This window comes from Pinus tabuliformis, chromosome X (assembly GCF_031772625.1).
Source record: "Pinus tabuliformis cultivar Carrire ecotype Pingquan chromosome X, CPIR1, whole genome shotgun sequence".
Taxonomy (NCBI): Eukaryota; Viridiplantae; Streptophyta; class Pinopsida; order Pinales; family Pinaceae; genus Pinus; species Pinus tabuliformis.
In genome coordinates, this window is record NC_142308.1 from 5,044 (window position 1) to 77,132 (window position 72,089).

A 72,089-nucleotide genomic window follows, 5' to 3' on the forward strand; every position below is an offset into this window, starting at 1 on the left:
ATGGCTACAACCATCTAAACAAATGTCCCTCAAGCAAAGCTACGAAGGATAACAAATTGTCACCAAAGTATTATGGTTCGTACAAGGTGTTGCAAAAGATTGGTAGTATGGCATACAAATTGGAGCTTCCTGCAGCTTCTCGAGTGCACCCAGTTTTCCATGTTTCATATTTAAAGAAGGTTATAGGCGACAAGCTCCCAGTTCAAACAATATTTCCAGAACTTGATGAGGAAGGAAAAATTATATTGGAACTGGAAGCAGTCATAGAAACAAGAACTCGACAACTACGAAATCGATCCATTTCAGAGTATCTCATCAAGTGGAAGAACTTATCCACTGAAGATTCCACATGGGAGGATGAGAATTTTATACAGAAGCATCCAGAACTACTCAAGCGTTGAGGACAACACTTTTTTGAAGGAGAGGGGCATGTTAGGTCCCTATAATACTAGTGATGCCCCCATTAATATTGTAGTTGTATCCCTTATTAATATTGTTGTGCCCCTATTGTCCCCATATTGTTATTACTGTGCCCCATAGAATCCCTCTATTGTTATTTTTGTGCCTTTATATTATTATTGTTAGGTCGGATTGGTTATATTGTGACCCCTTAGACTCTTATATATAGAAAGGAGGTTTTTTCATTTGAATCATCCAAGAATTGTTCATTTGTGTAATGTAAAGGAGGTTGCCCCCTTGAAGAGGCTGAATTCTAAGGTAAATCAAATTCAATATCCTCTATAGTTACAAAACTTTCAAGGAGAGAATTAAGTCTAGGCAGTGGATTATTACTTGCTTAGCTCTCAGTAAAATTCTACTTTCTGACAAGTTTTTTAGGATTATCTACAATTTCTGGTGGTTTAGGATTTGGATTAGCTCTAGTGTATATCTTTCTACGAGCCATATCTACAATAAATTATTTGCAGATAGAAATATATACAAAATATCGCTGGAAAACACCCTTAATAACATCTATTTCATAACCACACAGTTGAAATAACCTTTAAGCTTTGAAATGATTTTTTACCAGGGAAAAATTCAACTTTATATCAGATTTGTTTGAAGTCCCTAGTATGGTCGCCAGAATGTTATCACTTTATAATTTCCCAAGGGTGTGAGAGAAACCCAGAGGTAACCACAAAACCACTTTGGAAGCTGGGATCTAGCCCTTCCAGCTTCAGAGAGGGATCTCTCTATATGATTTAGATTTGTTGATTTAAGATATTAGGCTAGTTATTGAGTTATGAGTTTGGTTTTTTAAAGATTTGGTTGAAACTGCAAGGACAATCCATTGGGCATGGAGTCAATGAGTCTTAGGGTGATTAAATACAAGAATGACAGAATAGATGTAACAGGGCAAGGTAGGCAAGATTTTGGATCTTTAGAGCATTTATGGAATGAATGGGATGAAAAGATTTAGATTCAATTAAACATAGAGCATACTAGGATGAATTCTATATTTAATATCAGAGTGAAAACATGAATATTGTTTATAAGCCAGAGCAGAGTGTATTTAAACAAATTCAACCCTTAATCTTCTTTAAACAATAGAGACAGAAAGAACATATGGAAAACTAGAAAATAACAATTTTACAAGAGAGGAAACTTCACCAATTTCCTGACACATGAATCCTAGAACAAACTTTCTGTATTAATGGAAATGATCACTTCATTACATGCACAACTTTACATCAAAGATCTTCTTTCTTCACACGAGTTCCAACCCTTTGTACTTCGAAATATGAAGTATTTATACAAATTTATCAAAATATCTTGATTTAAAATATCAATATTTTTCTACAAAATATCCTAAAAATTGTTTACAAAAATAGTACAGGAATATAGGAAAAATAAAAATGCTAAAGCTCTCTGGCACTGACATCGAGGATTCTAGTGATGACTTGGTTTGAAAAAATTATTGCTTTGTTGTTGAAGATGAATACCTATTTATTCAAGAGATTGACATAATTTATCCCATCTCTCTTCATCGGGGGTGGAGAATTTGATTAACTTTCTATAGGTTTCATCCACCTCAATATATTTCTAGAAAGCAGGCTTAATTACAAATAGATGTTTTATTTCATGTTTGATAAGTAAATCAAACTTCAAACCTTCCATGAATGCTTTCCCTGTAATGGTTCCCTTTATGGTGGAAAATTTTGATTTATCTCTTGCTATGGAATATAACTTTTGCTGATAATCCTCTAGCTGAACTAATTTATCTCCTATTCCCTTTAAACCTGAAAGTCCCTTTTGGTGTAGTATGTTGAACGCCTTGTGGAATTTCTAAATGCTAGACTCCAAGTTGTGACATTTATTCTCTAATTGTAGCATTAAATTCCTTTCTATAAGAATTATTCTTACCTCAATAATTGTCTCAGTTATGTCTGTAATCTCATAATTTTCAAGTTCTTCTTTTGTCTTTGAGTTCAGAATTCTTATTAAGGCAGTAGCTTCACCTGGTTTTTGACCCAAACTTTTTTGATGTCTTCTATGACTTCTTTTGATCTCTGAACCAATTCCTCGTGCTCTAAAATAATTTCAATGGAAGGCCAAATTTCAGCCATAGCTTCATTAATCTCTATCCAAATGTTCTTCTTTCCCGTGTAATTGTCTGTTCCATGGAAGATTCATTTTCTAAAAGTTCAATTCTATTCGTTAATCCTTGAGTCTTTTGAAGCTCTCACACATACACATTATCAATTTTAATTGATGCTCTTGGAGGCTTTTAAGTTAAGATTTCATCTTTTCAATCTCTTGGCCTCTGATAGACAAGTCTTCCATAGCTTTGATTAATTATCTTGATGTATATGTAAATTGTATCTATGTTGTAGTAGTTGCTGAAGTAGAAGCTCCTGCTGTTGATGTACCTGCAACTAGAATTGTTGTGAGAGGAATGAATGCTAAGTTAGTTGATTGTTCTTTCTCTTTTAGCAGCTTCTCAATTTCAGTCTCCATTTGTTTAATCTGTCCATTCTGTTCAATGATAATTTTAAACATATCTTCTTTCTCCTTCTCTAGTAGACCAACTTCCTTCGTTTGTGGATCTTTAGTAGATGGAAGTTTGAGCTGCTTTGGGCTGCAATTTCAAATTTTTTTATTTTAATGATCTCCTCATTAGGTTTTACATTACTGGGATCATATCCCAGTTTAATCACTAAATCCTCTAAATACTTTATCTTAGTTTCTTTAGCTAAATAAGATATTTTCTCTAATTTCAATTGAGACTGAATATTGTTGATTGATCCCTGAAGTCTAGATGTTGCCATTGCTGATATTTCTACTCTATAATACAACATTTCACCTGTTTGCTTGTGCAAATCCATCTGATCAATAGGATGGATTTGAATAATGTTAAAAGAAAATATAGACTTATTGTATTCATCTGCACTTTTAGGAAAAATAACTTGATATTCCAGGAAAGCTATATGCATTTTCCCTTCCTCAGTGTCAAAAGCAGAGAGAAGTATGTGCTGTGATGAGGCTATTTGTTTCCAAAAATGAGAATAGGTTGTTGCTTTGAAGAGTTCATTTTTCTTTTTTATTTCCTTATACCTAGAAAATATACTTGTTCAGTTTGATCACGGACCAATTCTCATAATTGAGATGTTTCCAGTGGTTCTGGAAAAGTTGAAGATGATGTTGATCCTATGAAAATGTCTTCAACTCAAGGGAAATTAGAAGTATAAGGACCTGTCAAAACTATTGTATACTGAACATTTTCTTCCTATGAAAAATCTTCTATTGGATTGTTTTTCTACCTCTTTTTATATATTTGAAATTATTTCCCCTGAATTTCTGTGACTAAAAAGGAAACATCCTCCCTTGGTCTTTTATCTTGATTTTCCTATGGCACTGGTGTTTGTGATGTCATAGTAGAAAGTACATGTTCTTCTGCCTCTTGCAATGTGTTTTCTTGCCATTGATCTTGATTCCTATATTGCTCAATTTCAGGTCTGGGAGTATGAGTGTAAGGAGTAGTTTCCTTCTCTACTCTCGACTTTGATATTATTCCTAAAGGATCATATGATCAAGTGAAACTCAAGTTTAAATTTCATCTGTTTGAACAGAAGATTTGTGTTCTTTGTTGCTGTCCTGGTATTACAAATGAAAGGCCCAACCTATGCCTTGATTTTGAACTAAGATTTTCTTTTAGCTATCGCAAAGTCTAGATCATCCATATTTATCATTTGCCTAATGTAATCTAATGAAAAAAATCTTATAGGAACAAATTTAGGCAATTTATATGGAGGCAATTTGCATCCATACACCCTAATCTCAGTGTAATTTTGATACAGGTACTAGTCACATGTCTTTGTTTGCTCACTGAGATGTAGAATTCTCTTAATCTCAGGTCCAATTCTTTGTTTGCTCACTGAATGTGAATTCATTGGTGTGCTTCCTTACCAAGGAAGTCAAATGGATCACGGACTGTGCATTTCCTTGTTCATCCAGTTTTTGTAGTGGAAATTGAAATTTGTCTGCTTGATGGAATAAGAACAAGTAAACTAAAACTGAAGCATGTTTGAAGACTCCTTCTGTAGAAAACTTAAGGAATTGTTCATGAATGACCTCTGCTAAGAATTCATTGTAATGAAAAATGATTGAAGGCTTTTATTCTGTTGAAAACACTGATAGAAAACCTATGATGGCTTCATCAACCCATTGATCGGTTTGATAGCCTAGTAAACAAGAAACTAAAGAGATATTTTGTTTTGTCATTTCAGGGAACATGGAGGATGGATATGGAGGGTTTGTCTTTGACAATTGCACATTCTCAGTTAAAAATGTCTTGAAAATTTTGGCTCTGTGAGGAAAAGTCAGGTTTTTGTAGAGTTTCATGAGGGAATCTACTGAAAAGGGTTTCAAAGAGGCTGAATTTTGGATTTGAAGCATTTGGCATATGGAGTCAGGGGTAATTGTGAAAATGATATCATTGTTCTAGGCCACAATTTCCCTTTGACTAGGTATGTACCTAAAATGGAACCATGAAACAAATTCTGAAAAATGATGGGTTTGGGGAAAAAACAAATTGAGGCAGGAAGGAGTCCCACAAAATAAATTTGTCACTGAGATTGAGGAATTGTTGTTTAACCAGTTGTAGAGGTCGAACTCAAAATTGGTTTTAGATATTTTATAATGTTTTTCTACTAATGGTTGATGATCTAAGTCAATTACAGGGGGAAGCATAGGGTTTTCCCCTGTGGCTTTTGATTTACCTTTAGAAGACATTTTTAAGGAAATGAGATGGGAAAAATAGTAATTACACAGGAATGGTTGGAGGAACAATATTCAGCTTGATGAGGTTGCAGTAACAGTAGCAGACATTCACTGTCGCGAGACTGTAGAGGAAACTCCAACTAAACGGGGTTCAGGGTTATTTTATTGGCAAGATCACTATACCGTTGAGATTTATCTGTTTGACGGAACAGATTGATTAATATGGAATTATCATATGTTGAAATAGATATTAATGGTCACATGATGAGTAAAGGAATGTGACAAGAGTGGGAAGTGGACATGCCACTTGGCGAGATCCAATTGGATGGCATGTAACATGTGGCGAGAGCGGATTTGAGCGAAGGTAGTGGGGTTAACGGTTAATATTAGGCGGGAAGAGGGGAAATGAATATTTCAAGGGGGGTGGCGGGGGTGGTTAGTGGTAAGCAGTTTAGTTGGAAGGGGGGTCCGAAATCAATGAGGGTATGACACGTTGCAAAGGCGGGATTAGGAGAATCCACTTTTTGGACCCCCCCCCCCCCGTTGATTAAATGTCGGAGGGGCAAGGGGCTCCGAAGTGATCGTCTGTCGTTGATCTGGGTGAGTTAGATCGCGACCATTGATTTCAGCTCATTTTTTATTACAAATGAAAAAAAGCATCGTCTCAAAATAACTTTATTAAGACGAAGCATAATCACGATTAAACTATGTGATTAACTAATTAAACTCAATTACTTAACAAGTAATGCAACATTTAAGCTGCAGCACATAATTTTAATTTTCTAAGGGGTTTTTCATCATATTTTTTTATTTTTAAATTTATATCTATTTTTTTCATACATATATCATTTTTTTTTATATCCCCTTTTCATTTTATTTTTTCTTTTCTTTTCTTTTTCTTTTTTTCTATTTATTCTTTGGAATAATTTGCAGAAGGAAATATTATTTACAACATCTCATGACATCAAAATCAATAGATAATCATCAATTGATCCTATAGATTATAGGACCCTAACACCTCACATCCTCTCAGAGAGATTCAGACATATCGGGACTAGTGATTGGGCATTACTTTCAGCAATCTATGACCCTCACATTCCAGGGGAGAAAGAAGCTTTCCTTTAGAATATAAGAAAGCTTAGGAATATGTGTAATGAAAGACTTTGGCTCATTTGGGGAGATTTAAATCTGATAACTTCACTGGAGGAGAAAAAGGGAGGGATTAGAAGCCATGAGTTAGAAATGGAGCTCTTCCAGGACATGATAATAGATCTGAAACTCATGGATATTCCCACTATCAATGGGCTATTTACGTGGAATAATCATAGGGGTGGCCCGCACCAAGTTTCCTCCTAGTTAGATAGATTCACGGTATTAAAATATCTTATTAGTAAAAATATTTTCTTTGAAGCCTCTCTTATGCCTTACCTTGGGTCGGACCATTGGCCGATCCAGTTAGATATGGATTTGAAAATGGGCCACTGAAATAGAGCTTTCAGATTCAAATCCTTTTGGCTGCGTGAACCTTCCTTTCTTGATAGAGTAGTGGATTGGTGGGAATCTAGTTCAGTGCAGGGCAGGAGTTGCATGCATACCTTTCAATTTTGTTTGAAAGAGCTTAAGCAATAGATAAAAAGGTGGAATAAATTAGAAATCAGCGATATCCTGAAAGATCAAGAACACCTTCAGGCTCGTATGAAAAGGGTTCAACAATAGATGATTATTGAAGGTCGCTCTAGGCCCTTGGAAATTGAAGAAGGAAAGCTTCTAACTCAGATTGAACAACGAAGAAAGCAGGAGGAAATCCTCTAGAAACATAAATCCAAGGTTCAATGGCTCCGAGAAGGTGAGAAAAACACCCATTTCTTTCATATAGCAATGATACAACATAGGCAGCATAATAGAATATTTTCATTGACTAACTCATCGAGGAATCGATTGGTTAGACATGAAGAAATAGAAACACTCATGGTGGATCACTTTAATAATCTCCTGTTAGAACCGTGTCCAAAATATCGAAAGTGATTGGGTGGATCACAAGACATATTGCCTAGTTGGTTAGCAGGGACCAAAATATGGCACTAATGAGGGCCATCACTCTGGAGGAAGTTGAGGAGGTAGTAAAAGTAATTTCTAATAAAAAAACACCAAGGCCGGACAAAATCACTGCAGAATTATTTCAAGCTGCCTGGCCTATCTTAGAAAAGGACATCCTAGAGGTGGTGGAGGAATCGCGTAGATCAAAAAAGGTACATCCCACTCTTAATTCCACTTTTATTGCTTTAATACCAAAAATGGCCCATTCAGAAGAATCTCAAGGTTTTAGACCTATAGCCCTCTGCAATATTATCTAAAAAATCATCTCAACCATCACGGTCAACTATCTTAAGCCTCTTCTACCTTCTTTGATTTCTCCTAAGAAATCTTGATTTGTCCAAGGCTGTCAAATCCTAGATGGAATCATTACTTCCCAGGAGGCCATCCATTCCCTCAAATGCCTCAAATCCAAAGGTATTCTTATAAAATTGGATCTCTCAAAAGCTTTTGATTGTCTTAGCTGGCCCTTCTTACTGAATGTTCTAAAAGACTTTGGTTTTGACCCTCGATGGATTAACTAGATCTACTCTCTTATATCCACTCGAGTGTTTTCGATTCTCATTAATGGCTCCCCTTCATGGACCTTTAACTCGATCAGAGGCCTTAGAGAAGGAGATCATATCTCTCCCTTCCTCATTATTTTGGCTATAGAAGGATTGGGTCCATATATAAAATCAGTAGTCCAATTGGGTCTTCTCAAAGGAATTCGCCTATGGGGTAATGATCTTCCTTTATCTCACCAACAATTTGTTGATGACATTATGTTATTCTGCCAAGTCTCCCTCAGGGAAGTGCGACATCTCAAAGCTATCCTCCAAGACTTCATGCTAGCTTCTAGCACCCAGATCAATAATGATAAATCAAATATCTTCTTTTTCAACACCCCAGTTCCTTCCCAATCCTTCCTGGCTCGAATTCTGGGCTTTCGCATTGGATCTCTTTCATCCAAATACTTGGGAATTCCCCTCGTGATAAATTCTCTAAGAAAATCATGTTGGAAAGCCCTTCTCGAGCGTATTCAATCTCGCCTTCAAATCTGATCTTTTTTATCTCTGAATATAGTTGGTTGAGTGGTTATGTTTAATTTTGTTCTCCAATCAATGTAAATTTACAAGCTATCGGGCCTAGCTACTCCTAAAACTGTACGCTCTGACATGACAGGCATTTTCAAAAAATTCTTATGGCAAGGAGCCCAAGAGGCCAAAAAATGGGCTCTCCTATCATGGAATCACCTCATCAAGCATAAAATGGCAGGGGGTCTTGGCCTCCGAGACCCCTTCACCCTCAATCAAGTTATGGGCGTGAAACTATGGTGGCATTGGATTCAGGGAGGATCTGATCTATGGAAGACTATTTGGAGCCGAAAATATAATATGCCTTCCTCAATGGAAGAAAGAATGAGGGTGCAAGAAACCCCAAGAGGCTCCTCGATATGGAACTTAGCCTCTGCTAATAGAGATCTCATACATAATCACACCTTCTAGGAAATAAGGGATGGGAATAGCGCTCTCTTCTGGAAAGAATCTTGGAAACAACGGGAAAAAAATTTCAGCCACCAGGACCTTGCTAATATATTCCTTTTTTCCAACAAAATCAACAACTTGTCAGTTAATAATTTCTGGAGTCCACTCTCTCAGGAAAATTGGAGGCAATGGAAAAAGAAACAATACTGGAATAACCCTCCTGACTCAAATCAGTGGGAATTTTTTTACAAAGACCTCCAATCTAGAAAGATAGCTATTTCAGAAAGACCTAATATCCTTCAATGGGGCTATAAAACCAAGGGTGTGTTTACCACAAATGAAGCTTCTCAAATTGCAACAGAGGAACCTCAAGATCATTATAACCCCCTCTGGAGGAATATATGGACACGACATTTTTTGCCAAAGGTAACATACTTCCTGTGGTTAGTGTGTAGTGGCTGCATCCTAACCTGTGATAATATTCAAAAAAGAGGAATTCATGGCCCATCCTTTTGTAGGTTGTGTGTTGCACAAAGTGAAACTATAGAACACCTTCTGAACTTATGCTCCTTTGTGGTTCAGCTATGGCACAACATCGATTATCTTTCTGGACACCTAGATAGAGATATCAATATAATTCGGTTCACTATTTAGACCTGGAGGCAAGGAATCTTCTCAAGTCCTATCTTGAATAGGGCATGGCATATTTCCCTTAGCTTCCTCCTTTGGGTAGTGTGGAAAAAAGGGATAAGGAGGATTTTTAAGGATCAAAAGCTCTCTTATTCGAAGGTATGGGTTGGGGTTCTACATAACATCAGAGAAACTATCTTACCAGAGAAATGGCATCCTGATGATTGGAAGGTCGCCCCTCAGGAAGCGAGGGTCCTTTCATCCCTGAACCTATCCCCGCAAATGCTTGCCCCCTCCTCCTCGAAGTTAAGGGTTCCCCCTAGACCTTCTCCTTCCAGATTCCATGGTCCTCCTGACAGTTTCCTCAAGTTAAACTTTGATGGGGCCTCTAAAGGCAACCCATGAGATGCAGCCTTTAGAGGGATATTTAGAGACCCCTAGTGTCGAGTTGTTCAAGTATATGCTTCGGACTATGGCAAGGCCAACAATAATGAAGCCAAGTTCAGTGCAGTCAAACATGTCTTACTCATAGCAAGACGTGAAGGGTTCAGAAGCATTGCAGTTGAAGGTAACTCCACTCTTGTCATTGACACAATTAAAAAACTCAATGAAGGTACCCAATGGGAAAATATTAGCAAAATATGGAGGACAACGCATCTGATCTAGGAAATTAGTGAAATTATTCGTGGCTTCAAATACATCATTCCCTTGCATATCCGATGCACTTGAAACAAAGTTGCAGACTTCTTAGTGAATTGTGATTGCCTCGATCTACGTAAGAACATCGATTACCCATGGGAAAGTGGGTCTATGGAAGAGGGGTTGGAACAGTTAACTCTGATTTTGGACCAAGACTCAACTCCTAATCAGAAACCCCGATTGGGTTGTGAACCAACTAAGGATCTGTCTAGGGATTGTTGACATGTTTAATCACATTTATGAAGGGGCTAGTGGGTGGCCTCACCCATGCCCTCGCATGATTTGTCACCTTAAGGGAAGGGACGACCACAACCTTTAGCAAAATTACGAAGTGAGGTCTGGTAGAGATTTAACAATCCAGGTGGTGGGAGTTGGGGTATTCACGAAACCATCTGTCCAGTATTTAGTCTGGCTTCAAAGTGGTCTCAGTGGTATTTAGTGGTCTGGTATTTAGTGGTCTCAGATAATTGTGCTCTGGTTCGAGGAGTCTGGAGTGTGGGGAGGAACCTCGGTTGCGGCTGGTCTCTGCAAGTGGATGGCAAACTCGGCCTGGTATGTCCTTATCCTTATCCTTTTCCTTGGGTTGGGGACCACCATTTTCTATGTGCCTTGCGTAAGGAGGGGAAAAGGCTTACTAGTGGATTGGAAAGTTTCTGTGACTGTCTATAATGGCACTCTCATTCACATTACGCTGATTTCAGTTTTTTACGACACTCTATTATCTCGTATGGGAATGTTTCACATGTTCTGGGTTTTATGTAATATGAATACTGCATGCGGGTTATATGTTTTTGGGGGTAAGCTAGCATGGCCAACCCTGCGAAAGGGAAGGGCAAGGGCAGCTTTGCCAAGCTATGTCTATGGATTCTGTGATACCATCCGAGTGAATGAGAGTAGGGGGTCGTTAATTCTTTGTGGAGGTCTTTCACTCTTGGAAGTTTCATGTTTTCCTCTATATATTGGTACGAGCTATCGTTTCTTAGAGTGGTGCAGCACAGGAAGGTGTCGCTCATGTTTTTCAATCCTCTTCTTAGGCTTAAGCTTAATGCCAATTTCTTGTTGCTTTCATGTCATGTTTTTGCACCAGGTCTGCATAAACAATTTCTCTCTCTGTCCTCTATGATGATGGTTCAGTCATGGGCAAGGGCAGGCTCGAGGAATTTGATGAAGGGCGGTCTATTTTCTTTCACTATGGTCAAGTCTTCTCCGGGTGTTGGTGCCTCTAGGCATGGAGGTCGTGGTCATAATTCTCAGGTTGGTAAAGGAAATAGTAGGGGCTCGACTTCAAGCAAGCCTCCAAGACAGCGAAGCAGAAGATCTGATGCCCAGATCTTGCAGGAAATAATACATGCTTATAACAATGGGACTCACACATAGGTGAAGCAATTGAGTTCGTCTTGGGAGACATAATTGAACCAGAAGGTGGAAATTGAGGTCCCGATGGAGGATTGGAGTGGGTTGATTCCAGACCCTATTCATACCCGCAACTGCCATACTCTTTATAAGCAATCCGTTCATCTCTTCTGGATGATGAAGCGCATCATAGCCAAAGCCATTATGTCCTCTCCAACTATTTCTGCAAATCTCGACCCTGATCTTCAGGAGATTCAGAAGGAACTTCAGCTGATTCAACTTCAAATCCAACAGCAAAATGCTCGCCTTGGTCGAATTGAGCACCACATTCCTTGTCTGCCTCAATCTGAAGTGCCAGGCTCAAGCACAAAAGACCCTGCTCTGGTGGAGTCATCTAATGAATAGATGGTTGAAAGATAATGTCTGATATCATTTTTTATTTTGTTTTCTGATGTATATGTCGATTCAAATTTTTGTTTATAGTTATATGGTATGTAGATGGTTTCCATACTTTAAGTCCTATAAGGCTATGATAGATAGACTCAAATTGTTTAAGTTTTTGGATGTCATATAATGCAGTTTAGTGGCCAACAGACTTGGTTTCTCGCCAAGCAGGTTGAGGCCACATAATACTTTTTTATGGTTGTAACCTGCTTGATGATTTGAAATGAATGAATGAAAAGGTACTGCCAAGCTTACAAAAAAATATGTATTTAAAAAAAATTATTCCAATGTTTTATTTTAAGCCTTTTAAATGCTTTTATTATTATTATTATTTTTAATTTAAATTATCTAATATCTTTTTTTTTAATATTTGTTTTTGGGTTAAATATTTTTTCTTTCTTAAATTATGTTTTTTTTTAATATTTTCTTGTATTTTAAGTTAATTTTTATTTATTTTTTTTATATTTTTTGTTTTTTTAATATATATTTTTTAATTTTTATCATTTATAAATTAATTTTATTTTTTTTGGTTTACATTTCTATGTTTTATTTTTTCTTTTTTTATATATTATTTTATATTTGTCTTTTTGCCATGCTTTTTAATTTTGTTATGTTTTAGTATATATTTTTATTTACTTATTATTATTATTATTATTTACTTTTTATTTTTTTTTTCAATGTTTTAATGCTTTTAATATTTTTGTCCGAGAATTAGACAACTTGAAAGTGGTTAAATAATCAACATTTAAAAAAATTTGTGCATACTTAAGACATAAGAAAATTTAAAATGTAAAAAATATGCCTTAAAAAAAGATTGATATTTTTCAAAATCCACATTAAAATTACCAAAATTTAAAAAAAAATATCCATACTTAATACATTAAAAAATTTGAAGTATCAAAAATAAACCCTCTAAAAAAAAGGGTTGATGTCTCATCAACACTTTTCAAAATCAGCAAGAAAATCATTAACATTTAAACAAATGTTCATACTTGATACATAAGAAAATTTAAAGTGTCAAAAATATGCTCCAAAAAAATGGTGTATTTTGAATCAACACTTTCAAAATCGGATGATTTTTTGCTACCTAAAAAAAATGGGTACTCGGTACAGTTCTTGTTTGATAGTTTACATTGTTAACACCATTTCAACCAAAAATGCAAACATACAATCATTTATTTTCCTTGTGCATAACAACACCATTTCAACCAGAAATGAAACATACATACATTATCATGTAAAGGATACATAAGAGTACTTATCTTGTGTGCTTTCAGGGAAACTAAGTTAGGGACTATGACTCTCCACCCAACCATAGATAGTTGCAGCCAGTCCTCACTTGCAGCTATCACCCCTAAGCCAGATTCCAGAGACTGAGATAGATTGCTCAAGGGATTGTGTACCAATTCTTGGTTGAAACAGGGACAATGGAGGCCCTCCTGCCTGCACACGCCAACCCAATAGCAGTTTATAATTTCACAGGGAATCTAACGACCTACTTCCTCTACCCTTTAGTTGTTCCACAACTAGAAAACTCTAAGGAATCTAGAGGCTTCACCCCACTCTCCAAGGAATCCAGAGGCTTCTCCTCTACTCTCCAAGGAATCCAGAGGCTTCACCTCCACCCTTTAGGGAATCCATAGGCTTCTCCTCCACCCTCTAGGGAATCAAGAGGCTTCCCCTCCACCCTTCAGGGAATCCAAAGGCTTCACCTCAACCCTACATGGAATCCAAAGGCTTCTCCTCCACCCTCCATGGTATCCAAAGGCTTCTCCTCCACCCTCCATGGAATCCAAAAGCTTCTCCTCCACCCTCCATGGAATATAGAGGTTTCACCTCCACCCTGAAACACAGTGGTTCCACTCACTAAGGGAATACAAAATCCACTATCAACCAGTCAAATAAGAAAAGGAGACTTAATAACTTCATGTCAGGAATCCAAGAGCTAAACCTCTACCTAAGTTGTCAATGGATTCCAAAGAAAACCCATCTCCACCATCCATCCCTCTGGGTGTCCTGAGGTTTACCCTCACCTGGAGAAGTTCCTCTAATCCCCTATTGCTCAACTAGAAAATAATATAGCTCCTTTGGGAACCTTGGAACAACCAGAAATTCCTCCCCTGTTTGCGCTCCTCCACAGTGAACTTCTTTGTGCATTCTCATCTGAGGTGGTTCTCTCTATTCTCTTTCGTTCCATGTCGATCTCTCCTCCCCTATTATTTGTTTTGTTCTCTCCATGTTCTATCTTCTCATGTCGTCTTGTCCTCGATGGTTGTTTTCTATGATTTATTTTCCCAATCAGCGATTCCATAACCTCTAACAGATGACACTGCCAACAGATCTTTCCAACCAATGACAAGTGAGCCACGTACTCCTTTTCCTCAATTGGTTAATGTGGTTCAACTGCTCCCATTAACTTCCTCCTTTCGCCAATGCCCTGTGTTGTATGGATTCTCATTAATGTTGTCCCTTTGCTTCCATGTTCCTTGCCCCAAGAAACATGGGATATGCGCTATTTATTTTGCAAGCCATTACATTAGAGCACTAATGGCATTAATAAGAATGGTAACCAACCTTCAATGGTTATCTCCAAACAATCCAATTTCTCTTGCAACAAGTAAACTGAACATCTCAAACAAGAAACTACCCAATCTCTGGAATCTATGTCCCTTACTCAGCCCATAATTCTTTTGTGAAAAATATTTACATTGCAAAAATGCAATTAAGCAATTGGGGTTGTCACAACCTAGGGGAAATATGTGTCAACTTCTTTAGTTGCTATGGTTCTTGGAATATTATCAATCTATTGAGAAGGAAGGAGCACAAAGTCTACAAGAACTTATATATATATATATATATATATATATCTATATATATATATAATATATATATATATATATATATATATATATATCTATATATATGAATTGTTTTTAATAGAAATGAGTTCCAGATTTCATTAAATTTGTGCCTGGTCACAACAAATACCCGGGAGAATTACATGATCAACTTATTTAAAGACAACTAGAATGTCAAAATGCTACTAATTTCCCTTACCCAAATCACTACAAGAAAGGTTGATCCTAACTGTACTCTTATTTGCCTAGTAGAGTATATTTGACAAAAATGATACAATATTCATATACATTTGAAACCAAACATGTCAGAAGTGATTAATCTTTAGGATCTGGAGGCCTGTTGAGATATATATCACTGGGTGGATCTAAAGAAGTGTTGGCGAGATGAACCACCTGTAACTGAAGCCCAATGAGTATGCTTCTAAGAGCGTCAATCTCATCTTCCAAATGAGAAAGATTTTGCTGCTAAGCCAGAATTATGTCAAACAAGTTGCATTCTGAGGTATGTTTCTGGTACAACCTTACATTCAAATCATAAATTTATGAATTAATAGCTTCATGCTCCTTCTTACAGTGTTCACATACTGTGCAGACCATAGATTGAGTTTTCGATGAGTTTGAATCCATGGTAGGGCCAAGAGTATAAAGGTATCAGGCAAGAGAAGCTACAACGTGCAAAGAGATAGATGCCAAGGATTATAGAAGGAAAGCGCTCTGCTAGAAGAGTTCCCACGCAAAACACACAAACACTACTGATAGAAGGAGTGTAGTTTACAAATTCAGAACACAAGAAGATGTGGTGAGCCACGACCAAAATCACAACCAAGATGAAGACTGAGATATAACCAAAGGCCAAGAACTTTCTTTCACTGGAAATTAGGCTTAGGGAACTGTTACTTGTGAGGCTTACATTCAACCCTAAGAGGCCAAAATGCCACAACACCCAGCTACAATGGTGTTGCACCCCCACCAAATTGTCTCGATATAGAAAATTCCTCAACCAAGCCTGAAGCTCATCGCGGAGTTTTCGATAGTGCCAACAACTAGACACCACTCTGAAGATGGGGGAGACCCACTCCAAAATATGTCGAGAGGTTTGAGTTCTAAATCAACATCATTTAGAGAACTCAATTAAACCAATGATCCTACCACAATATTTATTCTTCTTGCTCCCTTGAAGTTGCAGCCAAGCCATCTGCTCAAAATAATTGTTTCTTGTACACCTGAGCATAGAAGTCATTATGAGACAATTCAAAAAGATGTTGCCATAACTATTTTCAAGATCAGAACTGCCTGATAGTCTATTCCACACAGGTGAATTTAAGGTTAACACGCTTGCATAGAGGAAGTGACCAACTTCAACCACGCATAACTTACAGGGAACCGTCATGACAAAGACATAGGAGAGAACCAAGATCAATGTATTTGTACATTCAAGGCAAGAGGGAAGGGAGGGGTAAGGGAGAGGGAACAGGAGAACCAAGGGGAGGAGCATAGGAAACGTAGAATTGAGGGATTATTCATAAATACCATTAGAGGATTAAAGCATACCTAGTTGCACCATTTATCTCAGTTTTCCTTCGATCAGAAAACAAGCTCTGTTGGCTTGAACATCATCTTCAGAGTTAAGGATTCTAAGGACGTGGAAAAAGGAAGTGTTGGAAAATGAGAAGAATTATTTTTATTCAGATAAATAAAAGAATTAAGGTGTTATCTTTGGGGAGTGAGTCAGTTCTCAAGTATCGAATAGTTATGAAAGAATCGCCCAAAATAATAATGTCTTTGATGCCTCGTTCTTGAGAAAGAGATACTCCTAGGTGGAACCCATACATTTCATGTTGATTATTAGACTTTTGCCCAAGTCCCTATGAGAAATTGTCCACAATATTTCCTTCGAGATTTATTAATATTCCTCCCCCTCCTGCCACCCATATATATATATATATATATATATATATATATATATATATATATATATATATATATATATATATATGGTGGGAATAAATATTGGTTAAAAAATTATGATTCAAGGGCATCTAAATTATCAAAATCACTCAAAGATCACATATAGTTTAAGCCATACCAATATTTAATATGGTTATGTCCACGGGGTCTTGGATAAACGATGATCAAGTGTTATGTTAAGGCACTCCTTGAAGTGGAGTCACCAGTTCAATTCCCTGCCCCGATCGGGGTGATAATGGAAATGTTGAAGATGTAGTCCTGACAAGCTTACCAAAAAATATATATATTTAATATGATTATATTTTTTTGTACTTATGGAATTTCAAATTGCCAACCTTCACACAATGACTGCTTTAACAAAACACCCTATCACCAAATGTTTTACATCTCATGGGTACTAATAATTTATTAATTTGATTTAATAAAAATACACATATATGCTTATTAGAATTAGCCCAGGTGATTGGGACTTGGAACAAATAACAATAATGAAATTCACCTCCATTTGAATAATGACTAATGTTATTCAGTGCGGTTTAAGGAATATCATATTGGTAGTAAGTATCGCTAAGAGAGTTGATAATAATTGTGATTACATATTCTAATCACAAATTTCTCTTTAAAATAAAAATAATATATGATTTTAAATATTTTTATTGAAGATATTTAATTTATTTAATGATTGTAGTTATTTTTTAAGTAATGAGATAATCCCTTTTTGCTTGTGAAAATGGTTAACAATTTGAAGTTTTGTTATTAATTTTTCTTTTTGCAATTTATTTAATATAGGTTTGTTAAAAATATTAATGATATGTTTTTTTAAAGGGTTTTTATTGGAATAATAGTTATGTTTTTTTGGTTGGTTGGTTGTTTTTTTTCTTTTTTTCTTTCTTTCGTCTTCTTCTTCTTCTTTTTTTTTAGAGGAATCAACAATTGGGTTGGACGTGTACTCACATGACATGGGGTTGATTCCAATTTCTACCACTAAACCTCCTAATGAACTCAAATTCCAACTACTACCACTAAACCTTCAAGTAAACCCATGCATGTTCCCTTGCATTGTCTACAAAATTAATCAGAGAGATTTGAACTTCTAACTACATACTTCACAAAGACTTCATATCACAGCCATTACCAATAAATCTACCCCTATAAACCAATTTCATATATAAAGTTTTTATTTATTATTAATTGAATTTGTTTTTATTAAAATAAAATATTTAGAAAAATAATTATAATGAGTATTTTTTTTATAATAAATAGATTAATTTCCAAATTATTAAAAAATATTAATAATATATTCTATTTCTTTTTCTTATTTTTTTAATGAACTTTTTATTTTAAGAAATAAACCTTCAAGATATCATATTTTTAGTTATAATTAATTTATACAAATATCTTTTCAAAATTAATTATGGATAAATTTCTCATTTTTAAATATATATCTTCATCTATTTGTTTATTAAGTATCAAACATCTCTACTTATCATAAAATATTTCTAATATTAATTAAAATTTAGTTTAATATAAAACAAAACAAAAAAATTGCACATGGCGCTTTTTTAATCCATGTATTAGCTAGAATTGAACTTACTTGAAAGACTTAGAGAATAAAATTTTCATATTAACTCTTTTTTGGAATCTTGTAAACACTTGAGAATAAAATTTCCATATTAAGTCTCTTCTGGAATCTTGTAAACACTTGAGAATATTCTTATGAATACTTCATATTTTGCTCTTTCCAAAACTTGCTTCCCTAGGTTTATGGGATACTTATCACTATTTTATTTTGAAATTATAAAAAAATTTAGCTGCATTGAAAGATTTTGTTAATATGCTTTATTTAAATATTTTACTTTATAAGCATTATAACAAATATCTACAAACAAAAACTTCATCTAAATTTGAATTTTTTAAAAATTTGTTGTTCGTTTGGGGTACTTTAATTGACAATGGTCATGAAAATGAAGTCTCACCAAATCAAAAGTCTTAGGTTCAAATCTTGTGCTATCTCTCAATTAAAATGAAAAATTAGACAAAATAAAAATACAATCCTACTAAAATTACAAAAAAAATTGTTAAATTATTTTATAATAAAAAAATAATTCTTAAAAGAAAAACATCAAAAGTAAATAATTCAAATACTCATCTTTTAATAACATTATACCTATTCTCTTTTATTATATTGTAGTTATGAGAAAATAATAAAAATGTTAAAATAAATCTTTCAACATTTTTCCATTCACAATTTACAAATCAAAATTTTATTTCCCAGTGAACCATAAAACTGAAATCTACATAAAATAACAAAAGCTTGATATGTTGCACGTGAGTGTATGTTGTAACAGTCGGGGTAGTTTGTTTGCACACCCCCTGCCGCGTTCGAATCCGCGGAGCTGCGCGTGTTGCAGCGTATTCAGATCCAGATCCAGATCCATGGATTATCCTCTGGTAATGGCGATTAATTCACGATGTGACGGTTGTCAGCCTAGTTCGACACATATATATGTAATATATGTAAAAAAAAAAGACCCATAATGCTTCTCTAAGAATCTAGCCCCTCCCATTTAAAAAAAACAAAAACTTGATATAAGACATTAAAAACCAAACAATAAAACATATTCAATTATTATCGCTAATATGACAAAGCAATATTATATATAATCAATAATTAGAAACTAGAAAACAAAAATTCTGTCCTTACCCATCACTATAATTATAAAAATTTCCAAAACCAATAAGACCTATCTTGCTTTTAAGATAAACAAAATGATCCATTCATAAATGATCCCCACTCCTAAGAAGAGACCACAAAAGCAAAGTGAGAGAGTGGTTGAGACGTCCATTCATAAATGATCTCCATACACAGTATTGGGATCTCCATAGAATGTAGAATCCGGTACTATGAGATACACTTGCGCTCGTGACAGGGATTAGAGTTAAATTGGGCCCAGTTTGATGGTCACTTATTTCCACTTTTTAAGTGACAGTTTTTTTGTTTTTGGAATGTTATGTTTTTTATGAAAAATTTAATTAAAATGTTTATGGATTACACGGTATGAAATAAAATTAAAATAATATTAAAATAATTTTATTTTATTTTTATAAAAGATTTTTCGGGGAAAATCACATTAAACATTATTTATCAATCTATTTAAAAAAAATAAATTTAATTTAATTAAAATTTTGAAAATAATTTTACTTCATTCAAATTTTATATATAATTTTTTTCCAAATTTAACCTCTTCCGCATTGACTCAAACAAAAACCATCATCAAAATCTGACAAGGGGAAACCTACAGTAATGTTTACCAAAACTCAGTGACCACCCATTAAATAATATTTATATCTTGAAAACTCATGAACTTGATTGTTACGTATACCGTGATCCATAAACATTATAATGGGAAAGTGAAATAAGAGACATAAAATTCCAAACAAATGACAGGGAAAATCTCAGTGTCACTTAAAAAGCGGAAATAGGTGACCATCAAAGTGGGCCCAATTGTATCTCATATTTGTTCTGGAGCATGGGATTTTATTCTATGGAGATCCCAATACTCTGTGTTTGTCTCTTCTTAGTAGTAGAGATCATTTGTGAATGGATGTATGAACCACCCTCTTATTGACTTTTTTTTTAATGGTCAGTGAGCATTGATTATATGTTTTATTGCTTTGTCATATTGTTTGGCAATCATTGAATATATGCTTTATTGCCTTGTTATGGTTAGGTAGTGGTATTTTTTAATGTTTGATTGTTAGGGATTTTTAGAGTTATTTTTAGTGTGATTTTTTGAAAAAAATTTGGTAGGTTTTTCTGGTCTAATTTCTCTAAAATTTGGCACGAATTTATTGAAATCACGAGTTTGATGGGTAACCCCTACACAATTGAAGTGCCATAAGTTTTTTAAGGTGTTGAATCCATATATATAGTCAAAAAACCAATTTAAATAACACAAATCAAGATTTCACTTCAAATTTTTCTCTCAGATTCCAGAAAAGCCAAAAAGTCACACTAAAGACAACTCCTTATTTTTATAGTCAATAGAGTTGTGATACATTAATGAAAAATAAAATTTTGATTTTAAATAAAGAATATATAAATTAAGTTTTTGGCCAGTTTAATTGATATCAGTTCCGAAAATGAAATGTTATGTATTAAAAAGTTTAAGGTTTAAATCTTCCTCATTTACTTATGTTTGCGGAAAAAGTATACAAACACCTATAAATTATAGTAGTAGTGATCAAAATGACGAGTATAAAACTGGTTGATTATCCATTAAAAAATAATAATAATAATAATAAATTAAATCTTTTGAAATTTTATTTAGCAACTTTTATTATGAGGTTATTATTTCTCCAATTTGTATAATGCTATGAAAATTTGGAGGTTATTATTTCTCCAATTTGTATAATGCTATGAAAATTTGGACTATTTACGGTTTAAATTTTCTTTTATTTAACTATTATTATGTGATGAATGCAAGAGCATCCTTTTAACTTAAAATAATTTTACAAATTTTTAAACAGAGGGTAATTTCAAATTAAAATTAGGTTTAGGTTCTTGTTTGTTAATATTTTTATTAATATTAATTTAAAATAATTTTACAAGTTTTTAAACAGAGGGTAATTTCAAATTAAAATTAGGTTTAGGTTTTTGTTTGTTAATATCTTTATTAATATTAACTTAAAATGATTTTACAAGTTTTTAAACAGAGGGTAATTTCAAATTAAAATTAGGTTTAGGTTTTTGTTTGTTAATATTTTTATTAGTATTCATAACATATGTAGATAGAACATATGAGCAAGATCTTTTAAAGTGAAACCAATTAAAATATATCAACAAGATATTTTAAAGTGAAACCAATTAAAACATATCAACAAGATCTAAAGTGTCTCCCATTTTCTTTTGCAAATCGAAGAAAGGATAGTGATGAGTCTTGCATAAATTTACAAATGCAAAATTTGGGAAAAGAAAAATCTCTAGTGTTTAAAAATAATTAAAAAAAATAGTTAATATGGAAATTTTGTTGTTTAAATCTTTCAAGTAAGTTTAATCCTAACGAATATATACAGATAAATGGTTGTCCAAAATTTTTGTATATTAAATTAAATTTTAATTAAATAATAAAAATAGTTTATAATAAATAGGAACGGTTTGATACTCAATAAATAGATGGATAAAGATATCTTTAAAATATAAGAAAATTTACCAAAACTTTACTAATAATTTTATAAAAGTAATGATTCTAAAAAAATTATTTTTATTTATAATTAAAAACAAAATTTTTAATACTTTAAATTTTTAATTATAAAAATTATTAATCATTTTTTAAAAATCATTAATAATTTTTAAATATATTTCTTTTTTAATTCAAATTTCTGTTATACATAATAAATTAAGCAAAGTCTTTCAGCAGAAATTACATAAGAAAATTTTTTGGCCGACTCCTTTCGAACCAACAAGTGTAGTCCATCATCAGGACCTGATGAAGAGGCAGAACATGGGAAAGCCTTAAATAGAGAGCAATGTAGAGACATAATACGGATAACAATATTTAAATTATAATATTAATTTATTAATATATTAAAAACAAATATTATTAAGTAACGACTATATAAAACGGCTAGTTTTTGAAAAATAATATTCAAATAATGATATTAGTTGATTAATTTATTAAAAATATTAACTAGTTTTTGAAAAATAATATTTAAATTAATTTATTAAAACCAAATATTACTATTATTTTTGAAAAATAATATTTAAATTGTGATATTAGTTTATTAATTTATTAAAAACAAATATTAATAAGTAATCGCTATATTAAACAACTAGTTTTTTAGAAATAATATTTAAATTAATTAATTAATTAATAATAATAATAATAATAATCAAACAGAAATCTGAAGAGAACCTGGGAGCTCTCGCATTGGGGAATGGAGACCAAGGGTTTCAGGCCTCGGCCCTAGGTCTCATGACCCTGGCACATAATTGAATACGGCGACAGTTCAATGTCAGTTCTCAGTACTCGGCACCCAAAATGTCATACTTTTCTCTGGCCCCGAGGTATCGGTGGCGAGGTTGGTACTCGGGCCATTAGTTTTACAACCACAGGATGGGGTTAATCCCTTTTAACCGACATTGTTTACTGCAAAGGGTTTTGACGATTAGGGTTTTGAGACGGTTGCGGTTTTCTCGCTGTGCCGGTTTAAGTTTGTTTGGGCGCGGCAGAGATGGGGTTTGATAGCGAATTTCTTGAGCTCGAGCCTACGCCAGAGGACCTTTTGACGTGCTGGGGACACGAGGTCTCTTCCAAGAATCTTGACTTGTTTTTCCCAAAGAATGTAAACATCCAGGGTCCCAGTAAAGAGGCGATTGCGGGAGGCTCACAGTATGGGGTAAGTCGACGAGATGAGAACCTCCCGAGTGTCTGGAATGGTGTTTGGCGGGCGGGCACTACTCCTGTGGAGAACCAAGAGCAGTTGCGGGCAGTCGTAGATCGGGCGGAATTTTTGAAGCATTTCTCTCGTATTATCTCGTCGAACGAGGATCAAGTGGCTCTTGTTGCTGGAGCCTCGCAAGGTCAAGCTAGCACCTGGCAAGGTTTTCCTCTGTTTTTCGCACCCCAGGGTCAAGAAGCCTCACACGGTGGCGGAGGACCTTCTTTAAGCTCCATTCCGGCTGCTGCTTGCATAAATCGACTGCCCTGGGCCACATCTTGTGGGGGGGTTGACAGAAACCCTAGGACCTCGACCTCTAATTTGATCCCTCAGGCTGTTGCTTACTCAAAGGAGGTTGGGACCGTTGAAGGAAACCAGCAGAGGAGGTCGGACGAAGCAGAAGTCCCTTCTGTGCCTGAAGGAGGGGGTCAAGGGCCGCCTGTTTCGGTTGCGCCGGATGCTCCTGTTCCAAATGCTGCGGGAGCGGAAGGGGACTTCAAGGAAGTCGTGGGGGCAAAGAGAAAGAAATCGAAGTCCATCAAGAAGAAAGAGCTTCGTCCGTGCTGTCTGTTGGGGGTAGATATCAGCATAGAACAAACAATGGACGCAACTGAGACTATTCTGGTTGGCCGTGTAAGAGGAAGGAAGTACTCGGCCGAATACATAGCGGACTGGGTCCAATCCGAGTGGAAAGAAGCCCCGGGCAAGCCATCAGAGATTCTTGTTTTGGAAAGGGGTTGGTTTAGTATTCATTTTGACAGCAAATCACATGCGGACTGGGTCTTTGAACGGAACTGGTGTTTTGGAAAGCGTCCCATTCTTTTTCGCAGATGGACTCCATTATTTGATGCGCAGAAGGAGAAATTGGCGGAGTCCCCTGTCTGGGTAAAGCTCCCTGGACTTCCCTTACAATTCTGGACGGAATCCGTTTTTGTCTCTATTGGTAATACCCTGGGTAAATTTCTGGATTATGATAACTCTTACATCATAACCAAGGACAGGAGTATGGCTCGAGTGCTTGTAAGCCTAAATCCGAGGGAGGGATTGGCGGATGCGATGACGTTAAAATACAGGGACCTTGAATTCCTTCAAACTCTGGACTATGAAAACCTCCCTTTCCGTTGTCTTCGGTGTCATAAGTATGGTCATCTTGCGAAGGAATGTCCATTGGGACATCGTCGTCGTCGCCGTCAGATGAGACCCTTTCGACCTCATGGGGCTCCTGCACAGGAAGCAGGGGGGGTTCAATAGAAGGTTTCAGTGCAATCTATAGACCAGGCGAGGGCTTCAGAAATAATCGATCTAATGGAGCAGGAACACCTCTTGGATGGTAAAAATGCAGCTGCCGCTCAGATTAATCCGCCGGCCACCCTGGCTCCCTTACCTGATGAGCTTGTTGGGGCGTCCATGGTGGGTACGTCTTCTTTTCCTCCTTTTTGCGAATGTTATTCTGCAATCTCTTTACAGTCTCTCTCAGAAAGGCCTGGTCCCTCCAGGCAGATTTTAAATGATTTCTCTGCGCTGAATTTATCTAAAGCCTCCTCTGATAGTATTATTATCTCGGTCTCCCTTCCTTCTGATGATGCCTTACATCCCTCTGAGATTGCTATTACTTTTGTTGAATCATGTGTTCATATCTTGGATAACCCACCTTATAATCTTTGCCCTTTGGCCAATAGAAAGGGTAAGGGACAGGCTGTAGGAGGAATTGCCTTGGACCCAGTGGTTATTGGGCCAAGGAAGTTAAGGGGAAGAAAATCTTTACTCTCAAAAGCCCAGTTCAAAGTTGTCATTGATATCGCTGACGGGAAGCAGAAAACTCTTCCTAGGGTGCTTAGAGCGGAGCCACCACCCCCCCCCCCCCGTTCCTTGATGATTCTACTTTCCTTCAACTGTAGAGGCTTAGCTAGCCTGCCGAAAAAGCTAGCCTTCAAAAACCTTGTGCACTCCTATAACCCTGATGTTATTCTCCTCCAAGAAACATTGGGGAAAAGTGACGATGTTATCTGTACTCTTCAAAAGTTTTTGCCTGGGTGGGCATTCTCAGCTCTCGACGCTGAAGGCAGGTTGGGGGGTGTAGTTATAGGTTACAATATGAGGAAGCTCAAGGAAGTTTCATCTTGGGGTTCTGAAAACTATTTGGCAATGGAACTCTATTCTGGAGAGTTGTGTATATCCTTCCTTATCCTGAATATCTATGGGCCTTGTCTGGAGAGGGAACGCTTCTGGAACTCTTTCTTCAGCCTGTCTTGCCTCTCCCATCCTTACTCATCATTGGAGGTGACCTGAACTTCTCTTTGGGGGATTCGGAATCTTGGGGTGCTAATTCCCACTCTGACCCCCTCTTTGTTTTTTTCATGAATTAAATTGCTTCCTACCACCTGGTCGATGCTCCTTTGATCAAATTGCGCCCTACCTGGAGAAACAGATGCCTCGGTGTCGATTGGGTGGGCAAAAGACTAGACCGCTTCCTTCTCTGTGAGCCTCTGGTGGATTTTCTATCAGTTTTCAGACACTGGGTCGGGGAAGGGGGTCACTCTGATCATTTCCCGGTCCTCCTGGAATTGAAAGGAGATGCAAAAAAACCAGGAACCCCTTTTAAATTCAACTCATCCTGGCTGAAGGATGAATCCTTTGAAGCTCTTTTCCATGATACATGGAGAAAGGACAATCATAATGAAGAAGGAAGCAGAAGCATCCACTTGTCGAACAATCTTAAGAGAATGAAGCAAGCGACAAAAGAATGGGCGCATCAGAAGAAACTGAAGGAAGAAGAGGAGCTCAAAAGTATAAACTTCGAATTAGATCTGTTGGAAAACTCGGATGGATCTGGTTATGAGTCCTTGGATTCAAGAAACAGAATTAAAGAGTTGGAAGCATCTCGGCGAAAACTTCTCCAGTTAAGGGAAGAAAGCTGGAGATTGAAAAGCAGAGCCATTTGGCTGCAAGCGGGAGACGAAAACTCTAAGTTTTTCCAGAATTATGCAAAGGGCCGAAAGATTGCTAATACAATTTGGGAATTGAAAAAAGAGGACGGGGAAATGGCAAAATCCTTTGAAGAACTGGCTTCTCTAGGTGTAAACCACTTTAAGAATCTTTTCAAAGCCCCGGAGGAAGTATCCATAGCGGAGGTCATCAGAGTTGCTCAATTCTTTCCAAGATATGTTGAGGAAGAAGACAATGACTCTATTATGGAAGCTGTCTCTAAACAGGAAGTGGAGGACATTCTCAAGGATATGCAGAAGGACAAGAGTCCTGGGCCAGATGGGTGGATAGTGGAATTTTTCCTTCATTTCTTTGAATTCCTGGGGGATGATCTGGCTGCAGTTGTGGATGAATCGAGATCCTCTGGATCTATCTATCAACCCTTCAACTCAACCTTTCTGGCTCTAATCCCCAAATCTGATCAGCCAGCCTCTTTCGATGACTTTCGGCCTATTTCCCTATGCACCTGTGTCTATAAAATTATTGCTAAAATCATTGCTTCCAGGATGAAACCCTTCTTATCTAGGCACATCTCTCCAGAGCAGTTTGGTTTCCTGGATGGAAGACAGATTCATGAAGCAGTGGGAATTGCTCAAGAAACCCTGCATAGTTTAAAGAGGAATGGAAAGAAAGGGGCAATTGTTAAAATTGATTTATCAAAGGCCTACGACAGAATAAGTTGGATGTACTTGCGCCTTCTGTTGACTCACCTTGGTTTCAGATTCGATTTTGTAAGGTGGATTATGAGCTGCATTACTTCATCCTCTATCTCCTTATTAATCAACGGAGCAGCTTCAAATTTTTTCAATCCGGAGAGAGGGCTGCGACAAGGATGCCCTTTGTCCCCCCTTCTTTTCTTGTTGGCCGCAGAGGGGATGAGTCTGATGATTAGTAGGGAAAAAAGACAAGGAGAGCTCCGAGGAATTGAAGTGGCTGTTAATCTGTGGGTAACCCATCTGCTCTTTGTAGATGACATCATTCTATTCAGCAATGGAAGTGTGGAGGACTGTAGAGCTCTAAAGAGCATCCTGGACCTTTTTCTTAAAGCTACAGGTCTTAAAATCAATGAGCAGAAATCGACCCTTACAATATCGAGTATGTCTTTGGAGGAAAGTGGCAGAGTAGGGGCTCTTCTTCCATTTGAAATCAAATCTTTGCAGGAAAGCTTTAAATACTTGGGCTTCTTGTTGAAACCTGATACTTACCGGGTACAGGATTGGAAATGGCTCCTGATAAAAATAGAAAAGAAACTAAATTGGTGGAGTCATAAAATGTTGTCTCGAGCAGGGAGGCTGGTCCTAATAAAGACAGTTCTGATGGCAATTCCTGTTCACTGGGCCAGTCTCATGTGGGTACCTAAAGGTATACTAGCTTCCATAGACAAACTATGTAACAGATTCTTATGGGCCGAATCTAAAGTAGAACATGTGACTCCCTGGGTTGCATGGGATAAGATTTTGAGACCGAAAGAATGGGGAGGATGGGGAATTAAGCATTTGTCTTTTTTTTCAAAATCCTTAGTAGCCAAGCTGGCATGGCGACTTATATCGACTGATTCTCTTTGGTCCACTATTACAAAAAGAAAGTACATAGCTCCGGCCACTGCAATGGAATGGGTACGCAATCCTGTAAAGTCCTCCAAAAATGCCTCGGTGGTCTGGAAGGTAGTAGTTGCTTCGGGTCACACTATTGAACAAGGAATTGCATGGAAAGTGGGGGATGGTACTCGGGTGAGGGTTGGATGTGATCCCTGGGTTGGGTGCTCGGAAAGATATGCCTTATCTCATGATCTGAAATTATTTTTAACTGAACGGGGATATCTTTTTTTGAATCAGGTGGCCAATCCTAGGACTACTACCATTTGGAGACAAGGGTGGTTGACAGAAGCTGACCTTCATTTGGAGGAGAGATGGAGGGAGGAATGGAGCCTTTTTGTCTTGGACCTCCAAAACTCCTCTGTCCGGATTTCAGAAGCAAGGGATGAGCTAGTTTGGGTCCATGCACAGACAGGAAGCTACTCACCTAAGACGGGCTACAAATGGTTGATGTCCCAAAAAGTTTGGGAAGACCCTGCATGGTGGTCAAAACTTCTCTTGAAGTTGAAATGCCCTGCAAAAACCAGACTTTTCTTCTGGTGCATCCTTCAAAAAAAAGTGCCAACATGGGATTTCTTACAGAAAAGGGGGAAAATAGGCCCGAGATGGTGCTCTCTTTGCAAAGAAAATGAGGAATCAACAACGCATTTATTTCTCACATGCCCTTTCAATGTCAGCCTTTGGGTTGAATCCTTGAGACTCATGAATTCTCCCCTCAGGTGGGAAGGAGACAGTATCTAGCAAGCATGGTTCTGGTGGTGGCAGGAGGCCTCTGATGACAAAGTCCGCTCCATCCCTCTCCTGATAGCCTAGGGCACTTGGCTAGCAAGGAACCAAGTAATTTTCAAAGACCTTCCCTTCCCTATTAGAAAACTGGCTATGGAAGGGGCAGCAATATACGACAGCATCCCATCCCCATTTGGACATTCCATCCACCGCTTTATTCAGACTAAATTTATTAGGGAATCTGTTCCGTGGGCCTACTTTGATGGGGCTGCAGACTTAAATGGACGGTGCAGAGCAAGTTTGGTCATTCATATTACTCCTGAAAAATCTTTTCGTGCCTCAATTGGCCTTGGGCAGGGGACTAATAATTTTGCTGAGCTCAAGGCTTTACATCACCTTCTTTGCTGGCTTTCCTTGAAACAGTTGAGACAGGTTCAGATTTTTGGTGACTCAAAGAATGTTGTGAATTGGTTCAACAGGACTCAACATTGCAGAAATTATATTTTGCTTCCTTTGCTTAATGAGATTTTGCATATCAAAAGCTTTTTTAATGAAATCACTGTTTGCCACATCTACAGGGAAAGAAACTAGGAGGCAGATAACTTATCTAAAACATGTGTACAACAAGATTTGGGGACCTGGTCAGTAACATAGATGGACAAGGGGGTGATCAATCCTATTGACCAGACAGTCTTCGGATGACATTGTTCTGCTTTGATGTTCTACTTAATATCATGTTGTTGCTGTTATTTTAGTTTTATTTCGAACTACATATAATATGTTATGTCTCTCTACCAAAACTATGGACTATCTCATTTATGTTACTTTTCTGAGGGTTGTTTTCCTCATATGAGGAGGCCTGTTGACACAACTTTCACAAAAAAAAATTTCTGTGTTGTTTTTTCAAGTAACTTTGAGACCGGAATAGTGCCTACTGCCGATCTCTATAGGAATATACATTTTGATATGTCTGTTGCTTCTTCAGATGATGAAGGCATGCTTCTGTCTTTTTCTCTTATCTCTGTTTCGGTGATATGCTGGGAGATTTGAAAGACTGGAAGTGCCCTCTTTTTGAGAAGAAGTTTTTCTGCTTTGGCAGCCTTAGGGATGCTTATGGGTACCCAAGGAAGCCGTGATTGCTTTTCTCCCTCACCTGAAGGAGATCAAGAGTTGATTTGTAATGCAATGCATATGCTATGAGACTTTCTAATATATATAGAAAGTCCGATTTTTTTCCGTGGAAAATAATAATAATAATAGTCAAACTTTAAAGGAGGGGAGCCAAAAATTATAAAAACGAGTGAAGACCCTAATCGACACAAGATCATTTCATAAATAAAATAATTAATGGAAATAAAATAAAATAAAATAAAATTATTAATAAAAAATAAATAAAACAAAACAAAAATATACACAAGTCAAAAAATATATGATGATGATGATGATGGTTAACGTTCATTGAGACCAAACTTTGGTCTATCAGACCTAAAAAAATGAATTATTTAGTTTAATTTAAGATTTTATTTCTATGCTCAAAAATTTTGGAGAGAAGCCTCCCGAGCTCACTATAATTTTGACATCGTAAAAGGCTAGGAAGGTTAATATTGCAACAAAGATTTTGAAATTGAGATCTAATGTGGTTGTACGCGGGATACTTTAAGAGGAAGTGATTTTCATCCTCGATGTTTGTATTCTCACAGAGATGGCATAACCTTTCCATCCATGGTGTTTTAGGAACTGCCCAACGACCCATTTCACGATGGAGCTCATGAGAGTTCGTTCTCATCTTGGCTATATTAATTTTCTTCTTTGAGCTACTTAAAACAGAGAGATACTTTTGATCTTCTAGAGTGGGGTTGATGATATCCTTATAATATCTTAATTTTCTTTTAGCTGCTAAATCTTTCTCACACCATATTTTTTCTTTGAACATAGAAGTAACAATATTTTTTATGTTATTAATGTTTTGCAATGCAACATTCTCATCAATCTCCCAATGGTTTAACCAGGTCCTGGGGTCTTTATACCAACCTCATTTGAGCCTTAGGTGGTTTTGGCTGGAATTTAAAGCTAGCTTAGGAAGTCTATGGTCTCCTATGTTATTGAGTTTGTGCTTGTACAACAAAAGCTTAGTCATAGCTAGGCTCTCGATAGGCGAAAGACCCACTTCTATAAGGAGAATATGATAGGGTGTGTTGCTTTTAATTTTGAGGTTATATGTTATAAAACGCTTCTAGATTTGCTCAATCTTTTTCCAGGATTCTCTAGAGATGCTACAACCCCAAACCTCACATTCATATAAGATAACCGGAGTGACTAAAGTTTCAAAGAGGAACTTCTTTCTATCCCACATTACGAGGTTTGTCGTTTTACAATTATTTTCAAGACCAAAATAAGCTTTCCATCCCCCATTAATCCTTTTCTCAATGCTATAGTTCCATTTGAGCTTGTGATGAATATCAATTCCTAGGTACTTGTAGGAAGACACTTCCTTCAAGTTACTATTGTCATACATAAAATTAGCATAAGTGTTCTTCTTGGATTTGATAATCATAACTTTTGTTTTGTCAGTGTTAATAATCATACCCATGGTAGAGCAGAAATCCTTAAGAAGTCTAAATTGCTTATCAAGATCAAATGGGCACCTTGTGAGAAGAACAATATTGTCAGCGTAGAGAAAAAGGATGATGACTATCCCAGCTAAGATTGTGCCAGCACATCCTGCTTCCTCTAAACAACCTTCTAGCTTGTCGATGTAAATGCCAAATAGGGTAGGGGAGAGGGGGCAACATTGTTTAACTCTGATATTACACTTAATATATTTCGACCACCCCTCATTGCTTTTTAACTTGGCAATTACATTCTCGTATAACCTTATAGCGGAAACTCTCAACTCAAAAGGAACCTTTAACTCTTCAAATTTGTTCCAAAGGTTGTTTCTAGGAACTGTATCAAAAGCCTTTCTAAAGTCCACAAAGCAACAAAAGAGATTGGATTTATCATTGCGACATTCCTCCATAATGATCCTAAGCATAACAAGGTGGTATGTTACTAAGTGTTGCTTTCTAAAACCCGCTTGGCCTTTAGCCCACTTACCTTCACTTTCAAGCCATATGCTCAACTTCCTTTCCAAAATAATACCATATAACTTGGCTAGGAGAGGGCTGATCATAATTGTCCGATAATTAGAGGGGTTATTTGTATCCCCACTTTTAAAACTAGGGATAATGAGGCTTTGAGTCCACGGTTTAGAGAACCCTTGCTTGATCGCTTGATTGAAAAACTTGTGAATGTGGGGGATAAGGACTAGACCTCCAATTTTTAAGATTTCATATATATATAAATTAATTAATTAAATTAAAATTAAAAAGAAATAAATAAAAATAGAAATATATATATATATATATATATATAGTCATCTAAAGGAAAATAATTAATAGGCCTGAGCCCCATATTTTATTGTTCAACCCATTGTATTTATTAATTATTTTTCTTTGGATATATATATATATATAGTTGTGTATATTTTTGTTTTATTTTTATTTTATTTCCATTAATTATTTTATTTATGAAATCATCTTGTTTCAATTAGGGTCTTCACTAGTTTTTATAATTTTTGACTCCCCTCTTTTAAAGTTTGACTTTTTATTTATTTATTATTATTATTATGATTATTATTAATTTAAATATTATTCTCAAAAACTAGTTTAATATAGCGGTTACTTATTAATATTTGTTTTTAATAAATTAATAAACTAAAATCACAATTTAAATATTATTTTTCAAAAACTAGCCATTACATATTAATATTTTTAATAAATTAATTAACTAATATCGTTATTTAAATATTATTTTTCAAAAACTAACCATTTAATATAGGCGTTACTTAATAATATTTGTTTTTAATATTAATAAATTAATATTATAATTTAAATATTATTGTTCAAATATAGCCGTTACTTGAATTATGTTTCTACATTACTCTCTATTTAAGCCTTTCCCATGGTCTGCCTCTTCATCTGGTCCTGATGATGAACCACACTTTCATCTGGTCTTGATGATGAACCAACCACACTTTCATCTGGTCTTGATGATGGACCACACTTGTTGGTTCTAAAGGAGTTGGCCAAAAATTCTCTTATATGATTTTTACCGAAAAACTTTACTTAATTTTTAAATATCTTTAAAATATAAGAAAATTTACCAAAACTTTACCAATAATTTTATATAAATAATGATTCTTAAAAAGATATATTTTTATTTATAATTAAAAAAAAAACTTATAATATCTTAAACATTTAATTATAAAAATTATTAATATATTTTTTTAATTATTAATATTTTTTAATAATTTAAAAGTTATTTTATTTATTATTACAAAAATTATTATTATTATTATTCCAAATATTTTATTTTAATATAAAATTAATTTAATTAATAAAAGCAACTTATTAATTTCAAAATAATTAAAATAAAAATATTTGTAAATTTATACAATAATGAAATTCAAATATTAAAATAAATTAAAAAAAACTATAATCAAATCATTGCAGTGCCAGGTAACCTGTCTTCTCAAAGACGGACCCAACCCTAACTTAGTTGAACCGGATATTTTTGCTTATATCTGGAACTACTCCAAATGTACACTCAATCATATTTGCATTCCTATAGTTGGTACTGGGTTAGCAAAGGTCCCTACTCTCTGGATAACTTGGGCATAATTTTTGTCGTGACGGATGTTCTGATTTGGAGAAATCTCAATAATCTCAGGGCTCTAAATTTGTGTTACACAAAGCCATTCTAGATGTAATACTTTCCTGATATAATGAACGTGCAAACCTTGACACACAAAAAAACACATAATTTAAAATGATATTTTATATGGATAACTATTATATTTTAAAACTTTATATTTAAATTTAATTAATTAATATATTAAAATTTAATATTTACAATATTTTTTTTTAATTTAAATTTTTTGATCCATATGAAGTTTAATGAGAAATATTTTGGCGGAAATCACATTGTAATATTTTTGTCGACGTGTTTCGAACCAACAAGTGTGGTTCATTGTCAGAACAAGTTGAAGAACCACATCATAGCTACAGGTTAAAGAGGGAGAGCAGATCTTCCAATGGCTATATTTGACTAGAAAACAACTATATTGGACTGGGCAATTTGACTAAAAAACCACTAGATTTAATTGGTCAACTCGACCGGACCGAGGGAGAGGAAAAGTTATTATTGTTATTGTTATAGTCATTACCAACATTTGAATAAAAGTAAAGTCTGTAAAATAGTTGTTACTATTATAATTAAATTAACATGGAGGTTTTTTTTTTTTTTACACCTCCAAACATCACTCATTAATAACCTAAAAATAGCTAATATGGAATGCTAATTAAATGAATATGTATCTTATGAAATCAAAAACATTACATCAATAATATGTAAATATATGCATTCTGAATTTAGTGTAAATATATAAATAAATAGTTAATAAGTTATTATGCTTTTATTATTAATATTATAAACAGAAATGGTAAGAAATAGACCTATAAAAAACAAAATTAATCCTTATTATATCCTTGATTTTGTTTCTTATAGGTCTATTTCTTACAATTTCTATCTATAATATTAATAATAAAATAATAAAAGCATAATAACTTATTAACTATTTATTTATATATTTACACTAAATTCAGAATGCATATATTTACATATATTTAATGTAATGTTTTTTATTTCATAAGATACATCTTCATTTAATTAGTATTCCATATTAGCTATTTTTAGGTTATTAATGAGTGATGCTGGGTGGTGTAAAAAAAAAACCTCCATGTTAATTTAATTATAATAGTAATAACTATTTTACAAACTTTACTTTTATTCAAATGTTGGTAATGAATATAACAATAACATTAATAACTTTCTCTCTCCCTTGGTCTGGTCAAGTTGACCAGTCAAATTTAGCCATTTCTCAGTCAAATTGCCCGGTCCAATATAGTTGTTTCCTAGTCAAATATAGTTGTTGGAAGATTTGCTCTCCCTATTTAACCTATAGCCATGATCTGGTTCTTCATCTTGTCGTGATGAACCACACTCGTTAGTTCGAAACGACAAAAATATTACAATGTGATTTCCTCATTAAATATTTTTTTTCTCATTTATATATCTATTAATGCTACGTATATCACGTGAAAAAATTAAATTAAAAAGTTTATATATATATATATATATATTAAGAACAAGCATAGAGCCATCTTAACTAAGGACTAGAAGAATCAAAATCTTCTAGGTGCAAATTTTTCCTCAACCTTTGCACACTAAGAAGAGTTTGCATCTTGAGAGATTTGATCCTTCTGGGAGCTTGGTAGATCTCGAGTTAAGATGAATCTTAATAATTCATATTTATAACCATGATATTTAAAAACATATAATTAACAAATATATAAAAACTTAATAAATTTAATTAATAAACCTATAAATAAATATAAAAATAAATCTAAATATAGAAATGTGAAATACATATAATATAAATAATACTTCTTGATTCAAATTGGCCCTTAGATTTGCTAAATTTGATCCCCCCTTAGGAGTTGGTTCCCTTTAGAAAAGAAGATTAACAAAACCACCGAGTTCAAGTGAGTTTCTATAGCCCCAAAGTCAAAATTCTTCACAACATAACCCTCGGAGCCAAGCGCTAATACACTACACGTGTATGATTCAGGATTGAAATCCCAAATAAACAATGAAAGGATTTCGAAAGGAATTGTCGACGTGTCCCGACCTTTCCTACCCGGCGCCTAGTCTGGGCACTCCAGTTTTATTTGTCGGGTTAGACAGTGGTTGGGTGGGCTGCACCCGCTCAACTCCAGCCTGGCACTAATCCCTTGTGTTCCATATTATAAGTCCGGCTTGTACTGGATGTGCAGAGTTTCGGTGGCCAGCAATGCGCTTCAGTCCTGCGGGCACTGGGTTGCAGAGCAAACTGGTTCTGGTTGCAGAGTTATGGTGGCGCGAAAATAGTTATCAGAATTATGTTATTGAACGAGACGGGGTGGGTCCGACGCCAGAATTAGGTTTTTGAACGAGACGGGGTGGGTCCCGCGTGGGTCATCGGAAACGCGAAGTGGCCGCCGGAGTCCGATCCCTATGGATATGTATGCCATCCATATCTTGCACCACATACATAGCTGGCCAGCGCATTAATGACACAATATATGGCTGGTTAGCCGGCAAGGGCTAACCAGCCATATATTGTGTCATTAATGCGCTGGCCAGCTATGTATGTGGTGCAAGATATGGATGGCATACATAAACACTCCGGCGGGCGACATTGTATTCTCCGGTGACATACCCGGGACCCACCAACGATTGCCCGCCCGCTTCCCGCTATCCACGTCAGCGCACGGGATCCATTTTCAAATGAAACTCTTCCCTCGCGCCCATTTCATTAAAATTGATTTTCGAACGTGGATGGATCTGCAACCTGCTCTGCGCATCCGTTGCTAACAACCGCTGCATCCTGCTTCGCATGTCCTCTGCAACGTGCTCTACGACGGAGACTGCTCTGCGCATCCGCTGCAACCATCCGCTGCATCCGATCGCAGGTATTTCTCTGCTATTTGTCTGCTGCGAAATGAGATGGGCTGAAACCCATAAACAAACGTGTTCTCCATAAATATAAAATTCTCCATCACTGCAACAGTGAGTAGTTAAGAATTGGTTCTGTTCATCATTTTGTTTTCTTAATGGCTGCCCATATGGTTAGAACGAGCAATTCTAGAGCCCTTCGTCACTAGTTCTATTTACTGCAATCCTTGCTGCATATTTGATAGCCTCGATGATGGAACTCTCACCACTTATGCGTTAGACATCAATTACTAGGACCTAGCCAGTACCCTGCACTTTGGCTATCTCGGTGGTTTGGCCCTCTCCAACCTGTCCTCTTGACTGAGAGCGTGACCATTGTCTGCTTGCACAATACTGCTACATATTTTGCCACATATTGCTGCATATATTGCCAGAGAAAGAGGACTCCATCACTGTTTAAATTCAGAAATATAATGTAAAGCATTTATTGGAGCTATGGGTTAAGTCCATGTGACCTTGCGTGTGTGTATATAACTGCTGTATATACTACCAGATATTGCTGCATATATTTCCAGAGAAAGAGGACCCTGCCATTGTTCAAATTTAGAAATGTAATATTGGAACCATGGGCTAAGTTCTTGTGACCCTTACCTGTGTGCATATAACTGCTGCATATATTGCCAGAAATTGAGGACCCTCTGACTATGTAATTCCAGATTATAAATTACTTAAGCTGCGGGTTAAGCAGCTGTGGGTTAAGCTTCTGTGGGCAGTCAAATAGATTTAAAATGGTGGAGACTATGTCTCGAAGATCCTGTGACTATTTACTTCGTTGTTTGGTTGCAATGTTTGTTAAGTATATGCATTGCTGCATCCAATTTTCCTAACCTGGTGGGGTTGTCGGTTCAACATTTGTATGTTGACAAGGCAGCTTCTTTTTGGCGTTGTAATTTTTTGATGGTTTTGCTGTTACAATATCACAATTCGGTTCCCTACATTTTGAAATGGCAGTTTGAATTGTCTTGAATTACATTTGATCTAACAGGACACTTCCGTTAGAACAAATAAATGCACCTACAGGTCTTTTGGGTTGGTGTTTTAATGCAACATTGAGCACAATATATTCTGACTGTGACCATTGTAATCCATGTGTAATGTTGCTGCGAAACATGGCCGTTTGAATTAGCCATTGACCTATTCCAGCTAAACGGATACAAAGTTGCAGGGAAATGAACAGAAGAAGAAATTAAGTACCTCTGAAGGGCAACTGCAGTGGAAAGCCCTACAATTCCACCACCCACAATTACTATGCCTTCACATTGCTCATTGCTAATGCTGTTGCTGCTCATCTTCCTACCTCCTCAAACTTCAAACCAGTAGGGTGTCTGAAAGGTGGGTATGAGTAGGGCTCTCCACTGCAGAAGTCTTGAATGGTGATATCTCTGTTAGAAGTTTTGAAGGGTGAGATCTTTGTTTTTCTCGGGCGGGAGATCTGTTGCTCTACTTCTCTGTTTCGTATGGGTTTTCTCAAAGTTTTACAACAACACAAACAAACCATTAACTAATTTTTAGTTAATCTACCGAAGGATAAACCAAACAAAATTAACCTGAAGAGCTGTCAAGCCAAATTGTGGTAGAGGACTCATCCTCTGACACTTGCTGATGCTGAGGATGTGCATCCTCTAAGTCTTATCACTGATATGGTATTTTCTGTTATTTTTCAAGGATCTGCATTCAGACTTGAGGTAGCATAAAAATAATCAATTTCAATCAGGATATTTTGTCATGTTAAAGTATTCTAACATGAATCTATTTTGTTGTTGTCACTATGCAGTGCTTCTAAGCCCATGGAATGGTGGAAAAGTGGACACTATGCATTGAAGTATCATGCCGCCCCAATCCGGGTCCAGCATCTTTAAAAATTGTCCTTCACAATGGGGCAAAAAATCATGTGATTTATAGAATATGGGAAGTGCAGGGAAAGACAACCAATAACGAAGCATACTACATTACACTCGTTGCAGGTTTAAAAGAGGCAAAACACAATGGGGTGAATAACATAACAGTGCTGACAAACTCAGAATTAATCTGTAATCACATGGAAGGCATCTACAATGTTCGCGCAGACAATTTGAGGCCCCTCTACAGAGAGGCAAAAATCTGGAGTGCTCGATTTAATTCTTTTTCGATAAAGCACGTTGCGAAGATCCATAAAATCTCTTCTGATCTAATGGTTGGAGCAATCTCAAGTGTAGATGCAGGTGCCAGAGATGATTCAGGATCATCGTTCATTCCATTGGCAAACATTGATCAGCATCAATATAGGTCTCGACTATGTGTATACACCATGGTTGTCATTTTTATTGGGATTCTGATACCGTGGTTCTTTCAGTAAAGTACTCGTTAATGTACTTTTTTTTGGTTTTGTAATATCATTCACCTTGGATGTCCAATCATGTTATAACTGAATTCATGTGTCCAATTATGTACATTATATTTGAGGTGAACTAATTATTCTTAACCTACTGGTGATTCTGAAGGCCATCCACAAGTTGGCAAATGTGTGGATCATTGCTTTCAGTGCATATGAATATGTGAATGTTTGATTGGTTTTAATTATGTCCATTTAATATTTTTCAAACTTGACTAGACTACTATTGGACATGGAATTATAACTCCTCAGCTTAATAATATGTATGCACAATCTTCTTCAAGCATCATTCATGATTGCCTATTAATACTTGGAGGGTACCAAAGGCTCATAGTTACCTTGTTATCTACACCTGTTAATTCCATCCACATACTTGCAGCTGCTCCATAAAACAACACAACTATCTGCACAAGCAATCTGATTTCCTTCATTTGAAGCATTTTTGTTGAGTAGGGTTTGCAACACACAAGCAATTCTAGGTAATGTATCCTTTCTTTTCCTTGCTTTCCATACTATATGCACTCACCACATATTCTCTTTTTGTTTCTTTAAGGACAACTGTTTTATAGCCAGGTTCAAGCATGTTTGCAAACCTCTGGTCGTCTGATGATAACCATTCTTCGACATTTGGGTGAGACAACCGTCACAACTGAACTTTAGTAACATTCATGTTAGACCTCTTATTTCTTGTAGGTTAATCAACCTCCATGCATAATTACGCTACACTCTCAGTGCATGGATGCTCACATTATCATGGAATAGCATTAATGATCCACAACTTCGTTAGAATAAATTTCTGCAAGAATACATTTCATACATAGAGCAGAGCAGACGACTTAAAGGAAAAAAAGGATGAAAATAGTCAACTGAGAGACCACATTCCTCTTGAATAATGTGCCAACGACCAGGAATCAACCAGAAAGTAGTTATGGAAAGACCATCTGCCATCTCAATCCTTTCCCTGTACTCATGTTGAAAAGAGATTGGTTGTGATGAACTCGACTTAAAATGGATCTTTAACAGTTTTGGAAAGACCATCTGTCATCTCAATCCTTTTCCTGTTACACATGTTGAAAAAATATGGTAAAATTGTTTTGTGATGAACTAGACTTCCTCAAAATCGATCTTAACATTTGTCTTTCCATAGTGCATGCACTCTTCATCTAGTTTATTACCATTTATGAATCACATAAATTTGGATGTTGTTTACACATTTTTCCATCAGCAAGAAAGAGAGTCAACTTTAAGGTCACGAGCTTTGAAAATTTGTTAATTGAACTCTGAAATTTGTTAATGGTTAGTTCTTTCTCTAGACCGGCTTTAGACTGAAAAAATAAGCACCTCTTAAAGAAAATTATTCCACCAGCTCCACTGAATTGAGGTTGTTCCTGATAATTACATATATAGAGATAATGACATGGGATATATCTCGGGGGCCATAAATGGCAAGTTTATTGTATTGATTCCTAAGAAGAAGAATCTGTAGAATTTTGTTGATTTTAGGCCCATATCCCTTTGTAAATGGGTTTATAAAGTGATATATAAATTGATTTCCAGAAGAGTTAAATTGATTTTATCGAATTTTATTACTCAAGAACAATTTTAATTTATGGAAGGAAGGAAGATACAAGACACCATTGGAATAGCACAGGAGATGATCCATTCAATTAAATATAGAGATCATAAATCATGTCTACTTTGGATTTGGTTAAAGCCTATGACTTCATTGATTGATAATTTTTGTTATTAATGTTGATCAAAATGGGTATGAGTAGACATAACTCAAAATGGATCATGGGATGTATTAAATCTACACATTTTGTTGTGGTTATCAATGGTTTACCTTCTAAGTTCTTCTTGGCCTATAAGGGGTTGAGACAGGGATATGCATTGTCACCCTTACTATTCCTTCTGCTAATAGACACATTAAGCAGGAAATTGAAGGATTCATGGGACAAAGGCCACATCAAAGGGGTCAGAGTTTCCAATTACCTATAGGTAACACATCTTATGTTCGTAGATGATATTTTATTTGGGGGATAGATTTCTATTGCTGAATGGTCCATCTTTCATAAAAGAATTAAGATATTTGGGGATACCTCTGAACTGTTAATCAATGAAACAAAGTCAAAATTAATACATAATGGAAAAGATGAAGCAGTATTGGAGGAAATAAGGTAGCTTTTTTGGATATCTTCCAACCATATAGATGATGGTTTCAACTACTTGGGATTCATTTTAAAACTGTGTGGATTCAAAATTAAGAAATGGGAATGGTTAATTGGCAAGTTTAAATATAAATTAGATAGTTGGAAACATAAATGGATGTCATTGGGGGGGAGATTGATTATGCTTAAATTTGTTTTACAAAGTCTATTATTATATTGGACACATTTTTTTCTGTTGCCTAAAGAAATTATAAAAAAGATTAAATAAGTTATGGGACACTTCTTATTTTCTCAATCCTTTCCCTGTACTCATGTTGAAAAGAGATTGGTTGTGATGAACTCGACTTAAAATGGATCTTTAACAGTTTTGGAAAGACCATCTGTCATCTCAATCCTTTTCCTGTTACACATGTTGAAAAAATATGGTAAAATTGTTTTGTGATGAACTAGACTTCCTCAAAATCGATCTTAACATTTGTCTTTCCATAGTGCATGCACTCTTCATCTAGTTTATTACCATTTATGAATCACATAAATTTGGATGTTGTTTACACATTTTTCCATCAGCAAGAAAGAGAGTCAACTTTAAGGTCACGAGCTTTGAAAATTTGTTAATTGAACTCTGAATTTTGTTAATGGTTAGTTCTTTCTCTAGACCGGCTTTAGACTGAAAAAATAAGCACCTCTTAAAGAAAATTATTCCACCAGCTCCACTGAATTGAGGTTGTTCCTGAGCAGCATCATCAAAAAAAATTCCTATCACCCGAGCAGCTAATATATGTAATTATCTCTATATAAACGATCTTCTACACATATCACAATCGGTAATTTAGTTGAAGTATACGCATTCCTATCACCATGAATACAAAAGCAAATTGCTATAATAAGCATGAACAAATAAATAACAGAGACATTAATATTGCAGAGGGAGATATTTCTTGAACTCTCTGTATCCAGTACTCATAATAACATGATGATTAAGAATGCAAACTTGATTTGTACAAAGTTGTATATGCCAGATTAGAATGCAAACACTAAGCAAAATCAGAAACAGAGATACACCCATGAAATGAAAGTCTGAACTGGCTAACATGTAAAGTCATTTGCCCAGCAATAGGCTAATAGCTGTATTTTAATTGCAAAGTAGACTGATATCAAAAAAATAAATCTACATAAAACAAGATAAAGTAATCCATAATATGAAAATGAAGGGTTACATATAACAATTCTTAGCAGTAAAAAATCAAAAACCATGCCCTTGGTTATTTAATCTCAGGCTCAACAAAAGAACAATAATCAATGCCACTTTCCAAAGTAAATTTTGAAAACTAATCCGAGCATACACAGCAATGAGAAATGAGCACAAGCAAGCCAGTAACCATTTAATCAGAATGAGATGGTCTTAATTCAGTTTCTAGAAGATGATCAATGCTACTCTATTTACTAAATGCAAGTCTGTTAAGATAACACAACTTCCCAACTTAAGATTGCAGTCCTAACAACTGAGTAATCAAAAACCATGACCTCTGTTTTTAAATCTCAGGCTCAACAAAAGAACAATAATCAATGCCACTTTTCAAAGTAAATTTTGAAAACCAATAATATTAACAGAACTGTTTCAATGGTCGCAAAAATGCAGAGCTTTTGATATTACAAAGACCAAGTTGGTTTGCCTGCGAAGGAACCACAAGCATAGTTAAACATACAAATAGAAGGAAACCAGTTTCAATGCCCTAACTAGCCAACAAATTTCACCAACCACTAAGAAGTTCAAGTTATTCAAAACTGTCCCAAGAGATTCACACATAATTATGTTCCCTGTCAACCTTTTAAATGCTCAATAAATCAAAGCTGGAGGGCCAAATCAGGCTGTGAATCAACCAGCATTCCAGAAGACTACCTAACTGGAGACCTTGGAGACTGTTTTTCTACATTCAAATCTGGTGGAATCGAATTTGAAAATTCAGATGTCTGTTGAGAAGGCTGTTTTGAAGGTAAAGACTTCCATAGTTGTTTTTGAGATTGGGATGTATCAGCTCCCATTGGTATCTGCCTGCAATTAAAAGGACTCTGTGTGGTTGAATTTGGCAATTCTAACATCGAGTTTACACCTCCCTGAGAAGTGGCATGAGATGACAGATTCTGAGGATGCATCCAGCTCAGCTGTGAACGAATATACAGAGGCATGTCCATGGGTGCCTGCTGTTGAATAAATTGAGGAACACTACTAGAAATGCCTGATAGTTTTGTATCACCATATGGTTCCCTGGCCACACAATTGGAATTACCATCCAACCTTCTATCAAAACCAGTGCTGCCAGAAGTTGTCGTCTGGACACTTGAAACAGGTTGCACATGTTCAGCTGGTTTGGCAGATGCCCATTGCATAAGTCGGTTACTTCTGGAGACAATCTCAAGCAATTTTGACTGGGATACATTTGAGGTAAATTTTGCACCTGCCAGATTGACCTCACTGGATTTAGCAATTGATGAAGCTGATTTCAACTCACTCTGTTTGACTCCTTGCAAAGGCGTTTGAAAATTTATATTGTTGGCTGACTGTGAACTCATAGATAGAGGAACAGGTAACCCAATAGATTGAGACAGAGATACTAGTCCTGTAGATTGAGCAATTGTTGCAACTGTAGATTGAGCCAAGGTCTGTTGATCCTTGATCTCCTCACGCAATAACAAAGCACCAGGAGGAGCTTCAGCTGTAACAAAAAAGAAAAAAACACGTTGTCAGCTCAAAATTTATAACCAAAAATAAATAATCAAAATACAAGCATTATCCAAAAGGAAAAAGTGTACTGTAGATCTTATGAAATCAGAGTAAACAATCTCAGGGATCTGAGCAATTGTAAATAGTGTGATCTTATGAAATAACAGTAAACAATCTCAGGGATCAATGCTCAGAGCACTAGTTTGGTGACTTGCGGGCCTAAATGTTAAGTTCTAGTAGATTCGGACAAACAATCAAGGGTGAATGTTCACTCCTAACAGTCCAGGCCAAAAAAATCATATAGCAGTCGAGGCCAAAAATAATCATTTATACAAGTCCCTAGGGGAGTAGCTTCATGTGTCTACAAGCTGGTGTTGCACATCCACTTGCTAATATTGTGTATGTAATTGTGGTTATCCATATATCAGTTTAACTTGAAGTAACCATTTTTCCTTTTTCTGTTACTAGTCTCATAATTCAAGAATGCTTACACAGCCTTGTGAATGATCCGCATTAAGTAGCCAGAACTTATTATTATTAAAAAATGTTAATGGAAACCTCTAATTTATTGCAGTGTAATAGAAAAGAGCATACAGTTTGTATATAGAAATTTATAAGGATATTGATGCACTTTTACTGTTCAGCTTCATCTCTCCTTCAAACTTTCTTTCAAATCATTTCAAGGATAGTGATCCAAAAATTCAGATTCAGCCCTAAAACTTACAGGTAATAGATTTCAATAACCTCAAGTTTAAAGTGAAATTTCTGAATTTGCATTGAGCAGCAATTCTTGAAATTTCCACGGCTCCATCAGAACCACTGTCCTCACTTCCTCTGCCGCAAATAGGACTATGTGGGCACAGCAGCAGCAGTGACGAGGAGGCACAGTTACATAGGAGAAGCAGAGGCAAATGCATGCCTGCAGTGTTTTTTTCTAATTATCTGTTCTCCTTATTTAGCAGAGTGCTCATCAAAATTCTTCAACCAGAGAAGCAAATAAAACAGTCTGTTGTAATAAAAATGTCAAAACCGATGAAAATAGTAAAAACTTACCAAACAAATGCCAGAATGGCCTTACTTGTTTTCTTAATTTTAGTATCCAATTCATGAAGAATTCAGAGCCGTTGCATAGAATGGCTGGTGTAGTTGCCAAGGTTGCACTAATAGCTGTGAGCATGCTCACAGTGCTTCAATTACAGCAAACGACACTACGGCCCCTAAAAAGAAGTGGTAGCAACAAAAGTTCAAGGGTTGGGAAGAACACTAGCCATTCGGAAAGGCAAGAAGGACATACAAACATTGATGATCATTTTCCAAAACATTCAATAGGTGAAAAGACAAAGCTTCCTGGACAGTACAGTTTCAAAAATTTAGATGTGTTATTTGGTAGAGGCTGACATGCGTTAGAGGTCCCCTTATTTGCTGTGACTGATCAATCAATAGCTCCAATCACGGCCTTAATACCTGTCAAGGAGTTCTGTACTCTAAAGTTGCTATCCTTGTTACTTGGTAGAATGGCTTTCATTCACATTGTAGCCGGGAACCTTTTGAAGGAAAGGGAGATTCATATTAGTGCAGTTTCCGTTTTTTCAAAAACAAAAGTTTTGCAGAATTCCAGCACAGACAGTTAAGTGTGGTACATGAATTAAGTAGATAGTGCTTTTTAACAGGAAAAATTTCTAAGCTAGTATAGTCTGGTATTTGAAGATGCCTTATACAGTTTGTCGAAGGAGGCTGTCAGCGACTATGGTCTTTCACTAGCTGATTGACTAATGTACATCCAAAAGTTTTGCAGAATCACTCCAGGTTTGGTTTTGTCTTTTGCTAGCTGATTGACTACCCCTGTACATCCCAAAAGTTTTGCAGAATCGCTCCAGGTTTGGTTCCTATTTAAAGAAGATCGAAAAATGAAAAAGCAACATATCCATCATTATAGGTTTACTTGGAATATTTGGATTTAGTAATCAAAATAGATATTATGCTTAGGGATTTGAGTTTATTCTTTGCACAACTGGAAAAGCTGATAATTAGTTTTGGGCTTTTTGCTGTCTAGTCAGATTAGCATCTGAAATCTGGACAATCATGCATTGAGAACCTCTTCCCAAAGGTTATGATTTTTCTTTGATTGTTTGTTAAATGTGTAATCTTTATGTTTGATGCTTTGCATCAAGAAAACTTGTTTTGGTTCAGTGGCAATATTGTAACAGTTTTCGTATTGGTTTTAAAATTTGTATTTTTTGTGCAGTGAAATGACATTGCTTTTTTGTGTTTTAAAAAGATCTACAGTCTATTATGGTCATTTCCAAATTCCAAGCACTCCATATATCAGTTTAACTTGAAGTAACCATTTTTCCTTTTTCTGTTACTAGTCTCATAATTCAAGAATGCTTACACAGCCTTGTCCTATATAAATATTTGTAAAGCTTATTCTCTGTTGGAAAGTCCAGTATCCTCAACTAAACTAACCATTTTAAATCATCTATAGTTTAGATGATCTCTTTTTATCTGTCATGATTTGCTGTTTATGGTTAATTCAATAACCAATATCTTTTTCCTCCTCCATTGCGGATGCAAGTATCATTAAGGGCTAATAGTAGTATTGTCAAAGAACTGAGCTATTACTGTCAAAGAACTGAATTCTAAATTTACAATGGCAGGTATGGGAAGTGAAGCTTTGGAAAATCTCTGCCTCCCTGTTTTCCTCACAAATAGATCCTTCCAATTTGCCTGAGAAATCCCTTATGGCAGTTTCAAGGGTAACATTCTTATCTGGTATGCCGGTTCCAGAATCTGCACAAGGGGCTACTGATCATTCACATAAGTTTATGTGAAACCAAAATTTTATCTATTAAGTAGATGCTTATCCTCACTTTCAAGTTGACAATCCAGAATTTCATCCATAGAGTACAAGTTTAGCCTTACCTTAAAGTTTTCAATCCAGAATTTCATCTAGAGTATAAGTTTAGCCTTATCTTAAAGTTTTGAATTTCACATTAAATGGTAGATCAATTAATATTTCCATACCAGTATTTTGCAAAATAGAACCTTGTACCCTTCTAGATGTGTGGTCCACATTGATTTCTTTTGTAGAAGAAATCTCCAATTGTTCATTCAGGCTTCTTTTCCTTCCACGACACCGTCCAACCTTTAGAAACTGTGGTCCACATTTTCTTGATTTCAACGCAGGAACACTTTGCCCCCCTTTTTTTGTTGGGCTCAAGAAACTATGTCGCCTCTTGGTAGTGACCTTGGATGGAGTTAGAACATCAAATTTCTTATTATTGTACTCTTCGCTGACATTTTTTACCAATTCATTTAATGCATATGCCTGCTCCAAAGATTTGGGTGTTATTTGTAATAAACCCCTCAATATCTTATGAGTTGATGACATCACAAGTTCAATTTCCTCATCGATTGTTAGGGCGCTATCTTGCCTTACCATGGTTGGATCAGTGGAAGGAGAAGCCGGAAGGCTCATTTCAATTTCTGGGCTCATTGCAAACGATTCATTTAAATCAAGTAAATATCCAGGTCTTTCTGTAATAGACCTATAGACATTAGGCAATTCATTGCCACTTGAAACCTTGCTAGTCACTACCATCTCAACTTTTAGAATATGCTTGCAAATATTGCCATTTAGGGCCCATTTGCAATTACAAAAGTGTAGGTTCTGCCCTTTATAGATGACATGATACCATGTATCACGAGTTGCCGTAGTTTGGCTACGAACCAAATACTCACTTTCCCTGTTTCCATCAGCCATACAATCTTCATCTGGGATATTCTTTGCTTTGCACTTACTTAAATTTATTTGTTGCTCAATTTTTGAAGCTCGGACAAAACCAGCGTTTTTTAGACGTTGCATGTGAATGTAATACAACTCAACCTTTTTTAATAAAAGGTGCAACAGCCAATCCACCCTTCTATGGGACGCATTATTCTTCTCACAGAGGTACCTTTGCTTTAGATACCGGTGATAAGATTTGATAGCATTATTAGTATCCTGGTTGGAATGTGGGAAGTCCCTATATGCTTTTGCCCACATATCTGGAAAAAAAACATATATTAGATGCGAAAAAACAATAGAAAATGGTGAATTACAAAATAAATTGATAAAATGCAACCTTAGGAAACTTACATAGCTTGTTGTTGTTTAACCAGTTGGTTGCAAAATAATCCAGAAACACTGTTTCTTCTTTGAATTCATCAAAGAAACTTTGAATTTCATGTTGCACAGATGCATCATCTTCACACGAATGCATGATTAATCCCAGAGCACGGAAGATACGGACTTTATTTTCCTTTCCCCTGACTTTCGTTCCAACATTTTTCAACCAGGCTCTACGGACATGCCATACACACAACAATAGTGTACAGTTTGTGCAAGTCCTGAAATAATATAACATTATAAGAGAATATCCTTGAACATTATTGCTTTTTAACTATTCTAAAAAGAAAAAACTGGTTCACCTTAATGCCTCGATTTCCGCTGCTGCATCATCTGTGATGACAGCTCGGACATGCCAATCTGGGTTTTCCTTTTTCCCATTTGCAAATAATTGCGACATCCATTTACAAATATCAGGAGTACAATTCCGTGATGATATTACCCATGCCACTGGAATCCCATTGTGATGATCATCAAAAGCCATTATGGTGTACAGTTGATACTACATTACAATAAGAAAACAAGATTATAAGCATATAAGAGGACGACATTGAAATAAAGTAGAATAAATGAAGTTTTGGTAAATATGTTTACCCCATATTTGTTAGTGCTAAAAGTGGAGTCCATTGATAACATGTTGTTGTGTGAGTATCTCACCATTATTGAAAGCATCCACTTAGTTTGTATGCCTATAATGAAAGGAATGTTTTTAACAACATCTTGTTGTTGGTAGAAGAAAAAGCTCTCTGGGCACTCACTAACCCAACAATCCACACTCATTGGATCATTTTCATGCTTCACATACTCTAACCTCTTGATATTATTGTACATGTTTGACACATCCTTTCTTGTCATGAAAGAATCTCGAGGTGCCCCTGTGAAAAGCTCACCAGATCCATACCTTAAATCAAAGATAAATTTTTCCCAGATCATCGTAGCATTAAAACCATCACGAACCAAATCTTCAACAATAGTTCGTATATGCTGTGTTAAATGCGGCGCAAAATTGAATTTCTTGGGCATGTCATTTGCCTCATTTCCATGACAAACCACATTTTTGTCATCAATATGTCTGCATGCTGTATATATTAGAACGGCATCATTTGGTCTAATAGCAAGTCGTCGCATAATAAAGTGACACTGACAACCAACTTTGATGCTGTGACGTGGAAGACGTTTCTTAGTTGTGGATCCAGGTTCAGCCACATTGCTGGATTGTACACGATTTGGACCATAGGCACACCTATATCTGCGATCAGCAATTCACCAAAAATTAAATAAAATATTTATGCATGTTTGACATAGTGAACTTAAAATCAAAATTTAATATAGATAGAGAGAGAGAAAGAGAGAGACTCACACAACATATTCTAGATATGTTGAATAATTTGTCCTCTTGATATCCTTCACATCTTTAATTTTTCGAATTTTTGCAACAAATTGAGTAGGTGCGGGTTCCCTCATTTGCTCTCCCCTTATAAAATCCTCAAGTCGACAATATGGAATAATTGCGACTTGGTCCCCTGCTACTTCTGTCCATGTCAAATCTTCCGCTGAAAACTCTATCATCCCTTCTGGGTCCTCAACCTCCAACTCATTGATCAATTCCCACTTCCTCATTCTTCAAATCCCTATCTCCCCTTCAATATTTCCTACCCATGCACAAAACAGTATTATAGACTTTCAAATGCTTCATCTTGGTATAATCAATACATTGCTGAAAGAAACATAATAACATGCAAAATTTGTTGCAAAGAAAAAACTGTTATACAACTTTAATCAGTTTGTTCCACTTTGTTATGCTAGAGTCATCGCAGCACTCTATGTAAGTTGCATTTCAGCGTTAAATTATAATTTCCTGGAACTTGGTTTGTTCATGAGGATTGTTGCTAAGTTCTCTAAGTTCATTCTCAGTGGCTGCCCTGTTTCAGACTCCACATGCTGAAACCTGAGTCTGAAAATAATTTCATTCTCAAATGCCTTATTAATTATGGGACTGATGGTCGACTCTTGTTTGCTTTTTGCATGGCTCCTTGAGGACATTTGTATGCTGAAAGGACCAAAGAAGTCTAGCCTTGTCGCCAACAGCAAAGGACAGAATACATCCATCAAGATATATAGAAACTAAAGAAGCTCAGCATTTGAAGTGCCAGGAAGCTAAGGCAGCAACTGGCAAGAAGGGAAATATCAATCAATAAAAGTTTGCAAAAGGAAGGGAAATGTTTCATTATAGTCCAAGAACTGCAATTGCACAGAGAGAGAGAAGGGGACTGCAAAAAGCTGAGGAAAGCTGAGGAAAGTCTTGTTGGTCTGTTTGGAAAAACAAGTGTTCTTTCAAATCACAAGTGATAGGGCAGATGATTAATCACCATCTGGAAATTAATCCTAAGATACATCAATCAGGGATAACATAGGGATTATGTGTAGTTTGTCATAAAAAAGGAAACTATCAAGCATACATTGCAATATAAAGTGTCTCAAGTCATCTAGAGGTTGATTAAATAAATAAATAAATCCACTCCTCTTCCTGGATTCTTTGAGGTGGAAGGCCGCTAGTGGCTATCCTTGGATATAGTATGATGATAACAAACCATGGCAAAATTTATGAAATACTATTTGTTAGATGAGCCTTTCATTTCTATGGATAATGATAGTGATTTATGGATTACCATTTGTTGGACGAGCCTTTCCTTTGTATGGAGAAAGATATGCAGAACTACTTATGGTAGCAGCATTTCCAAGTTCAGTCTAGAATAAGAGAATGTGCTAGAAGTTCACTTGTAAGTGTTTCATAAATTAAAAAAGACAGTTGTGTCAATGATGGCTTGCTGGGTTGACAAAAGTGGATAGCTAATATAGACCCCAAGAGGGCTCAAGTTCTACCAAGTGATATGCCCCATGCTTTTGAATGTAAGCAGTGCACCCAACAGCAGCTGGGGCCAGGTGCATGTCCCAGGTGACTTGGCCCAAATAGATACCCCCACTTATGGTTTCTAAGTTGAAGGCCACTGAATTGAATGGCACTAAAGGTTCCTCTGTAATGATAAATCTGGGGTCATTAGCCTCATCATGATAAGAGGAAGCCCTTTGTGGAGGCTGTACTCTTGCTTCTAATTCAAAAGCTTTATTCAAGCTGGTCTTGAATTCAAGACCATCTGAACTAACATTCTATAAATATGTATAAGAAACTAGAAAATGATAGTCGGAAATCTGAAACTATGCACTTCCACATATGAAACAAAAAGTTAACTTGTCACTATTTGATAGTCAACATAACCCTTGATGACTGTTCTACTTTACTGACAAATTCAACTTTATCAATTCTGTAAAACTTGTATCTTGACTCAAGACTAGCTGTTTTTGATTATGGCATCTGTTGTTCACATTGACTATCCATACTTCACAATGAAGAGAAAATCCTTTTGTTAAGGATCTACTCTATTACTAGGAATCTGATTCTACCCAGCTTAATTTGGATTCAAGTTTGGCACTTCCAACTAAACCATCCAATTGAACCCAACCATACTACCGTATGAGTTAATGATGAACGAAAACCTTGACCTATTACCCTTATATCCTACATCAAACGTCTGACTTGCTAATCTTTAAGGATCAACATAGCACAGCTTGGCCTGTTTAATGTAGCACTAGGCTTCTAATTCATCCCCCTCCACATTGGGTTCCAACACAGCCTGCCCGTAATCATAGCAATGATGAGAGGAAAATCCATTACCAATGGCCTTTTATCATCAAGTTGACTTGTAATCTGTATCTGACAGCCAAAACTGTCTATTCCAGAGCAGATTCTTTCAATACTGTAACTTCAGTTCTGACCCTGATTGTATTATGACTAGAGATTATCCATAATTAACAATCACCACCTTGAATTAACCATCAATTAAAAACGATGGAATTAACTTTAATATTACAATTAGAATATTAAAATGCTTTTAATTTGACTTCAATTTATCTTACAATCAAAATTCAAAGTCCTATGGGACCAAATGCTATTGCATATTTCTTGGTGCTGTCAGTTACAGATGGTCAATGGCATAATCTAACACCCTGCATATGACCAATAAGAAAATAAAGGTCTGCTAGCATAGAAGTCAGAACTCAACAAGGACTTAGTAGAAAATAGACAAACATCCACAAGAATTTTTCCAATGATAATAATAAAAAATTAAAAATGAATGTTCAAAAAAGAATATTGATTTTAATCTACATTAAAGAATATTTTCCATTTTCCACCATTCCAACAATCACATGTTGCATCATAATAATGAGCAACCTCAAGTATGTTACTATATCTTATCCATTTTAGGTCATAGGTTTCTGGTCAAAGGATGTTTCCTACCTCTTATTTTATGATGGCTTGTAAATGCTGGTGCTATAAATTATTGGTTGTGATTACCCCTTGAACAATTCTACAATTATTATATGCTCTGTCTGGAACAAAAATAGAGGATTATAACAATGACTACTGTTGGAAAATTTTTTCATGTAATGACAAGTATATATGGTTTACATTTTATGATGGTGAAGAAAGTGGATCCAAGTAGCCAATACATATACTAAAATTCCCAAATGAAAACTGCAACAAAAGTCACATCTGTTCATGAATGGACAATGGTTATAGATAAGTTTGAAGATTGAGTGGACAATTCACTTCAACAATTTTATGAGATCTGTAACAATATGTAACTTGTCATTTTCTTCAGAATGAGAAGAAGATAAGTTGAATTAAACAAAGGTGAAGGAAACGTGTTTAGAAGTTGTAGCAAGTTGTTGAAGTTTCATTGAGGAAAGAATATACATATGAGCAAATAGTAGAGCAATTCCAGATTTGAAGAGTTTGGAAAATGGAAGTCAATGGCTTATACTACACTGATTTTTGCTACAGATCCATGTTGCCTAAGCTCACGATGATGAATGACATATTCAAAAGATGCAATTAGGATTTTTGGAATTGATCTCAACAAACGAATTCAGATTATTGAGCAAAACACCGATTATCTCCAGGCCCATAAAAGCAGGGCTCCTCAAAAGGGAAGGCCTTTGATTATGGCAGATCTCTTAGCTTAAGAAAATTGAAATAAGATACTAAGACTGTACTGAATAAATAATTTACTCAACTTGAATAAACTTTACTAATACAATACAGGTAGAAAACGTTATTGCAATACTCCCAAAAGGTTTAACAAAACGAATTTATGAATAACCAGAATCATAGACAGTAATTCAAATACTTTGAGGAATGAAATTAGCAAATAGTAGAAATCAAATACTCATAAATATCATAACTCTATCATGGAAATAAGGGAGATTTATCTTCAATCTTTCCTCTCTAATAATTCTAGACAATCCTGCTTTGTACTGAAGAATAGAAAAGAATGACAGAAAACTACTCACAGATAAACACACACTGCCATGAACCAGTATGTGAAACCTTTGATTAAATCTCAAAATTGAGGCCTACAAAAAATATATATGAAAGTATTTTCTGATTACAAAATCCAACCCCTCTCTCGATTTGCTTCTTAAAATTTAAAAGTTTCCATAACAACAATTTGTTATGAAAAATTATAAAAATAGAATTAACCAATAGAAAATAAATAGTTTGTTACAAATTAAATCAAAAGCTCCGGTTATGTTTCTTTATTTGGAATTTTCTGTTGTAGTTAATAAATTTTAGGAAGGATTGCAACTATTTGTTGCAATTTTCACCAACTGGATCACTGAAAGATGTCATCTTCCTATAGGCTACATCCAAATCTGAGCATTTCTTATAAGTAAGAGAAACTGGAAACAGGTATTTGATCTAGCAATGGATGTAGAAATCATTCATTAACTTACTGATGAGTGTTTTACCATCTATCTCCTCTTTCAAATTTACAAATTTACTGTGATCCCCTTTTCATTCAATCAATATTTTTTAGTGGGCCTACCGGGAAATCAATTTATTTGGTGTTGTCCAGGATGTAGGTAGTCCTAATTCTCTCAAAAGATGCAATTAGGATTTTTGGAATTGATCTCAACAAACGAATTCAGATTATTGAGCAAAACACCGATTATCTCAGGAACTTACTTGGAACAACTGAAGCGAACGCCTTCTGCAAATTTCTTCAACACATCAACCAGAGATTTGCACGGACTTTTGCGAACTCCTGTCGCTTCTCAAACGCGCCTTACTATCTCTCACACGATGCTCTTAAAAGAAACAGTCCTCAGACTGGCGGCCCAGCAGGCTTTAGTATTAATTCAAAGTAAAATTACACACCATTGAAACTCAAAGATATGAGCTCTGATTACACACACACACTCACAAACTCACTAAGCACTCACAACTCACCCCTGCCTAAACTATGAGAGAGTTCTCTCTTAAATAACCTAACAAACGAATCTAGCTGACCTAATGCATGACATAAAAGTAGAAATAATTGAGGGTCCTGTCAGTATCTTATTCCACTGACGGTGTCTACTCAACTTTTTCTTTTGTACAAAGATTCGTCACAACATGTGACCAACAGTGTCACATTGCTGACAAAGAGATTCGTTACCAAGAACCTTTCGGGCTTCTATCGCTATCATATCCCATCTCGGAGTCTGACGGAGTCTTGACTCTATCCCAATGGTACGATAAATGAGATAAAGTATCTTGAGGATCTTTCCAGGAAGATGTAAGCCATGATAGATATTCTTTTTCCCAGGTAGGGTCATTTTGTTCTTGAGCATCTTGATAAATATCCACATATACGGTTTCTTTTTCGCTATTCACTTTAGCTTTTCCTTTTGGATCGTGGATTGTAATGGAGGAATCTTCTTTTTGTGGAGCATGTGAACTCTGACCTGTGTCATAAGTAAATCTGATCGAATCTGCAGACTTCTTTAAACTTTTAGATGGAAAGAGATAATCATCTTTATTCCATCGGTTCACATATGCAAAGGGATCGATTTCAATTCCAAGGAAATTATCTTTCTTGCTATTTCTGAAATCTGGCAAAGACTGTACAGCCAGTTCAACCCCATCTAATAACTCCCATTTAAAAATCTGAAACATACTTACAGATTGTTCAATACTCGATTGAACCCATAATTTACATTGATGACTAAGATTTCCTTGTTCTTGCCATCCTATTTCAAACACCATTGAAGAACAGACACGATTAGAGAGAAGTAGATTGATCAAGCAAACCACATCTTCGGACCATGAACAAGAATATACATTAATAGTAATAACAGCCTTCTGATTAACTATTAATCGAAATACTCGTTGTTTTCCTTGCAGAAGTTCGAGGGTTTTTATCAGTGATAGTTTCTCCGGTAGTTTTAACGAATGAAAATCTTGAAGCCATAATGAAATCTTTTTAATCTGATCTGGATCTTCAGCTAATGTAGATTTCATAATACTATCCTTTCCGTAAAGCTGTGAAAAAGGATTTGGTTCAATAGCATTACGGAATTCCATATTCTGATAATCCCAAGGTTCTGTAAATGTTCTTAAATACTGCAAGGTCCTTAATACACATTGAGAAGCTCTGACTTGGAGTTTCTTCTGACACTTACCATCTCTTATCTCCCAATCAGCAAAAGACTGAAACATCTCAAATTGAGGGAAAGAATCAGTATTAACAAAAGCTTCAGTATTTTGTTGGAGATATGCTGCTTCAATCTCTTCAAATAAATCTGGAATTTTGAGAGATTTCAAAAAGCGTTCAACAAGACCATTCATATTTACCTCCTCCAGTTCTAACATTTTAGAAGAAATATACATAGAAATAGAAAACTCAATTGCACCAATAATCTGATAATAATTCAGAGTTTTCAGAGTTTGAATCATATCTGGAGTATAATGACTGAGCCAAGTGTCATCGAGCTGTTGAAAATAGAGCTTAACCTGTAAATTTGGTAGAGGATAAACCTTTACCAATTCTTCATTGAGATTTAGAAAGACGCCAACATTTTTATGTTGCCAAGCTTGACATCTTTGTATCCACTGATTTCTTCTTAGTCGGAGACCAATTATCTTCTTGATTTGATCAGTGACATCGGATAACAAATATTCTAAAATCTTAAAACGCTGTACAAAAGTTTCAAAAGAATCATCAGCAGGACTGGTTCCTGTAATGGTGAAAAGACTTTCACTATGTACATGTACCTTGTTCATTTCTCTGGTTAAGGCATCAGGTAAATAATTAGAATTTCCAGGAATCCATTCAACATCAAATTCATACATCTGAAACCACATTTTCCATGCTAATAATCGCCCACGAGCTAATTGCTGAGATATCTTGGCATTCAAGAAATACTTGAAATTCATTGAGTCAGTTCGAATCAAGAATTTTGAAGGTGCCAAATAAATTTCGAACTTTTGAATTCCATTGAATATTGCAAGGGTTTCTTTTTCAGCAGGAAAATAACCTTTCTGATGTTTAGAGAATTCACCTGAAGCATAGGCACATAGAACTTCTTCAACATTTTCTCCTTCTTGCCTTCTCTCAAAAAGAGTAGCCGCCCAAAAATTGTCGGAAGCATCAGTCTGTAAGATGAGAAAACCAGTACCAGGCGGTTTTAAAGTAGGTAATGTTTGGCATTCTTGTTTCAATAATTGAACCGCTTGAGTAGCTTCATCAGACCAACCACCATTAATAAATTCTCGAATAGGAGAAGTCTTTTCAGAAAGATTGGGAATATATTTATGAACATAATTGAGAATTCCCAAAAATCGCTGAATCATTGGCTTATCTTGTAATTGATCAGGAAATTCAGATAATTTCTGTAAAACATGAGGCTGCATCTGAATTTTACCTTGGCGAACGGTGATGCCGAGAAAATCAATACTGTCTTGAAATAAAACCATTTTCTTCTCAGATAAGACTAAACCATGATTACGGGCTTCGTCAAGAAATATTTGGAGATGCTTCAAATGAGAGGCGAGATCTGGACTAAATACAAGGATATCATCAATATATACAACAATAAAATCGTATGAACCAAAAATATGATCCATTCGACGCTGAAAGAATGCAGGAGCATTTTTGAGACCAAATGGCCCAACTCGCCATTGAAAGAACCCGGCAGGACATGTAAATGCAGTTTTTGGACGATCTTCTTCTGCAATTTGAATCTGATAATATCCTGATTTCATATCAAATTTGCTGAATATCTTACTGCCATGAATTTTCTGCATGATTGTTTCTTGTCGAGGCATGGGATAATTAAAGCTCTTAGTTATAGCATTTAAAGGCTTATAATTAATCACCATCCTATCTTTACCACGAACAATCTCAGAATGATTGCGAACTAGAAATGCAGAACAGGAATAATGAGATTCACTTACTTCAATCAAATTAAGATCTAGCAATTCTTGAATCTGTTTGCGCATTTCTTTTTCTTCATCAGGAGTACAGGGTATCAATTTGCCAGTCACTCCATTGTCATGCAGAGTGATAATTTCTTGTTTCGGGCTCTGAGTTGTCCAAAAAGCTTGAGGATTAGTAGAACAACATTTTAGCAATTCCTCAAATATCTGAATTTGTTCAGGAGACCAATTAGGATCCCTATTGGCCTTTTGGGTAGGTTGAGCTTTGGCTTCATAAATCTTTAACACTTCTTCCCAATCATGAGATTCTTTTCTCTGTTTGGGTTGCCTTTTTAAACCTACCTTTTTCTGACTCTGATCTTTTCGGGCTTCAGAATTAGCCATAGTTAACCTGGGGACTGAGACTGCTTTCTTCTTGATGTTACAAATGATTTTATCATTACTGATCGTAACAGGCAACACTGAATTAATGAACGGCATTCCCAGAAATAAACTTGCTGAGTTATCATAATGCTGAATAGCTGAAATCTTAATTATATTCCCCCCAAGTTTCATTGAAATGTTATCAACATAATGAGTCAGATTAACAGAACCACCAATGGTTTCAGATCTAAGGATATTCTGTAAGGGCTTCCATAATCCTTTAAACAGTGACGGTCTAGCAAGATTATTGGAGCCACCGGTATCAATAAAAGCATCAACAGAAATCCATTCACCACGTACTTGAACTTCAACAGGAATATACAACAGATCACTAGTTCTGACAATCTTTTTCATAAAGGCTTGTTCATCAACAGAACTAGGTTTAGGGAGGAGAGAGGAAGATGATGCAACTGTCTTCGGATAAGGACATAAAGAATTCTGAACGGACTGAGGTTTAACGGATAAGAAGTTTGGCAAAGAATTCTTGGTGTCAACAGTTGTAGTAGTTGTGACAGAGGTATCAGAATACTCTTCTGTATCATCTTCGTCAAAAACAACAGAATCACTATCATCACTTAAGTGATCCTCATAAACATCGGAATCAAAATCAGAATCTTGATAAGCAAGATTCATTTTATTACTAATATCAGGCAGAGACTCAGTATCAGAAAGAGAAGCATCAGTCAAAATATATACATCTGAAACTTCATCATCAGAATCAACAACTGACCAGTCATCTGCAAATTCTTCAATATCAAAACAGGCTTTTAGTTTGTTAGAGGAACTCTTGGGACATTTGCGTGCAAAGTGTCCTTCTTGCTTACAGATAAAGCAAGCATTATCCTTCTTTTGTTGTTTCCTCTTTTTCACATACCTAAATTTACGGAATGGTCGTTTAGGATTGATAACTCTCTTAGGTCTGTATTTACCATATCTTTTTGATTTCCTTTTCCGGAAAGGAGTCCAGGGTAAAACAGAACGACATACATTCAAATTAGGAGAAATATCATGAACCTGTTTCTGCCAGCACAAATATTTTACTTTCTCTTGGCTTCTGAATAGGAGATCGATCCAATAGATTTGTTCTATCTTTTTGCCTTGGACTTCAATATCTTTCATTATCATATCCCCTATATTTCCCGGTAATTTAGAAAGAAAAGCAATCTTCTGAGTATGATCATTAACAAGATTTGCTTTATAGATTTTACCCATAAATTCAGATCCAAACTGATCTAAATCTTTTAAATCTGTTAATTGCATGCGGGTTAAATCTGTAATGATTGTTTTCTTTTCATCTTGAGGCTCGGGAACAAATTGAGTTAACAAGAGAACTTCTAAAGTGGCTAAGCCTAAAGCTGCCACATTGTTTCTTTCTTCTTGAGAAGCGCCCATCCACCAATCCCAAACAATTCCGGCCATTCGTTTCTCCGCCAGCAAGAAAATGGAAAAATTATCCAATTTTGACACAACTTGCATTTGATATAGTGCACCTATCCAAATCCGGATAGATTCTGCTGGATTAGATGACTAATCTAAATCTAAAACATATCCAGAGGAATTAGTATGAAAGAGATCTTCTTCAACTCTAGGATATTTAGGGTCTTTATGCAGATTTGCTTTCTGCAGGGATGGCATAATAAACGATGGAAATAGAGTTGCAGCATTTTCTATTGTAGCCAATTCACCTTTGTTTTTATACAAACTAGAAAATTTTGGAATTGCAGTTTTAGTACTTAATTGGCTATTACTAGATTCAGCAAAATCTGCTGCTTCTTCATGGGAATCACTGGTTTCCCATTTAGGTGGAATTTCCATTGTTTTTACAAACTTTGGAGGCTGTTCTTCTCTTTTCTTCTTCTGTCTTCTTCTTTTCGCTTTCTCTTCTCTACGCTGCTGTTCAGCGGACTGTTCATCATGAAGAAGTTTAAGATTGGCTAAAATCAAATCACTTTGAGAACCCAAATCATCTAAGACTTCTTCAGCATGTGCGCACCAAGTAGTTAGATAATTCCCAATCTGATAAGTTTGATCTAGATCATTTGTATTCTGAGAATTGTGTTCTATCAAAGGAGCACAATCTGCTCGGGTTGGTGGCTGTCTAGAAGAGGAGGAAGTAGTACAGAACTTTGTTCGAGGAGGCCATTTGCCACCTTTAACAAATCTATGATTGGCATATTGCCATTCTTCAACAGGAGCAAAAGAAGTACGCATACGATGCATTTTATTTACAGTGGGTAGAAATGGTTTATACTCAGGTATATACAACTCATTAGGTGACAGAGAAGGTTCACCTAAACTTTCTTCTTCGGGAATAGTAGCAGGAACTTGACTACTTGAAGGAACTTCATTTGGAATCATAGGAAACACATATCTCTTTGGCTTAGAGACAGGTCGAGGAATTACTGGTCTTGGAGGAATCAACTTGACTTGTCCATTATCAATAGTTACTCTTTTCAATTTGGATTGAGGTTGTTTAGTATCAACTATTGACTTGTATTGGAAATACTAGTTTCCAGGTAACTCAGTAGGATCATATAGAACACCTTCAACTTGAGCATTAGACAAACCAACTGTAACACAATCCTTTAAGACAGGCTGTTTAAGTTTAGGATGTGCTGTATTAGTCAATTGAAAAGAAGCTTGTCCAATTATAGACAGGTATTCACTTTCTTCAGCCATGGTTAACCCTTGGACACCAGACAATAATTTCCAACAATCTTTCAGATGGACATCATTCAGACTAATAGCATAGTCAGGATAAATGGTTCCATATTGACAACCAGTAGCAAGGTTTCCTTGAATAGTACCAATCCTAGCATGTTCATAATTTTGATGACGGGTATCAAACAGTTCAGCAATACAGGGAGTATTAATTCCATGACGAAACAGTGGAGCTAATCCAATCCTTATCCCCCCAAAATGAAGATAGAAATACTTTCCATCTTTTACATACTGCCGAAATTTCTTAATTTCATCATCAGAGAATAAATTCAAAGCAAGGATTTGCACAGAAGGTCCAGATATCTTAATAGTGATTTCTACCTCTTTCAGAAAGTTTTTCTTCTTGAACAGGAAAGTCATAGGTAGCTTATAGATATCAGTAGAATTTAGAGCAGGAGGAGTCCAATGTTCAGGGTCTTCAACTAATTCATGATTTTCGTTTTCAACAGACTCGGACTCAGTCGACCGTGACGAGACTTCAGTAATGACTTTTCTGTCTATGGATGAGAATGATCGCAACAGATTGGCCATATTTAATCTATAACAGAAATAGACTAATGAAAGCTTTTATCTACTCGGTCCAATGATCAACAGAGTGACCTTTCAAAGGCTAGCTGGCTTTCAATAGAATTCTGTCTACAGATTAGTGAGAAAATGTTGAAGAAGTTCTATGTGCCTATGCTTCAGGTGAATTCTCTAAACATCAGAAAGGTTATTTTCCTGCTGAAAAAGAAACCCTTGCAATATTCAATGGAATTCAAAAGTTCGAAATTTATTTGGCACCTTCAAAATTCTTGATTCGAATTGACTCAATGAATTTCAAGTATTTCTTGAATGCCAAGATATCTCAGCAATTAGCTCATGGGCGATTATTAGCATGGCAAATGTGGTTTCAGATGTATGAATTTGATGTTGAATGGATTCCTGGAAATTCTAATTATTTACCTGATGCCTTAACCAGAGAAATGAACAAGGTACATGTACATAGTGAAAGTCTTTTCACCATTACAGGAACCAGTCCTGCTGATGATTCTTTTGAAACTTTTGTACAGCGTTTTAAGATTTTAGAATATTTGTTATCCGATGTCACTGATCAAATCAAGAAGATAATTGGTCTCCGACTAAGAAGAAATCAGTGGATACAAAGATGTCAAGCTTGGCAACATAAAAATGTTGGCGTCTTTCTAAATCTCAATGAAGAATTGGTAAAGGTTTATCCTCTACCAAATTTACAGGTTAAGCTCTATTTTCAACAGCTCGATGACACTTGGCTCAGTCATTATACTCCAGATATGATTCAAACTCTGAAAACTCTGAATTATTATCAGATTATTGGTGCAATTGAGTTTTCTATTTCTATGTATATTTCTTCTAAAATGTTAGAACTGGAGGAGGTAAATATGAATGGTCTTGTTGAACGCTTTTTGAAATCTCTCAAAATTCCAGATTTATTTGAAGAGATTGAAGCAGCATATCTCCAACAAAATACTGAAGCTTTTGTTAATACTGATTCTTTCCCTCAATTTGAGATGTTTCAGTCTTTTGCTGATTGGGAGATAAGAGATGGTAAGTGTCAGAAGAAACTCCAAGTCAGAGCTTCTCAATGTGTATTAAGGACCTTGCAGTATTTAAGAACATTTACAGAACCTTGGGATTATCAGAATATGGAATTCCGTAATGCTATTGAACCAAATCCTTTTTCACAGCTTTACGGAAAGGATAGTATTATGAAATCTACATTAGCTGAAGATCCAGATCAGATTAAAAAGATTTCATTATGGCTTCAAGATTTTCATTCGTTAAAACTACCGGAGAAACTATCACTGATAAAAACCCTCGAACTTCTGCAAGGAAAACAACGAGTATTTCGATTAATAGTTAATCAGAAGGCTGTTATTACTATTAATGTATATTCTTGTTCATGGTCCGAAGATGCGGTTTGCTTGATCAATCTACTTCTCTCTAATCGTGTCTATTCTTCAATGGTGTTTGAAATAGGATGGCAAGAACAAGGAAATCTTAGTCATCAATGTAAATTATGGGTTCAATCGAGTATTGAACAATCTGTAAGTATGTTTCAGATTTTTAAATGGGAGTTATTAGATGGGGTTGAACTGGCTGTACAGTCTTTGCCAGATTTCAGAAATAGCAAGAAAGATAATTTCCTTGGAATTGAAATCGATCCCTTTGCATATGTGAACCGATGGAATAAAGATGATTATCTCTTTCCATCTAAAAGTTTAAAGAAGTCTGCAGATTCGATCAGATTTACTTATGACACAGGTCAGAGTTCACATGCTCCACAAAAAGAAGATTCCTCCATTACAATCCACGATCCAAAAGGAAAAGCTAAAGTGAATAGCGAAAAAGAAACCGTATATGTGGATATTTATCAAGATGCTCAAGAACAAAATGACCCTACCTGGGAAAAAGAATATCTATCATGGCTTACATCTTCCTGGAAAGATCCTCAAGATACTTTATCTCATTTATCGTACCATTGGGATAGAGTCAAGACTCCGTCAGACTCCGAGATGGGATATGATAGCGATAGAAGCCCGAATGGTTCTTGGTAACGAATCTCTTTGTCAGCAATGTGACACTGTTGGTCACATGTTGTGACGAATCTTTGTACAAAAGAAAAAGTTGAGTAGACACCGTCAGTGGAATAAGATACTGACAGGACCCTCAATTATTTCTACTTTTATGTCATGCATTAGGTCAGCTAGATTCGTTTGTTAGGTTATTTAAGAGAGAACTCTCTCATAGTTTAGGCAGGGTGAGTTGTGAGTGCTTAGTGAGTTTGTGAGTGTGTGTGTGTAATCAGAGCTCATATCTTTGAGTTTCTATGGTGTGTAATTTTACTTTGAATTAATACTGAAGCCTGCTGGGCCGCCAGTCTGAGGACTGTTTCTTTTAAGAGCATCGTGTGAGAGATAGTAAGGCGCGTTTGAGAAGCGACAGGAGTTCGCAAAAGTCCGTGCAAATCTCTGGTTGATGTGTTGAAGAAATTTGCAGAAGGCGTTCGCTTCAGTTGTTCCAAGTAAGTTCCTAGACCATACATCTTGTTTATGGTATCAGAGCCCTGTTGTAGATCCTAACTCACTAATCTGTAGACAGAATTCTATTGAAAGCCAGCTAGCCTTTGAAAGGTCACTCTGTTGATCATTGGACCGAGTAGATAAAAGCTTTCATTAGTCTATTTCTGTTATAGATTAAATATGGCCAATCTGTTGCGATCATTCTCATCCATAGACAGAAAAGTCATTACTGAAGTCTCGTCACGGTCGACTGAGTCCGAGTCTGTTGAAAACGAAAATCATGAATTAGTTGAAGACCCTGAACATTGGACTCCTCCTGCTCTAAATTCTACTGATATCTATAAGCTACCTATGACTTTCCTGTTCAAGAAGAAAAACTTTCTGAAAGAGGTAGAAATCACTATTAAGATATCTTAACCTTCTGTGCAAATCCTTGCTTTGAATTTATTCTCTGATGATGAAATTAAGAAATTTTGGCAGTATGTAAAAGATGGAAAGTATTTCTATCTTCATTTTGGGGGGATAAGGATTGGATTAGCTCCACTGTTTCGTCATGGAATTAATACTCCCTGTATTGCTGAACTGTTTGATACCCGTCATCAAAATTATGAACATGCTAGGATTGGTACTATTCAAGGAAACCTTGCTACTGGTTGTCAATATGGAACCATTTATCCTGACTATGCTATTAGTCTGAATGATGTCCATCTGAAAGATTGTTGGAAATTATTGTCTGGTGTCCAAGGGTTAACCATGGCTGAAGAAAGTGAATACCTGTCTATAATTGGACAAGCTTCTTTTCAATTGACTAATACAGCACATCCTAAACTTAAACAGCCTGTCTTAAAGGATTGTGTTACAGTTGGTTTGTCTAATGCTCAAGTTGAAGGTGTTCTATATGATCCTACTGAGTTACCTGGAAACTGGTATTTCCAATACAAGTCAATAGTTGATACTAAACAACCTCAATCCAAATTGAAAAGAGTAACTATTGATAATGGACAAGTCAAGTTGATTCCTCCAAGACCAGTAATTCCTCGACCTGTCTCTAAGCCAAAGAGATATGTGTTTCCTATGATTCCAAATGAAGTTCCTTCAAGTAGTCAAGTTCCTGCTACTATTCCCGAAGAAGAAAGTTTAGGTGAACCTTCTCTGTCACCTAATGAGTTGTATATACCTGAGTATAAACCATTTCTACCCACTGTAAATAAAATGCATCGTATGCGTACTTCTTTTGCTCCTGTTGAAGAATGGCAATATGCCAATCATAGATTTGTTAAAGGTGGCAAATGGCCTCCTCGAACAAAGTTCTGTACTACTTCCTCCTCTTCTAGACAGCCACCAACCCGAGCAGATTGTGCTCCTTTGATAGAACACAATTCTCAGAATACAAATGATCTAGATCAAACTTATCAGATTGGGAATTATCTAACTACTTGGTGCGCACATGCTGAAGAAGTCTTAGATGATTTGGGTTCTCAAAGTGATTTGATTTTAGCCAATCTTAAACTTCTTCATGATGAACAGTCCGCTGAACAGCAGCGTAGAGAAGAGAAAGAGAAAAGAAGAAGACAGAAGAAGAAAAGAGAAGAACAGCCTCCAAAGTTTGTAAAAACAATGGAAATTCCACCTAAATGGGAAACCAGTGATTCCCATGAAGAAGCAGCAGATTTTGCTGAATCTAGTAATAGCCAATTAAGTACTAAAACTGCAATTCCAAAATTTTCCAGTTTGTATAAAAACAAAGGTGAATTGGCTACAATAGAAAATGCTGCAACTCTATTTCCATCGTTTATTATGCCATCCCTGCAGAAAGCAAATCTGCATAAAGACCCTAAATATCCTAGAGTTGAAGAAGATCTCTTTCATACTAATTCCTCTGGATATGTTTTAGATTTAGATAAGTCATCTAATCCAGCAGAATCTATCCGGATTTGGATAGGTGCACTATATCAAATGCAAGTTGTGTCAAAATTGGATAATTTTTCCATTTTCTTGCTGGCGGAGAAACGAATGGCCGGAATTGTTTGGGATTGGTGGATGGGCGCTTCTCAAGAAGAAAGAAACAATGTGGTAGCTTTAGGCTTAGCCACTTTAGAAGTTCTCTTGTTAACTCAATTTGTTCCCGAGCCTCAAGATGAAAAGAAAACAATCATTACAGATTTAACCCGCATGCAATTAACAGATTTAAAAGATTTAGATCAGTTTGGATCTGAATTTATGGGTAAAATCTATAAAGCAAATCTTGTTAATGATCATACTCAGAAGATTGCTTTTCTTTCTAAATTACCGGGAAATATAGGGGATATGATAATGAAAGATATTGAAGTCCAAGGCAAAAAGATAGAACAAATCTATTGGATCGATCTCCTATTCAGAAGCCAAGAGAAAGTAAAATATTTGTGCTGGCAGAAACAGGTTCATGATATTTCTCCTAATTTGAATGTGTGTCGTTCTGTTTTACCCTGGACTCCTTTCCGGAAAAGGAAATCAAAAAGATATGGTAAATACAGACCTAAGAGAGTTATCAATCCTAAACGACCATTCCGTAAATTTAGGTATGTGAAAAAGAGGAAACAACAAAAGAAGGATAATGCTTGCTTTATCTGTAAGCAAGAAGGACACTTTGCACGCAAATGTCCCAAGAGTTCCTCTAACAAACTAAAAGCCTGTTTTGATATTGAAGAATTTGCAGATGACTGGTCAGTTGTTGATTCTGATGTTTAGAGAATTCACCTGAAGCATAGGCACATAGAACTTCTTCAACATTTTCTCCTTCTTGCCTTCTCTCAAAAAGAGTAGCCGCCCAAAAATTGTCGGAAGCATCAATCTGTAAGATGAGAAAACCAGTACCAGGCGGTTTTAAAGAAGGTAATGTTTGGCATTCTTGTTTCAATAATTGAACCGCTTGAGTAGCTTCATCAGACCAACCACCATTAATAAATTCTCGAATAGGAGAAGTCTTTTCAGAAAGATTGGGAATATATTTATGAACATAATTGAGAATTCCCAAAAATCGCTGAATCATTGGCTTATCTTGTAATTGATCAGGAAATTCAGATAATTTCTGTAAAACATGAGGCTGCATCTGAATTTTACCTTGGCGAACGGTGATGCCGAGAAAATCAATACTGTCTTGAAATAAAACCATTTTCTTCTCAGATAAGACTAAACCATGATTACGGGCTTCGTCAAGAAATATTTGGAGATGCTTCAAATGAGAGGCGAGATCTGGACTAAATACAAGGATATCATCAATATATACAACAATAAAATCGTATGAACCAAAAATATGATCCATTCGACGCTGAAAGAATGCAGGAGCATTTTTGAGACCAAATGGCACAACTCGCCATTGAAAGAACCCGGCAGGACATGTAAATGCAGTTTTTGGACGATCTTCTTCTGCAATTTGAATCTGATAATATCCTGATTTCATATCAAATTTGCTGAATATCTTACTGCCATGAATTTTCTGCATGATTGTTTCTTGTCGAGGCATGGGATAATTAAAGCTCTTAGTTATAGCATTTAAAGGCTTATAATTAATCACCATCCTATCTTTACCACGAACAATCTCAGAATGATTGCGAACTAGAAATGCAGAACAGGAATAATGAGATTCACTTACTTCAATCAAATTAAGATCTAGCAATTCTTGAATCTGTTTGCGCATTTCTTTTTCTTCATCAGGAGTACAGGGTATCAATTTGCCAGTCACTCCATTGTCATGCAGAGTGATAATTTCTTGTTTCGGGCTCTGAGTTGTCCAAAAAGCTTGAGGATTAGTAGAACAACATTTTAGCAATTCCTCAAATATCTGAATTTGTTCAGGAGACCAATTAGGATCCTAACTCACTAATCTGTAGACAAAATTCTATTGAAAGCCAGCTAGCCTTTGAAAGGTCACTCTGTTGATCATTGGACCGAGTAGATAAAAGCTTTCATTAGTCTATTTCTGTTATAGATTAAATATGGCCAATCTGTTGCGATCATTCTCATCCATAGACAGAAAAGTCATTACTGAAGTCTCGTCACGGTCGACTGAGTCCGAGTCTGTTGAAAACGAAAATCATGAATTAGTTGAAGACCCTGAACATTGGACTCCTCCTGCTCTAAATTCTACTGATATCTATAAGCTACCTATGACTTTCCTGTTCAAGAAGAAAAACTTTCTGAAAGAGGTAGAAATCACTATTAAGATATCTGGACCTTCTGTGCAAATCCTTGCTTTGAATTTATTCTCTGATGATGAAATTAAGAAATTTCGGCAGTATGTAAAAGATGGAAAGTATTTCTATCTTCATTTTGGGGGATAAGGATTGGATTAGCTCCACTGTTTCGTCATGGAATTAATACTCCCTGTATTGCTGAACTGTTTGATACCCGTCATCAAAATTATGAACATGCTAGGATTGGTACTATTCAAGGAAACCTTGCTACTGGTTGTCAATATGGAACCATTTATCCTGACTATGCTATTAGTCTGAATGATGTCCATCTGAAAGATTGTTGGAAATTATTGTCTGGTGTCCAAGGGTTAACCATGGCTGAAGAAAGTGAATACCTGTCTATAATTGGACAAGCTTCTTTTCAATTGACTAATACAACACATCCTAAACTTAAACAGCCTGTCTTAAAGGATTGTGTTACAGTTGGTTTGTCTAATGCTCAAGTTGAAGGTGTTCTATATGATCCTACTGAGTTACCTGGAAACTGGTATTTCCAATACAAGTCAATAGTTGATACTAAACAACCTCAATCCAAATTGAAAAGAGTAACTATTGATAATGGACAAGTCAAGTTGATTCCTCCAAGACCAGTAATTCCTCGACCTGTCTCTAAGCCAAAGAGATATGTGTTTCCTATGATTCCAAATGAAGTTCCTTCAAGTAGTCAAGTTCCTGCTACTATTCCCGAAGAAGAAAGTTTAGGTGAACCTTCTCTGTCACCTAATGAGTTGTATATACCTGAGTATAAACCATTTCTACCCACTGTAAATAAAATGCATCGTATGCGTACTTCTTTTGCTCCTGTTGAAGAATGGCAATATGCCAATCATAGATTTGTTAAAGGTGGCAAATGGCCTCCTCGAACAAAGTTCTGTACTACTTCCTCCTCTTCTAGACAGCCACCAACCCGAGCAGATTGTGCTCCTTTGATAGAACACAATTCTCAGAATACAAATGATCTAGATCAAACTTATCAGATTGGGAATTATCTAACTACTTGGTGCGCACATGCTGAAGAAGTCTTAGATGATTTGGGTTCTCAAAGTGATTTGATTTTAGCCAATCTTAAACTTCTTCATGATGAACAGTCCGCTGAACAGCAGCGTAGAGAAGAGAAAGAGAAAAGAAGAAGACAGAAGAAGAAAAGAGAAGAACAGCCTCCAAAGTTTGTAAAAACAATGGAAATTCCACCTAAATGGGAAACCAGTGATTCCCATGAAGAAGCAGCAGATTTTGCTGAATCTAGTAATAGCCAATTAAGTACTAAAACTGCAATTCCAAAATTTTCCAGTTTGTATAAAAACAAAGGTGAATTGGCTACAATAGAAAATGCTGCAACTCTATTTCCATCGTTTATTATGCCATCCCTGCAGAAAGCAAATCTGCATAAAGACCCTAAATATCCTAGAGTTGAAGAAGATCTCTTTCATACTAATTCCTCTGGATATGTTTTAGATTTAGATAAGTCATCTAATCCAGCAGAATCTATCCGGATTTGGATAGGTGCACTATATCAAATGCAAGTTGTGTCAAAATTGGATAATTTTTCCATTTTCTTGCTGGCGGAGAAACGAATGGCCGGAATTGTTTGGGATTGGTGGATGGGCGCTTCTCAAGAAGAAAGAAACAATGTGGCAGCTTTAGGCTTAGCCACTTTAGAAGTTCTCTTGTTAACTCAATTTGTTCCCGAGCCTCAAGATGAAAAGAAAACAATCATTACAGATTTAACCCGCATGCAATTAACAGATTTAAAAGATTTAGATCAATTTGGATCTGAATTTATGGGTAAAATCTATAAAGCAAATCTTGTTAATGATCATACTCAGAAGATTGCTTTTCTTTCTAAATTACCGGGAAATATAGGGGATATGATAATGAAAGATATTGAAGTCCAAGGCAAAAAGATAGAACAAATCTATTGGATCGATCTCCTATTCAGAAGCCAAGAGAAAGTAAAATATTTGTGCTGGCAGAAACAGGTTCATGATATTTCTCCTAATTTGAATGTGTGTCGTTCTGTTTTACCCTGGACTCCTTTCCGGAAAAGGAAATCAAAAAGATATGGTAAATACAGACCTAAGAGAGTTATCAATCCTAAACGACCATTCCGTAAATTTAGGTATGTGAAAAAGAGGAAACAACAAAAGAAGGATAATGCTTGCTTTATCTGTAAGCAAGAAGGACACTTTGCACGCAAATGTCCCAAGAGTTCCTCTAACAAACTAAAAGCCTGTTTTGATATTGAAGAATTTGCAGATGACTGGTCAGTTGTTGATTCTGATGATGAAGTTTCAGATGTATATATTTTGACTGATGCTTCTCTTTCTGATACTGAGTCTCTGCCTGATATTAGTAATAAAATGAATCTTGCTTATCAAGATTCTGATTTTGATTCCGATGTTTATGAGGATCACTTAAGTGATGATAGTGATTCTGTTGTTTTTGACGAAGATGATACAGAAGAGTATTCTGATACCTCTGTCACAACTACTACAACTGTTGACACCAAGAATTCTTTGCCAAACTTCTTATCCGTTAAACCTCAGTCCGTTCAGAATTCTTTATGTCCTTATCCGAAGACAGTTGCATCATCTTCCTCTCTCCTCCCTAAACCTAGTTCTGTTGATGAACAAGCCTTTATGAAAAAGATTGTCAGAACTAGTGATCTGTTGTATATTCCTATTGAAGTTCAAGTACGTGGTGAATGGATTTCTGTTGATGCTTTTATTGATACCGGTGGCTCCAATAATCTTGCTAGACTGTCACTGTTTAAAGGATTATGGAAGCCCTTACAGAATATCCTTAGATCTGAAACCATTGGTGGTTCTGTTAATCTGACTCATTATGTTGATAACATTTCAATGAAACTTGGGGGGAATATAATTAAGATTTCAGCTATTCAGCATTATGATAACTCAGCAAGTTTATTTCTGGGAATGCCGTTCATTAATTCAGTGTTGCCTGTTACGATCAGTAATGATAAAATCATTTGTAACATCAAGAAGAAAGCAGTCTCAGTCCCCAGGTTAACTATGGCTAATTCTGAAGCCCGAAAAGATCAGAGTCAGAAAAAGGTAGGTTTAAAAAGGCAACCCAAACAGAGAAAAGAATCTCATGATTGGGAAGAAGTGTTAAAGATTTATGAAGCCAAAGCTCAACCTACCCAAAAGGCCAATAGGGATCCTAATTGGTCTCCTGAACAAATTCAGATATTTGAGGAATTGCTAAAATGTTGTTCTACTAATCCTCAAGCTTTTTGGACAACTCAGAGCCCGAAACAAGAAATTATCACTCTGCATGACAATGGAGTGACTGGCAAATTGATACCCTGTACTCCTGATGAAGAAAAAGAAATGCGCAAACAGATTCAAGAATTGCTAGATCTTAATTTGATTGAAGTAAGTGAATCTCATTATTCCTGTTCTGCATTTCTAGTTCGCAATCATTCTGAGATTGTTCGTGGTAAAGATAGGATGGTGATTAATTATAAGCCTTTAAATGCTATAACTAAGAGCTTTAATTATCCCATGCCTCGACAAGAAACAATCATGCAGAAAATTCATGGTAGTAAGATATTCAGCAAATTTGATATGAAATCAGGATATTATCAGATTCAAATTGCAGAAGAAGATCGTCCAAAAACTGCATTTACATGTCCTGCCGGGTTCTTTCAATGGCGAGTTGTGCCATTTGGTCTCAAAAATGCTCCTGCATTCTTTCAGCGTCGAATGGATCATATTTTTGGTTCATACGATTTTATTGTTGTATATATTGATGATATCCTTGTATTTAGTCCAGATCTCGCCTCTCATTTGAAGCATCTCCAAATATTTCTTGACGAAGCCCGTAATCATGGTTTAGTCTTATCTGAGAAGAAAATGGTTTTATTTCAAGACAGTATTGATTTTCTCGGCATCACCGTTCGCCAAGGTAAAATTCAGATGCAGCCTCATGTTTTACAGAAATTATCTGAATTTCCTGATCAATTACAAGATAAGCCAATGATTCAGCGATTTTTGGGAATTCTCAATTATGTTCATAAATATATTCCCAATCTTTCTGAAAAGACTTCTCCTATTCGAGAATTTATTAATGGTGGTTGGTCTGATGAAGCTACTCAAGTGGTTCAATTATTGAAACAAGAATGCCAAACATTACCTACTTTAAAACCGCCTGGTACTGGTTTTCTCATCTTACAGACTGATGCTTCCGACAATTTTTGGGCGGCTACTCTTTTTGAGAGAAGGCAAGAAGGAGAAAATGTTGAAGAAGTTCTATGTGCCTATGCTTCAGGTGAATTCTCTAAACATCAGAAAGGTTATTTTCCTGCTGAAAAAGAAACCCTTGCAATATTCAATGGAATTCAAAAGTTCGAAATTTATTTGGCACCTTCAAAATTCTTGATTCGAACTAACTCAATGAATTTCAAGTATTTCTTGAATGCCAAGATATCTCAGCAATTAGCTCGTGGGCGATTATTAGCATGGCAAATGTGGTTTCAGATGTATGAATTTGATGTTGAATGGATTCCTGGAAATTCTAATTATTTACCTGATGCCTTAACCAGAGAAATGAACAAGGTACATGTACATAGTGAAAGTCTTTTCACCATTACAGGAACCAGTCCTGCTGATGATTCTTTTGAAACTTTTGTACAGCGTTTTAAGATTTTAGAATATTTGTTATCCGATGTCACTGATCAAATCAAGAAGATAATTGGTCTCCGACTAAGAAGAAATCAGTGGATACAAAGATGTCAAGCTTGGCAACATAAAAATGTTGGCGT

General features: G+C 35.9%; 1 protein-coding gene across 1 annotated transcript; it reads right to left on the bottom strand.

Moving 5' to 3' along the window:
* Positions 1–42,247: 42,247 nt before the first annotated feature.
* Positions 42,248–44,328, bottom strand: LOC149137962 (uncharacterized). Its single transcript, XM_089448701.1, has 2 exons — positions 44,121–44,328; positions 42,248–43,388 (listed from the first exon to the last, which is right to left on the bottom strand). Exons 1-2 carry the CDS (start codon positions 44,311–44,313, stop codon positions 42,571–42,573), a joined length of 1,011 nt encoding a protein of 336 aa, XP_089304827.1. The 5' UTR covers positions 44,314–44,328; the 3' UTR covers positions 42,248–42,570.
* Between the last annotated feature and the right edge of the window lie 27,761 nt (positions 44,329–72,089).

Excerpts from the sequence above, each read along its gene's own strand:
- LOC149137962 (XM_089448701.1), bottom strand. The coding sequence starts at position 44,313 with ATGCATTTGCCTCTGCTTCTCCTATGTAACTGTGCCTCCTCGTCACTG. Across the intron at positions 43,389-44,120 it reads GTTATTGAAATCTATTACCT|CTGAAGCTCCTCCTGGTGCT; the intron begins GTAAGTTTTAGG and ends TTTTTGTTACAG.